We start from the raw sequence: 63792 nt of genomic DNA, 5'->3' as shown, positions 1-63792 counted from the left end.
TTTATTTTTGAATACAGTTTTTTTTGTATATAATTCTACATTTGTAAATTCAACTTTCATGATAGTTTGCTCTACAGTATTTATATTAGGCAAATTGAAAAATACTATTTCTTTTCTTTTACAGTGCAAATATTTGTAATAAAATAATATAAAGTGAGCACTGTATACTTTGCATTGTGTTGTAATTGAAATCAATATATTTGAAAATGTAGAAAACATCCAAAAATATTTAAATAAATGGTAATCTATTGTTTAAAAGGGCGATTAATTGTGCAATTTTTCAATTGCGTGATTCATTGCCATTAATTTTTTAAATTGCTTGACAGCCCTAGAACTTATAATGTGCACGGTTTTAACTTATATGTTTCCTGTTATAATGTAATAACAAACGTATACATTGCGTATACCCCTGCAATTAAATAACCCATCAAATGAAAAAGAAGCCTTGTGGAATGAAAATGAAAAACTTTAACAGAAAAGTGTTAATTTCAACGCAAGTGGCCACTGTGTGTGATGACCGGTGGTCAAATTCTCTAAGTGCATTCCTCACTCATCATCATCAAAGGAAAAGTCTATGTGGGTAGTGCGTGACCCTGTCAGCTTGTCTTCTGTGAGAATAAGCTGGAAGAATGGATTCAAGGAAAAATCTTTTATCTCTGGACTCTTACAGGGAAGTGTTCCAGATGCAAAGTGGAAATCCCCAGCAACAATCTGGGTACCCTGAAAAGAATTTTGGGAAACTGGTAGTTTATTACATCATTGCCACCATTTGGAATTACAAACGGTGACTTACCTGTGCATATATTTTACCTGCTTTAACCTCTCAATAACTCATTTCCTTTTCTTAGCTAATAAACTTTTAGTTAGTTTACTATAGAATTGGCTGCCAGCATTGTCTTTGGTGTAAAAGTTGAGTACAAGTTGATCTGAGGTTCATCTTGGGACTGGTGAGGTGTGATTTTTGGTTTAAGTGACCTTTTATCACAAGTTTATAGTTTGTCTGGGTGGCAAGATAAACTGGAGAGTCTCAGGGGACTGTCTGTGACTCTATAGTGAGACTGCTACAGTGATCCAGGAGTTTACATTTGTCACTGGCTAGGTGAAATCTAATTATAAAGCACATCACCAGTTTGGGGTATCTGCCTGTTTTCTGACAGTCTGCCCTGAGGTAGGCACTCACATTTGTGAGCCACTCCAGACAGCGTGAGAGGGGCAACTTTCCCAAGCCTGACTCCCTTTGCTCTTTAATGGATATATTCTAATCCAGTATGCATAGGAATTCAAGGAAAGAATCATAGAATCATAGAATCTCAGGGTTGGAAGGGACCTCAGGAGGTCATCTAGTCCAACCTCCTGCTCAAAGCAGGACCAATCCCCAACTAAATCATCCCAGCCAGGGCTTTGTCAAGCCTGACCTAAAAACCTCTAAGGAAGGAGATTCCACCACCTCCCTAGGGAACCCATTCCAGTGCTTCACTGCCCTCCTAGTGAAAAAGTATTTTCCTAATATCACAACCTAGACTCCAACTGCAATTGAGACCAATTGTCTCTTTCGTCATACATGGTACGCCTGGAAAAGTCTAGATCCAGCCTTTTGGAATCCCTTTCCGGTAGTTGATAAGAGCTATCAAATCCCAGCTATTCTTCTTTTATGCAAGACTAAACAATCCAGTTTCTGAGCATCTCCTCATATATCATGTGCTCCAGTCCCTAACAATTTTCGTTGCCCTGTTGCCCTCCGCTGGACTCTTTCCAATTTTTCCACATCCTTCTTGTAGTGTGGGGCCCAAAACTGGACACAGTACTCCAGATGAGGCCTCACTAATGCCAAATAGAGGGGAATGATTATGAAAGGCCAAAGTGAGGAGAGGAAGATGGACATTTCTGCCCCTCTGTGCAATCTAAATGGGGGGTGGGTGGGTGGTTAGCCTAATTAATAACCAAAGCTGCTTGATGTCAATACAGAAGAGTTTCTTGAAAATCTATTTTTTAAAATGAGCCAAAACAAATATTGCCACTCTACCCAGTCAAAGGCCTTCTTTGCATCCAGAGATAACACTAAATAAGGTTTGGACTCTAATTGGGTTGAAAGTACTAGATTTACTACACACTGGACATTATCTACTCCATGATGTCCAACTATAAGTTCCACTCAAACTCTGTGAATAAGTCTTCTCCATGTCAATATAGACTGCAGACAATCTACTGGAGTGCTGAAATTGTGTCTAATTAAATTCTTTAGTAGTGCTACAGCTGATTATGCAACTTGTAACAGTGACACTTTCTATTATACATGCCAGAGCCCTATTTTCAATGTCTAAGAACTATTTTTCCCCCAAAATTCTGCATTTTGAACTCTAGTGGCAAAAAATATGAAGGTTGAAGTTTTAAAGTATAGTCACATTTGAGTTAACTCCTTGCAAACAAACCCATGAAAGACCAAACTCAGGCCTCATCTAACAGACTGCAATATCAATGGAAAGATTTATGGCCTGCTTCAATGGTGATGAAACAATGATTACCTGCTTGGTTTACTAATAGCTGAATGGATTTTCATGTAACTTAAAAAAAATCTTTGTGCTGACACCAAGTATAGAAATTTCCAGGCTCAAAGAAAAATTTTGGCGTGAGTGAGAAGAGCTGTTCGTAACTGGACAAAAGTTGCAACTTCATCTGTAAGATTCATAACCACCAGATCTATTACACAGTGAAAAAACTAAAAGAGAGTGGTGGTTCTGTAATCCAAATTAGAATTTGCAGTCCTTTGTCTCCTTCTAGTGGCTGGTTCACATAAGACATTTATAAGTCTGCTAAAGTGTCCAGCTAATGAATTACAGATACCAATTTACAAAATGGCTAAGTGACTAGGCTCCTAAGTCCTATTTTCAAAAGTGACTCAGGCACTTAGGAGGGTAAGTTTTATTGAAAGTCCCTGTGGCTTAGACTCCTAACTAACTTAGTGATTTTTGAAAATTTTACACATCGTCCTTTAGCTCAAGCTGTGAAGTTTCTACCATTGAACGTCTTGGGTTTAAACCTTATTATCAATCCAAGCAGGGTTAGTTACAAAATGTTGCCTTATGCAGGGTTTCAACTCCAGTAGACCCCACATGCTCAGGATGAGTGTCCCCAGATGGCGGAAGCATGTAACTCACCCTAGGAAAGAAACTGCCTTTGTCTCCCTTCACGGGCTGGTCCAAAAAATACAGGTTTATGAATCTGATACTGTTTAACAGCTAGTGCATTTATTCCTTTAGCTCAAGCAGTAATTCTTGTGCTTTTAGCAGTGAAGGGCCCAAGTTCAAACCGGTTGTCAGCCTAAGTGGAGTCAGTACAATCTCTTATTAACATTCCTGGGTCACCCTTTATTACATGACGTCATTTAGAATTTAAGGGTGAGATCTTCACTCTTGCTCTGGCCCATTTACACTGGATAAAAGGAGCAGAGCAGAGTAAAAGGGCCCTAAAAGCTTGGATGCAGTTGGGGAACGAACTGCAGAAGACAATAAGTAAGATGGCAAGTGTCCAATATAGGCAACTTTGGCCACAATGTAAACACAGACCTCCCCAAAAATAAGCTGCATAGAAAAATAATACCACGAGCTATAATAAATGTTATTCTGCCTGAAAACAAAAAGTTGGCTTTTTCGTGTATAAAACAAACATAACATCACCCAGTATGGTGAATTATTTTGTATTTAAGGCACTCATCACTTTGGTAGCTGAGTGCGCTTTGCATGGCTTAAATTCAGTCACTACCATTGCCAAATATGAACAGTCAAACATTACATTCAAGGGAACAGAGAAAGACTGATCAGTTGGCTATGTGCTCAGGGTACCATAATTCTCCATACGTGGGAAGCCTGCACAGCGGGATGTGTGGCCAAGTTTACATTTAATTATTGTTGGCCTTTTGCCAAGCAGTGGCAGATTTCAGGGTCTTTTAAGTCAGGTTCCTCCTGGAGAAGAAATTGGTGATATGGATTTTGTTTATTTTCAAAATGTACCCAAGTCCTGTTCCCTTGAACAAGTGGTCACAAACTCTGTGAAGGTAACTGCCTCCTGCAGAAACTTCAGCTAAAGCACCACTGCTTTGTGACCAGGAAGCAGATGTCTCAGGTCTCCATTTCTTTTGGAATCTTTGTGCTCAACACATTGTTCCTCACTTCTGCTTCAGCTTCTGGGCTTTATCTGGGCACTCCCATGTCTAAACCTGCTCACCTAGCACTACATAGCTCAAAAGGTGAGTATGGGCATCAACCCTCCTTCTGTACAACTGCTTTGCAATACAAAGGACCTTCAGAAAGTGTTAAACTACCCACAAGAGAGTGTTTTAACCCACACAATCCCCTTACTAGCTGATTGGGTGCTTAATATGGTTAATTTAAACTCTTTCTATGGAGAGTTTCAAGCCTATACATCAATGATTTAATGTATATGAGATCAGTACCTACTGGCATAACAATATATTTCTGGTGGTAATGAATTTAGGAGATATTGAACTGCTACTAAAGTCCTATCTCTGGCTATCCCAAGTGTCACCTTTAAGATAGTTAGTTACAATGCTCTTTATAAGCATAGATCAAAGATGGAAAGGTGCTCTTTTAGGTAGTGAGATTTTAGGCCTAGGCCATATGGGCCTTGTGAGTAATGACTGACACCTTGATTATGACAAGGCAAGACCCACATCCAAGCCCCCATTTCCACCTGTAGTTGGCAAAGATATTCTGGACACTAATGCAGTTTGTATGGCTAGGAGCAGTGAGGAGTCTAGTTAAACCCCAAGACTGTAGGTATTGACCACATCTGAGCAGATGGAGCAGTAATGAATTGCACCAGTGCTTCCTCTCAAAAATACTTTCCCTTGCTAATCATATAATATCAGGATTGGAAGGAACCTCAGGAGATCATCTAGTCCAACCTGCTGCTCAAAGCAGGACCAATCTCCAACTAGCCCTCTCAAGAATTGAACTCATAGCCCTGGATTTAGCAGGCCAATACTCAAACCACTGAGCTATCCCTTGCTCCATAAGCAGCATCTCCATCTTCTCCCACATAAGTTTTAGAGAACTGGCTTTCGTCCAGGTCCCCTAGTAACTACTATGTCTGACGAAGAACTGTAGAGCTGAATATCATCCGCGTGCCATCTCTTCCCGCAGCAGCTTCATGTAGACTTTGTACAGCAGAGGTGACAGGACTGATCCCCTTCAGGCCTGTGAAGCTCTGTGATTTTATTAATTCCTGCCAGGTCCTGCAGATGTACTAGCAACGCCTTGTCATGAGCATTGTCAAAGGCCACTGAATGATCCAGCATTATCACTAGAAATGTCTGACCTCTCTCCATGGCCTGTTGATTGTCATGATTCGTGCCATTTCCGTACTAGGTTCATGGGCTCTTTGGGATGAAGGAACTTGGAGATGCCAGATTGCACTGGAGTTGCCCTTCCCACCAGTCCCTCAAGGAGTTGTCCCAGAGACACAGGAGGACACCATGCATGATGGTGGATTGTTCTGTGGACTCTACTTTGCATAAGTCAGAAACTTCAACAATAACAACAACAAAAATCTATTTAAAACAAAACCACCAACCCCCTCCCCAAATAAAACCTCCAACCAGACAATGGGCTACTCTACTTCTCTTTGAAATTTCACAAACATTTCAATTTAAACTGACTTTTTGCTTGCATTCAATTAACAAAAAAGTCTCGTATTTTTTTCAGGAACTTACTGATGGCATATGGTGCTGCTATCGAAAATTGGGTTGCAGCCCCAGTTTCACAAGGTATTGAGCACATGTCTAACTTTAAGTACATGGGTAGTCATATGGAAACCAATGGGACTGCATGCGACCTTAACATTTCCACACGGACATTAGTACACGTTGCTGAATTGAGCACTGTGAGCCCACAGGTAGGGTTGCCACACACAACCAAGTGCAGTTTTAGGGTTGGTCTACACAGAGCAGTAATATAAACGTGCAGGGGAGGGTAGGGCGTGATTTTTAAAGTGCACTGAATTGCACATTAGTTGGTCTGTGTATTACCTGCCAGTGCACACTAAATGTTCCCAAATGCACTTAAATATAGTACAAGCCATTCATCCAGTACAATCACTAACTGTTCACATGATTCCCCCAACAAGAATCTGGATCTTCTCTTTGCCATTCTGCTGATCTTGGTTAAGTCCTTAGAATCTATGTCTGTTCTCTGTTCCTGGCATGTTTTCCTTTCTTTGAATTTTCTTCAGAGCGTTCACGCTTTAGCCCCATTTCCATTGGATCATCCATGTCATCTAGGGAGGGGGAGAAAAAGGAAAAGCATAAAACTACTGCACAAAAGCAGATTTGTGGGTAGAGCGCTGGACAGGGACTCAAGAGACCTGGGTTTTATTTTCAGCTCTGCCACTGACTTGCAGGGGGACCTTGGGCAAGTCACTTCCCCACACCTCCGCAAATTTCAAGTGGCTAAAGCAGGACACACCACCACTCAGGTTTGGCCCATCTGCCCCTCCATAGATGGAGACAGAGAGACAGCTGGACCAAACCTGAGTGGCGCTGCAACCCTATGTGCCAGGTCACAATGCCACCTAATTTGAGGTCCTAAGGCAAACTGTAATTCCCCCCCCCATCAGCCTTGAATGCGGTAAATGTTCACTTCAGCTGGTACAGGGAGAATTTTGGGGGTCAAAGCAAGGAAGACCTGGGACTGTTGGGAGGTCTGCGTGCCCCTCTCAGTGCCTCAGTTTCCCCATCTGTAAAATGGGGATAATGATACTGATCTCCTTTCCAAAGTGCTTTGAAATTTACTTAAAGTGCCATATAAGATCTAGGTAGGATTATTATTTCTATGGCTCTATCAGATGTGATGTCCATGATGATTGCTGGCAGGTAAAATTATAGAGCACACGTACAAATGTCTTAAATTGGCAGGCAATATGAATGATCTGGGAGCCAGGAACTCTATAGTTTCACTGCTGACTGACACTGACAAGCCACTTATATCTGTAATAGGGGTAATAGTACTTGCCTACATCACAGGGTTGGTCGGGGGATTAATTGGTGAATGTATAGTTCTGACTGTGAGGAGCTAACCGCTAATATGCATTCATCTTGGCATGGTAATGTGCAGGAATGGGAATGATTTGTTCCGTCTGAACATACAAATTAATAAGGAGATGCTTAGAACTATCAATCACTGTTTAGTTGATTTATGGAATATCTACATTGATCACTAGAGAACACTTAGATCTAATGATACAGTTGTAGCTGTATTTATGGGTGGGATTCCCCTTGTGCAGAGGGGTCAGCACAAGACCTGGTCCTATCGCTTAAATTCTATTTCAAGGGCTTACAGTGGGCCTTGAGTGGTGCCTTGGGTGGCATAGTGGATAATAAAACTTTCTGTGAGTTCAGGCTAATCCAAACTAGTTGGGTTTTCATCTATATTCCTCAGAGAAGCAACAGAACCAACGAAGCTGTAATTTCAGGCGGTCATTCAAAGCCCTTTCTCTCCCTACTTTGTCAGCAATGGAATCAAAGAGACACCTCCTTTCATTGTATTCACTATGAAACCCACTCTGACACCCTTAGTTGGAATGAATACTATTCACTCCCACTGAGCTTAATGGGACATGTCTTCTAAGTACTACTTAACAAGACCAAAGAATGTAGAATTTGGCCTAGGGGAAATAATATGAAAGAAGCCACCTATTTCACACCACTGTATTTAGTCAATGACTTCTAGAAGGATTTTTTGTTTGTGTGTATGGGAGGAGGGATAGGGGACAGAGAAGGCTTTTTAAAAGATCTTGTTTCACAGCATATAAAACAGTTCTCTGTGAAATTTCTCAAATATATTAAGGTACCGACAGCACCTTTCAGATTTCTATTACTATGGGATACATACAATTACCCAAGAAAAAAGAATATGGAGAAATGGAATCATCTTCAGAAAAGATGACCCGGGAGAGATACCTTTGATCAAAAACTTTTATTTCCCTGTTCCAATTGTTCATTCACTAGCTATTTATACTTTATCAGCTGTCTTACAGCTTTACACATCTCTATACTATGTGCAGTCTCAGGTTTATTGTGTAAGTTCTCCAATAACATTTGATTCCCTTTGATACACATTTGTTTCTAGAGTCACAATTTTTTATCAGACTTCAAAAGAAAATTAGGAAATGTTATGCTTTAAAGGCCCTGATCCTGCACCTGGATCTGTGCAAACAGACCCCATGCCCATATACAGCTCAATTGAAAGGAGCACCCAGAGAAGTTTCCCAGATACTTTTTGTGGTTCAGATTTATCGAATATCACATTTGGAGCATAAGCACCACATTTACTTACATCAAGTGCATTTCTCAAAATATTTTAGGTCAGATTCTCAGCAAATGTCAATCAAGGGAACACCATTTCAAAGGAGCTATGCAGATTTACATCAACTGAACATCTTTCACTAAATCTAATTAGTTACGTGTGGTATATTCTGATCTCTGAACGTAAATCCCATAGTTATTACTATTAAGAAAAAAATTATTAGGAATAAAAAATTGAGGCTTGAGTTGCAGGAAGGAATTAGAATAATTTGATTAAAAATGTTCACCTTCTATTTCTTGAATCTGAATGGTATGGGGCATAAGGGGTTTCAGAAGATCTCTCAGACATGCCTACACAATGTTTGCTCTGACTCCTTGATTCGTTATATATGAAGTTAATCAATTTTAGCAAAGAAGAGAAAAGATGAATATATTTAGTGTTGTAAGACAGCAACTCCACTCGACTCTGTCAAAGGCTTTTCTGTAACCATCTCTTTTTCATAACTGTCTCAAAAGAATTTCCTTGAGGCTAAAATCTTCACGTGTGTTAGCTCAAAAGTGATTTACCACACTGGATCAGATCAATGCTATATATAGTCCTGTATCCCACCTGCTGTCATACTGGATCAATTCAATGGAACATCTAATCGAGTACAATGTCTGACAGGTTTTGGGGGGATGCCCAATATTTGTGGGGCACAAAGCTCAGCTCTGAGGGGGCACACCAGAAGGCAAATGGCAGATCTTCTGTCCTCCTCACTTGCTGAGGTTGTGTAAATGGTTGCCGAGCCCTCTCTAGCCTTCAGCTTGGAATAACCTACTCAGAGGCACTGATATCACAAGGAGCTGATCAGCTGAGTAACAGGAGGCCATTTTTGCAGTCAATTTTCAGACCAGAGCCACAATTTAAGATACCTATGATAAAATTGTCCCATTTGACTGAATGGTAAATTAGGGAGTCTGAATTTGTCTATTTACAGCCAAGAGGTAAAAGAATTTCTCTTAGCTCAGAGATATTCCAGAAAGACAATTCCTACTTTGGTAAAATCTCACTTTGTATTAAGGGGAGAGTAGGCCTATGGCACAAATTATATGCCAAACATAAATTTAAACAAGGAAGTTTATGGATTTCCACAGCAATAGGAAATGAATTCCCTGGTAAACATGGCATGGGAGGGAAAAGTTTTATCTAACGGCAGGAGTTAAGACCTAGAATAATTATGATATTTTTAATGATCAGAAACAAAAATGCTGAACAGAGAGTTTTATAACTGTACAGTCAATGAAAAAGCTTCATGTTCAGCATGTTTCACTAAAGGCTCCTAGTTTCACTGCGGCCCCTTGAAACACATGTCTTTAAAAGCAGATGTACCCAGCAATTCTATTAGGTTTAACACTAACAACTAACAATAAGACCTTGACATCAATATGACACACACTCAGGAACAAGAATGGGTTCTAGGAGCCCAGTAAGTTATGATTTTAAACAAACTCAGGCTGATATTTGAGAGAAGCATTTCATTCTGACATCATATAGCATTTTTCACAAGATTACAATGAATTTATGCAAGAAATGTAAAATTTGAGCCCTGTATCTTTTTCTTCTATATCCATCTATATCATCCAAAATCCATGACCTTTGGGAAGGAATCTGCTCAGTCATACTCCAGATGTTTCAGTCCACAATCCCTCATGAACTCGAGGTCTCTTTAGGGTGTAATAAGCCAAGGAGTCTAACTAAATCACATATTAAAAGCACATCACGCTCCTTTGTTCTTACCAAAACAAAATGGATACTTAATATACCACGTCTGGAAATCTGGATAGTTCTGATTAATCCTAGTGAATACTCAGTTTATGCCAACTAACCATTTCGTTTTTACATTCCTCAGCAAATGTAACCCTTTCAGTACCAGTGCACATACAGCACTTTCTTCTGTTTCCATTCACTCCCACAAAGTTGTAATCCTTTCAATGACAGCATAAATGATGCCATTCTCCCCCTCTTTTCCCATTTGGGCACAATTTTTTTGTGCATTTGTGTGAATGTGTATGTGTGCAACGTATAGAGAAGAAATGAGAACTCTGCATTCCTCATTGTTAACAAACATTTTATACAGAGGTGATCATTTGGTCCACTAGTGACCAGATTTGTAAATCAGTATTTTGATGGTATGTAATCTATATTGGCTGTACAGATGAAGTATACTGGCTGGTGATATTGTAGTTCGGCCTAAGGGGCATACTGGGTTCAAACTGGATTCTCTAGAGACCAGCAGACAAAGAAAGGACTTTTGGATAAAAAGCCTGAGTTTAAACTGACTCAGGGCCTGTTTTCTGATCCAGCAAATGGACAGGACTATCTTTTGCAAAGGAGGGCCCCGGTTCTTCTGAGGAAGGGTTGGAAGGACTTGACCTATTCATGAAGGTTCTTGTTCTGAGCCAAGATGGTTATTAACTTGTGGGTTTGAAGCACTGATCACCTGCCAGAGTCCTAGTTGGCATGATCTCTCATAAGCCTGTTAGCATGGGTATGGGTTCTTTTACTGTCTTTAACGTGTTTTCTCTATAATGCTTTAGCAGAAAGAGCTGTGCTGTAAGTTCACTGTGGATCATTACACTGTTTATAGTCTCTGAGGAGAGAAGTAAAGCAGGCCTGCTTAGGCAGTCTGACTTTGCTAGTGAATTCGCAGTGTAGGCTGGGAGCTGTGCAGCCTGGAAATACCCGGATCAGAAGAGAGAGTGGCACATGTCTCCACCCAAGAGAAGTATTGGCTGGGGATCCAGAAGCCTAAGAGTGGGTTACCTGGCTGGACCACAGAGCGGGAATACAGGTGCATTTGCCCTGAACTGTGACAATCTATAATTCGTTGTGTCCTGCTGAGCAGGTGGAGAAGCATTAAGTGCACCTTGCTGAATCGAGCACTGTAAGCACAAAGGCAGGTTTAGAGTACATGGCCAGGTGCAGATTTAGAAAACCATTTGCAAATCTCTCTTAAATGTCTTACATATCGAGAGATGAAGTAAAATCTGTAATATCACTGTATGCATATTACAATATTCACGTTATTAAAACAACAGGTACGCATTTGGCATGTCAAAGAAAGAGTATCTGATTATAATAATAATACTCTTTCTAAAGATGAGTTAACACCATCTGGAACTGAACAATATCACTGTGGCTAAGAGAGCGTTTTATGATCAGTAGAGCCCTGCAAATCTGCATATATCCGTTTTATATTTACATCTGCAGATGTGGTTGCATTGTTTACCATCTTTGCGGATCATGCATCGGATGCAGATCCAAATTTCTGTATCTGCTCAGGGCTCTAACAGTGAGATAGGGTGCTGGTGTGAATATGGATATATATAAAATGTGGAGTGCAGATCGTAGTCTGATACAAGTTAATTATCACAAGTGCAGATCCCCATTTTTGTATCTGCGCAGGGCTCTAATGATCAGTTATCGGCACAATTCCAGTCACCCTGAAAGAGCACACTAATCCACAACCATGGCTAGTGCTTGTATTGCAATTACACTGAATGTGCAGTCTCATAGCTTATCTTACCTCTTGTGAGCTGTGCTGTTCCATACTGTTCTTCTCTGACCTGTTTCATGAGTTGCAGATTATGGTCACTGGCTTCCTTGTGGTTTAGCATAGGGAGTGGATAATCTTGACCTGACAGAAAATATGGGCAGCCATTTCTACAAATGTGATTTATTTAAACACTATTTTTTCAAAAGGATTTGCACCAAAAATTAAAGTATTTATGCCTTTTTCTTTTTTACTCTTCAACTGAATACAAAATGGTAAGCCTGGAAAGCTGGGAATTAAATTCACCCCTGTACCAAAGGTGTATGCACCACTTCAGTCTGCATTTCTGCTAGTCTCTACATGAGGGCAAGATAATAAGATAACCAGAAATAAGAAGACCTTATTGTGACCCAAGAGCTTCTTGATGCCAAGTGGCAAGGGAGTTACAAAAATATCCTGATTCTTGGTATGTACATTCTGGTTCACCAATGAATGTTGTGTGAGGTCTTAAATGAAAGCCGGAGTAAGGATAAGGATACTATATAAGGAGTTAGATATATATCCCCTGAATATATGTTTTAAAGTCTGTATCAAGGCAGAGTTGAGAAACAGGTTTTCTGTCAGACAAGGGATGTTTATTCACCCGTTTCTCTGTTGAAATGTACATTAAGTATTGTCTCACTCACAATGGGTCTCCCATCACCTGTCTAAGCTGAAAGCAGATGAAGAATTGTAAGAATTTCAGAAAGGAACTAACAGGTAGAGAAACACAGCAGAGGATTATCTTGAGGTACATATCAAGGGTTCACTGGACTTTATCTGGGAAACAAAAAAGCTCATTATCCTACACCAAGGAAGTAAATGAGCAGTATGTTTACATTAATGAAAATGGGATCACAATTAACCTCCACTGAAATGCTGCCCTCGTGACTTTAACTTTTCGGAGGGGAGGTAAACATTTTTAGACAGGAGGTTTGCCTGGTAAGTATAGTCTCTAGAAAATATGTGATGATTTTGTTTTATACATCACTTTTTGTTTCCATTATCCTTACTCACTATCTCTTGAATCTTGAGTCTTTGATAATACACGTATCCTTGTTTGCACTATCAGTGTATCTCAGTGCTGTGATATTGAGCCAGGTGCTGATCCTGTGTTGAATCACACAAGCTGGCATGTGCACTGTTCCCTTGGAGACAGCAAACCTGGTGATTTGGTGAGTGTTCAGGGGATAAGGGGCAGGACACTATAGGGAAACATGTCAAAGGGTCCTGGAGACTGGAGGGCACCTGTTGTTAACCTGCAAGGCAAAGTCAGGGCTGGCATTGCCCAGAAGAAAGTGGTTAGCTGGCAAACAGGCTGATGATGTCAGGGAGCTGACACCCAGTTAAGCTCCAGCAAGCCTCCTTTATCCTGGAGGCAGAGGTGTAACAAGGTGACTCATAGTCCTGTGTACCACAAGAACCGTCACACTTGGATCTTAGTTCCTCCTGTGTCTCTGACACATCAGGAAGTCCAGTTCCTCCACTAACTATGGTTGCTTGTGAGTTGTGGTACTTCCTCCCAGGTGATGCCTGCACATTCAGTATCCTCCATCACTGTTCTTTCTTGGCTTTCCTTTCTTCTTCCTCCCATGGGTATCTAATTCAATGCTTGTTTAGTGTACCTCCCATCTTCCATATGGTATACATGTCCCAACCACCTGAACTTTCTTTCATGGTATTTTCTAATATGTCCTGTCCTGTCGGCACATTTGCTCTTACATTTATTATTTTGTCTTTCTATGAAATGTGTAATATCATGCTCAGCCATCTGTGATGGGCAGCCTCCAATCTCCTTTTGTTAGTCACTGTCATTGTCCAATTCTCTGCCCCATACAGCAGCATGCTTAGTACAACTGCATGGTATAATGTAATCTTTACTTTGGCATAGAAACCTCTGTTTCACCAGATGTTCGTTCTTCCAGAAGTGGTGTTTGCTTTTCCTAGGCTCATATAAATATCTGTATTACAGCCACCTTCAAATGTCATCACATTCCCCAAAGAGCAGAACTCTTCTACCTGTTCAATTTATTTTTCATCCGCCTACAGCCTTGAATCTGTTGTCCAGCTTCCTTTCTTCATAATCTTGGTTCTCTGCATCTACTTTCAATCCCTCTTTTGCTGCTTCCTGTTCCAACTCTGATGTGAGGGCAAGCATTCCGGTCCACGTCATGATTAGTAAAGCAATGTCATCGGCAAAGTCAAGGTTGTGTAACTCATCTCTGCTAACCATCTGACACGATCCATGATGCCTTTTGTTACCCATTTCATCACCCAGTCTACTGCTAATGGATTAGGGATAACACACTCTTGTTTAACTCCTGTCACAATACTGAACCACTCACCCAGGGCTGTATCCAATCTTACCAAACATCTACTTCAGGGGTCGGCAACCTTTCAGAAGTGGTGTGCCTCTGCCTCTGACATGCATCTGACAAGGTGGATATTCACCCACGAAAGCTCATGCTCCAAAACGTCTGTTAGTCTATAAGGTGCCACAGGATTCTTTGCTGCTTTTACAGATCCAGACTAACACGGCTACCCCTCTGATACATTCATTCACTCTAATTTAAGGTTTCGTGTGCCAGTAATACATTTTAACGTTCTTAGAAGGTCTCTTTCTATAAGTCTATAATATACAACTAAACTATTGTTGTATGTAAAGTAAATAAGGTTTTTAAAATGTTTAAGAAGCTTCATTTAAAGTTAAATAAAATGCAGAGCCCCTGGACCAGTGGCCAGAACCCAGGCAGTGTGAGTGCCACTGAAAATCAGCTCGCGTGCTGCCTTCGGCACCCGTGCCATAGGTTGCCTACTCCGACCTACTTCATATAAATTCCTTATTATGTTGATCAGCTTTGTCTGGTATCCCATAGCTTCTAGCAATATTCCACAGGGTCTGTCTGTGGTCACTGCTGAATGCTTTCTTAAAGTCAGTAGAGTTGATTAAGATGGGCGTTTGCCATGCAGTAGCTTTTTTTGATTACCTGTCAAAGACTGAGTATCACTTCACAGAATTATCTCCCTGGATGGAAACAAGCCAAGAAGTTATTGTGTTAATTAGAAAAGTTATTTTAAAATATATTTTGAATTTTTAGCCTGGCAAAACCTGCTTAATGAAAACAGCATTGGTATTTGGGCACCTTTTGGGCAGAGACCATCTTTTTCTTCTGTTTTTGTATAGCACCTTGCACACTGGCACAGTTGCGGCTGCTGCTTGAATATTGTGTCCAGTTCTGGTGCCCACCCTGCAAGAAGGATGTTGATAAATTGGAGAGGAGTCATCAAAGAGCCATGAGAGAGATTAAAGGATTAGAAAACCTGCATTTTAGTGATTGAGCTTCTGGAGTCTATGTATTTAGCTTAACAAAGAGAAGAGTATGGGGTGACTTGATTTTAGTCTATAGCTACTTACACAGGGAACAATGGCTTGCTTAGGAAAGTTCAGAGTGTTGTGTCTGGCATTATAGCTGCGTCTATCGATAGGAGAGGGGACCTTTAAAATCAGAGAAAGAGAGTGGACAAGTAACAGCTGTTCCTTGTTGAAATTTGACATAGCTGAACTCTTCAGTGATAGAAATCAATTATGCTTTTGTCTGTGGCTTCCTTACTCAAGCATTCAGAGAGGATACTGCTGGCATAACCACAGCAGGCCTGCTTGTCACGTATCTATCTTAGGTATTTATATGGCCCCTATTTCTATAGTATCTCAGTGCTTCTTCAGTATCTCACTACATATGAATCTGCACAACATCTGTGAAATAGGGAATTCTGTTTTCCCCATTGTTCAGATACAGAATACACAGAAAAGCTAAATGAGTTCCCTACGGTCACAGAGGAAACCTGTAGAAGAGCAGGGACTTAAACTCTCATCTCCCAGTCATAGGCACCTGCCCTAACCACTGGGCTACCCTTCCTCTCCCTGGTTCATTCCTCAAATACAGACACACAGCAAAATCCTGGCTCCATTGAAGTCAATAGGCGTTTTGCCATTGAATTTCCGGTTTTCAGCCACAATCTCAGCACGTTTTCACTGTGCAAGAACCATTATGAATCCCCATAACCCTCCAGCCCCATCCCTCTTTATCCCAGTGTGAAGACACCACCGCGTGATGTATAGTGGCATATTCAGAGGTAGGATGGCTGAGTGGTTAGGGTGTTAGCCTGGGACTTGGGAGCAGTAGATTCAGTGCCCAGCTCCATCACAGACCTCCTGTGTGAGCCTGGGCCCTTTGTCTCTCTGGGCCTCAACTCCCCATCTGTAATACAAGGATGACAGCACATCTCTACCTTGCAGCAGTGGAGGAGGATACATTGATCATTGCTTGGGATTCAGATACTATGGCAATGGGGCCCACGTGAGTACATCTGACAGACAACCGCCTGAGGGATTGCATTAGGTTTGGCACTCGGGACAATATTAAGGCACAGCAGACCCTGAAGTCATACTGCAGTGTGTAATAACAAGTCATCTTCATCTGAGAGCTGAAACAACCGAAAATGTTAGGCTGATCCATTTCAGAATGTAAGAGCCAAATCCTTGGTTCAAATGTTACGTTTTTGTCTCAAGAAAATACTTATTTCACATAACCGTATCAGTAGCAAAATCCTTAACATGGCCTCAGAATTACCTATAATACATCCTGCCTGCTTCTGTGCCTCTTCTGGTGCTGTCCAAGGTTCGTAGATGTACTTGGAAGGAAAATTCGTTAGCACTGGGAGGTATTTTCTACAAAAAAACAATATACATACATATACATATTTAAATTCTCTAGGCAAATACTTGAGTATTTCAATGCATGAGAGCGCTAAGCAACCATGTTGATATTTCAGCATGTCTCAACTGTATGAGTTTGGGACAGATCTAAATGAATCAGCAGGAGGCAGCAAGGGAAAAAGGAGAATGTATGCTTAGACACAAATACCTAGTTAGCACCGGATTCTGTTCTTATTGAAGTCTATTGTAAAATTGCCAATTACTTAAACATGAGCCTGATCAATATCTTTATCAGCAATGATGAGACACTAATGATCTACAGAGCTTTTCATTGGTAACTCAGAATGTTTCACAAAGATGGTCAGGAGCATGATCCCCATTTTATAGATGGGGAAACTGAGGCACGGAGCGGGGAAAGTGACTTGCCCAAAATCACCCACTGGGCCAGTGGCACAGGCAGGAATAGAACCCAGCTTTCCTGAGTCCCAGTGCAGGCTTCTGCTAAAATGCACAAGGACAGGACCAGAAAGAGTGGTAGGGACTGATAAACTATTGCATTAGAGGAGAAGGATGACCCAGTGGTGAGCGTGCTGGCCTTGGACTTGGAAGACAGATGCTCAATGTTCTGTTCTGCCACAGGCTTCCCATGTGACCTTGGCCAAGTCCCTTAGTCACTCTGTGCCTCATATGTAAAACAGGGATGACAGCTCTGCCCTACCCCACTGGACTACAGGATACTGACAGTGAAGACTGCCAGGTATTCAGATACTACAGTAGCAGGTGCTAAAAAGTACCTAGAATAGTTGGGGGGAAAAAAAAAGGATATTCTTACCGGATATATTGCCCTTCTGGATCTGTGCGTTTGCCAAAGCGCACCGGGCAGAAAATGCGTGTGTACTGATGGAAGAAAGCGCTGGCTGACAGCCACATCCAGTTTCCTGCATTGATGCTGTAATCTGCATCTAACAGCATCTCTTCAAACACCTGTATTTCATGAGAAATTAAAGAGAGAGAAAACAACACATCTTGGGGGTGGGGAACACCTGTGTGGCAAAGAAGTAAAGACTGCAGGTCTGTGAAATAAAGGGCAAAGGCTGTTAAACAGACACTGAAATAGGGTGCTATCCCTTTAAGAGCAGGGGAGGCTGGGAACTATTGGGATATATTACTAGAAGGAAGTCAGTCTAGGCAGGCTATGGAGAAGGAAAGACCTGCAGGCAGCTCGGGGACCTAGGACCTGGTTAGGAGGCATCGGTAGGAACTACGCTAATATGTGCATATGTATTTGTTTTTCTCTCTTGTGGTTAGTAAGCGGGAATTCAGATTTTTATACCTGGAGTCAGGATGCAGGAGATCTGGGTTCTATTCCTGGATCTGCTACTGGCTTGCTGTGCGAGGCTCAGCCAGTCATTTCTCTTTGTGCTTCTAGTTCCCCTCCCAATCTTTGTCTGATTTATTTAGATTATTAGCTCTGCAGAGCAGGAACTGCCTCTTATGATGCATGTATCTGTACACTATCCAGCACAACAGAGCCCATAATCTTACCACAGGAGCACAGTATAATGAAACATTGCCATGAGTGCAGGGGACTGGACTAGAAGACCTTTCGAGGTCCCTTCCAGTCCTACAATTCTATGATTCTATGATTGCTCAACAATTCAAACCCTCCAGAAGGTTTGCTTTTCATAGGGGCTTCATCAAAGCACCTTTAGGAACAGGTCAATGAACAATGAAAGAAAATATTGTGAACCTTCATGCCCTCTTCCCAGCTGATCCAGAGGTCTCCTCGAGTTAGGAAGCAGGCAACAGCATGTCGAGCAAGGTGGTGAATCCAACCTTCCTGATGAAGCTGAGTCATGATAGCATCAATCCATGGAAACCCTGTCTGAGCCTAAAACACGTAAAATATTTCAGTCCTCCTGCTCAATATACACAGTACTCCATTTCCTCCTTCACCTCCTAGAATTGCTTCTTCCCTCTTGCCCTTTCTTTCAACACAGAGACCAGTCACTTTGTCACAGGATCAGGCATTAGGGGCCCAATGTGCAACTCTTGTTCACACTGAAGGGTGACTTAGCCACTGAGGTATGGGATATTCTGGCACAATGGACTAGGGAACAAGAATGAGAATGATTTTAGGGCAGTAGTTCTTGACTTATTTTGTATTACCTGGTCCGCAGGTTGATAACCACAGCGCACCCCTCAGACCCCTCTCCTATGCCCAGTGCCTCCCACTCAGAAACCCCTCCACTAGAGTGGGGCCAGAAATGAAGCCCTAGGTGGGGGGCCGGGCGGCAGGGACTCTGAACCTGGGTCTCTCACGTCCCAGAGGAATATTATAACCACTGCACCAGAAGTTATAGGGAGCAAGCCTCCTCTTCCCCAAAAAGTTTTTTGGGCCCAAACTATTCAGCAAATTTGTTTTGAGTCAACTAAAAACTGTATGTTTCAGCAAATAAACTATTTGTCCAAAATTTTTTCCCCAGCTCTGTGATTCTCCCCTGGCTAGCAACTTGCATCGTCATAGACACCTATGCTAAACAGGTGTCAAGCATTACCAGATAGGAATGATAGCACTTTGCAGAGACAACATAGGGTGCAAGGCTGTGAAGGATTAAACCTGTAGCAGTAGGTCATCAGGGCGATAAGAATATCCAAAGATATTAGGATATTATAAGGAAGATGTTAGGATTCAAATAGCCTATTTTTCAGGAACTACTTGGCTAAATTAGCATATGTAGGCTAATGAGAGGTTAGTTCCTATCCAGTATCAGAGGGGTAGCCATGTTAGTCTGGATCTCTAAAAGCAGCAAAGAGTCCTGTGGCACCTTATAGACTAACAGATGTATTGGAGCATGAGCTTTTGTAGGTGATGCATCCGACGAAATGGGTATTCACCCGTGAAAGTTCATGCTCCAATATGTCTGTTAGTCTATAACGGGGATCAGCAACCTTTCAGAAGTCGTGTGCCGAGTCTTCATTTATTCTCTCTGATTTAAGGTTTTGTGTGCCAGTAATACATTTTAACGTTTGTAGAAGATCTCTTTCTATAAATCTATAATATATAACTAAACTATTGTTATGTAAAGTAAATAAGGTTTTTAAAATGTTTTAAGAAGCTTCAATTAAAATGAAATTAAAATGCCGAGCCCCTTGAACCGGTGGCCAAGACCCGGACAGTGTGAGTGCCACAGAAAATCAGCATGCATGCCGCCCTCAGCACAAGTGCCATAGGTTGCCTACCCCTGGTCTATAAGATGCCACAGGATTCTTTGCTGCTTCAACCTTAAGAAATACTTTTGTGTAGGGGGGTGCTGTATCTTGGGAACTCCATTCTCAAATGAGCCCAATTTTGGAACAGTGATTCTACCCTGCGGTCCCATGATGCACGCCAAATTACAAGGCAATGCGAGTAAGCATGCAGATTTTAGAGCATTTAGAATAGTTGTTCTTTAAACAGTAAGGGCTCCTGAACCTGAACAATGGCAGAGCTGGCGCTTGGCCCTATGTAAAGGTGCTGGAGACCCTCCCCTGGAACTTCAAAGGTGCTCAGACTGCAATGGTAGGGTAGGCATGGACCAGGCAGATAGATGAGCGATACAGGAAAGCGGGAAAGTACTGCTAACTGATATTAATGAATTTAAAATTACTGTAAAAAGCAACAAAGAGTCCTGTGGCACCTTATAGACTAACAGAGCATAAGCTTTCCTGGGGGAATACCCACTTCATCAGACGCATGGGACGATGTGTGTATTCACCCACAAAAGCTCATGCTCCAAAACGTCTGTTAGTCTATAAGGTGCCACAGGACTCTTTGCTGCTTTTATAGTTCCTATCCTGGCACCAACGAAGATCAGTTTCTCTGTGGCCCTGGGAAAGTAATTTCATTGCTCTGTGTCCATCTTCCTATCTGTAAAGCAGTGATAATGACACTTGCCAATGGCTTGGGAGTGCAGTGAGGAGTCAATGCTCATCAAGTGGTTTGAAGAAGAAAAACAGCAAACGATAAGAATATTGATGATGGTTATATGGACACACTGCACTGAGGGGCCTGGATCGGGCTCTTTGTTTGTGTGAGAGCTAGGTATTAATTATTATCATTGTGTACCTCTTATACAGATTAGGTTCCCTGGGTTTTTTTGGTTGGTTGGTTGGAAAACTCTCCAAAGAGTCAGCAGGAAATAAAAAATACCCAGGGGCCATGACGGGTGAAACATTACTGCAAGATCCTGGGGTTGGAACACCAACAGAGTCCTTCATCCCCATCTCCTTCAGGGGCATATACTGAAGACATTGTTAGACCTCCTCCTCCTCCAACCCTTCTGAATTTTCTCATTGGGGTATTAGAGACAGTCAGGAGAACAAGCGGGAATAGGACTCAGAGTTTCCTGGCTTCCAGCCCTGTGCTCAGGTGTCTAAAAGGTGGATGGGCTATGTTCAATTCTCTGGTCAATATAAACCTTGAGGAAGTCAGTCACTTCCTAAGCATTTAATTCTCTATAGTACTTTGGGATACAGTTTGCATGAAGGATACTCTATGAAATGTATGTTGTACCCAGAGGCTTGCTTTTTTTTTTAAATGCTATTCACAGTCCTGTTGAAGGGTCAAAATCCCAATAATATGTAGGTAAGATCTTGACCACAGTCTCTGTTAAGAATCTTTCACACAGGCCCAAACTCCACAGCCTGGTCTGAGGCACAAGGCCTAGTTAACAATGGACAATACATGGCTAAAGAAAAGCTGGGATAAGCAGGAAACAACCTTGTTTGTTCAGCTATACATAAAATAAGCTGAAACAGCATAACTCCAGGTGGGGAGCAGTAATTAGGAGGCTTATCATGAGTTATAGTCACATAACTCACTGAGAGGGGCCTTAAAGTCTGCTCCCTGGTTCAGGGAAAGATAACTGTACATACTCCCCGAGTGCCGACCAGGGTTCAGGGAGAAGCCTGACGTGACAGCCTGAGTTATGGCATCTGTCCCTCACAGATGCCAATCCTAGTTCGCAGGAACGCATTGGTAAACCATACACGATTGTCATTGCTGTTGACTGTTCTTTTTGCTTTAAGACCCTCCAGGAATGTACCTGGGGGCCAATCTGTCTGGAAAGAGCCACTGTCATTCCTTTGGACCTGAAATCAGGATTTAACTTATACATTGCAAGAGGAGAATTTTGAGTGATAACAGCTGTGTATTAGCAAATACGTTAACCTGAGCTATGGACGGAGCCATTATGTAATCTTTCAGGCTATTGGCTTATTGTGCTCATTTTGTCTTGCTGCTAGAACCTATCCAGGGACTCCGGAACTCCCACTCCGTCGCTTCTCTCCACCCATTGGCACTCTATATAATCTATTCTAATCAATTGTTTAGCAGTGGCTGACTGAGCCTAATAAGCGAAGTGACTCTCCAACAGCGCTGTGTGTAATAAACCCTCATGCTTGACTGTACACAGTGTCAAACTTCTGTTCCTTCACCTGTGGCATACATTGTGCTGCATTAGAAATAGCCAACAAGAGAAATAAATGCATCAGTTCTACTCAAATGGGAATGCAGCACATTACCATTCTCCACTTGTGGAGTCTCTCTGCATCTTGGTACCAGTTGATCTGAAGGCAAATGGGGTTCCCCGCCATTTTGGTAAAGTTTGGTGTTGCTGATGCCACTGTATAGAAGAATTCTCTCCACAGAAGCTGTCCTTGAAGTGACACAGGTGGCAGAGAGTGGTTTTTTGACTGCAACAGAGACATAGGGCCATTAACTTCAGTTGTGCCACAACAATTTATGCCAGCTGATGATCTGGCCCAGATAATATAGCTGAAAATATCTGCTAGCTTTATAGCACTTTACTGTTGAATCCAAGGAGCCAGGGTTTGAAACAAAGTTTCCAGCACCAAAACAGAGTGAGCTGAAAACCTCTAAAACTCAATATTCCCTGACCTTCTAGAATAATTTTCTGCAACACCCTGACCTTCCAGGATAGATTCATACTGGGATTTCTTGCTGCAGCAAAAATAAAAACCCAAGATTCCTTAAACCAGACACGCACTGATTGATACATAGTTGCTTGGATTCATGCCCTGAAGAAGAGTAGCCTTTTAAAAAAAGTTAATTAGAACCCCCTTCCCACAAATGGATCCCCCAGATGGATCTGCCAAATGGACCTCTGCGCCCATACAGACTGTGAAACAGTCTCCATGTAGGGTGGCATTTTCCAGGCTTGTTCTCAATGGTAATTTCTCAAAGGTTGTGCAAATTCTGGACATCTGTTTTTGAGTTATGCACTGATATTTTTGCAAATACAAGATTTAAGATTTGCAAAGGAGGACAAACTTGATGTTGTTTAGCTTGACCGGCAGCCAAAACATCCTTAGGTTTTGTTGACTGAGAACCCCACTTAACTCTGGGATGACACCTTTAGCTAAATTTTAGCTGGTTGAGTTACACCCTAGGCTTCTTCTCCTCCCTCCAATTTGATTACTTTAGCCTGTGCTAAAGGACAGTTGCTTTGGGCATGGTTACACTTGCAGATGTAGAGCACTTGGAGTTAAACCAGCCTTCGTAGAGCACAGTAGGGAAGGCGCTGTAGTCTGTCCACACTGACAGCGCACTGGCATGGCCACATTAGCAGGTCTTGCAACAGCCATAGAGAGCAGTGCATTGTGGTAGCTATCCCAGCATGCAAGTGGCTGCAATGTGCTTTTCAAAGGAGTGGAGTGGAGTGTGACAGGGAGTGTGTTGTATGTATGTAGGGGGAGAGAGAGTGGGTTTTGGGGGAGCTGAGAGCATGTCGGCATGCTGTCTTGTAAGTTCAGACAGCAGCAGACCTCTCCCTCCCCCCTCGCCTCTCTCTCTCTCACACAGCATTCCACAGTAATGGTTACTTTGTCTCGGAGCAGATAAGCAGCTGGCTGTCAAACAGAGCTTTCAAAGGGCATATCCAAAACAATGACAAGAGGGGCCACTTGACTTAAGGGCATTATGGGACATTTTCGGAGGCTAATCAGAGCACAGTAATGCAACATCTCGTTCACACTGACACTGGGGCGCTCCAGCGGGGGTGCATCAAACATTATTCTACTCACCGAGGTAGAGTACCAGAAGCGCTCTAGCCGCGGAGTCAGAGTGCTCTACGTGCCTTGCCAGTGTGGATGGGTAGTGAGCTAGTGCGCCTGGGGCTCCTTTAATGCACTGTAACTCGCAAGGGTAGCCAAGGCCTTTGTCTTGGCTGCAATTTTAGCCAGTGTTAATTAGATGGAGCTAGGTAACACGAGCTAACATCACACCTTGAAATCCTCGTCAGGGCAAAGCTTTAATCTGTTTAAGGATAATATTCCAAACAATATCTAAAGCCACTTTGCACTATTAATACGACTGTTGCTGAGGAGGAGACTAGTCGGCTTTAGGAAACTGTTAGATAACCATTGTGTTGGCTTGATTTGCACACGGCATTTTCTTACCTGAGCATAAATGTTTGATAGTCTATAAAAAAAACTCCGAACTGACAAACAACCCAAGCTGAAATAGGGACTCAGTCCTGTAGTACTCGGAAGCAGAGAATTTGGAATTGTTTTTGGTTTAGTAAAATTTGCTATCCAGCCCTAAAAAAAAAGAAAAAGAAAAAAAAAAGAACCAATTTTAGGCAGAACACCACAACGTATGTCCTGTTAATGAAACAGAAAAGAGCTGTGGGCAGATGGCTTCCCCACTATACTCCAAACACAGGCCACACAAGTTGTGCCCCTTCCTGGAGGTGGCATTATGTGTGAAAAGAACTCAAATCAAAATGAAATACAAAATGTAACCCGCTCAGCCCACACTCTAAATCTCCCAGGGAAAGCCACTCCCACTTTTCTTATAGCTAGTAGGGAAATTTCCCCCCTGCAATTGTGAATCAGCAAAAGCCATTTTCCAGCAGGATCATCACCTGCCAAGAGGATGAGACTTTACAGCCTGTTACAAGAATCCATTTGATACCTATGAGACAAGCCTATGTAACCAAACACAATGGTTTGTTTGCACTAGTAGGTGGCATGGGAGGTCTCTACTGAGAGCCAGTAGCCCACTGGTCATTAGAATCATTTCAAAATGAATATATTGCTAATTGTTTGCAGTTTTGTTGTAGCCATGCTGGTCCCACAGTATTAGAGAGACTGAGGGAATATTGAGGGAATATCTTTTATTGGACTAACTTCTGTTGGTGAGAGAGACAAAGCTTTCAGGCTCCACAGAGCTCTTCTTCAGATCTAGAAAGGCAATCTGAGGCTACGTCTTCACTACCCGCCGTATTGGTGGGTAGCATACGATCCTTGAATGCGCTTATATCGATTTTGGAACTCCACCAAGCCAAGCAGAGTTGCGGAAACGACAGGGGGAGCCGCGGACATCGATCCCGCGCCATGAGGACGGTGAGTAATTCGATCTTAGATACTTCGACTTCAGCTGCGTTATTCATGTAGCTGAAGTTGCGTATCTAAGATCGATTTTCCCCCATAGTGTAGACCACCCCTGAGTGTCACAGCTAAATACAAGGTGGGACATATTGTTAAGCATAAGGACTTTACAGATGTTACAAGAGCCTATTCAAGATGAAATGGGAAATTAACACTGCTGCAGGCATAGGATAAAGGAGGGCTAGTGGGTTACAGATTGCTGTTATGAGACATAAAACCAGTATCTCTACTGAGTCCGTGATTTTTAGTGTCTAATACAGTTAGGAATTTAAGCTCCCAGGCTGATCTTCATGAGTTAAGGCAAGTCACGAGACGGTGACAAACATGTTTCTGTTAGGCAGAAGGAAAGAGTCCCTTCTCTCTCTCGGAGTGGTCATGTGTGCATTGTATATGTTCTGCTACACAACGGAGGCCCATCTACAGTCTGAGCTGAATGCTGATCAAGAGACTGCAAAGTCAACAAGAAAAGAGCACATAGGAAGAAACAACTGGGAGTGGGAAGGGGAAGGAATCCTGTTTATAAATAAAGATGATGGGTTGTTGGGGGTTTAGAGACACGCTCCTCCTTCCTCCAAGGAGATGAACTATCAGTGTGTTCTGTCCTATGAAAGGAGGGTCACGGCCAGCCTGGCTGGAAAACGACACAGGGACTTTGGGTGAGCTAAACTTCGTTGGACAGGAAAGCATCTTGTTAATTTAAGTCTAAGCTCCTGTCTATGATACGTGTTATGATCGTATTTTATGTGTAACCATTTGTTTCCAATACTTTTACTTGCTACTTCTCAAATCTCTATTTTGGGTTAAATAAACTTTTTCATGTTTTCACTATAAACCTGTCTAAGGGCTGTGTGTTAAGGGGAGCTGTGATCTGAGGCATTTTTGGTAAGCAGGAGGGTACAGTTCCTTTGGGAGCAGTGAATCTGTGAATGCAGTGCGTGTTCAGTGGAAAGGGGGCTGAACCCTCCAGGGAGATGCTCACAGGGCTTGGAGGTTGGAGTGTGCCTGTGGTTAACCTATAGGGTATAGAGAGACAGTAGGCCTAGAGGGCAGTGCTTGTACTGCCTGTGGCTAGTGGAGTTGGGGAGCTGACCCCCGGCAGGCACAGACAAGATGTCCTCATGCTAAGGGCAGGTGGTAGCAAGGTGCCTCACAACCCAGGGTACCCCCAGGAAGTGTCACACTTGTGGCTATGGAACTGACTGCAGACTGTGCTCTAGACTCTAAACCTCCATTTATATATAATCTGGCCATTACAGTTGCAAAGCAAACCTGAACTGAAAACAAACTAAGGCAGAGATGACTTCCAGGAACAATGGGATAAGTGGAAAAATTCCACAGTCTAGGATAATTGCTCTAAGAGAGCGGTGAACTGTCCCATTTGTCAACTGGGTGTTAACTCAGAAACCTAATTTTGATCATTAATAACATTGTCAACTATTTTGCTGATGATTTATTCAAGCAAAAATGGCCAGCTAATGAGCTTTTCCTAAAATCCTAAGGAGCCCGCCTGGCTCCTCAAGGACCAAAACCCCCTACTGCCTCCTACCCAGCTACCAACAGTCTCCAGTTTTCCCCATGACAACTGCTGCAATGCAATCATGTGTTCTCAACACACAATCCTGGGGCACCTTAAACTGACAGTCTGGAGGAGGTATGAAATAAGCTGAATTTAATATAACAATAAATAACTCAAGGGAGACCTGGTTGCTTGCACTGTATACTTTCGCATTTCTTTCAGGAACAACCCTCTAGTTTTGAATTTCCCTGAAGCTGCAGCAGAATTTCCTGTTTGTCACGCTGCAGTATTACACAGCTCCTGAGTCATTCTCACAGAACATGGGGCTAGCTTGCAGCAGGCCACATGAAACCTTGCTTAGGGTTCATGGCACATGAAGAGCCATACCACCCTAGTTTATAAATGCATCTCCTAACTGACCTGCATCAAAAGGGACTGGTATAAAGACACTGCATTCCAGCTGCTGCCCCAGCTCATTCCTCCCAAGCTTCTCTGTGCACCACAATCCAAAGGCAACAACGACATCTGAGGTAGAGTGGCCATTGTTAAATCAAGCACCAAAGGCAAAGGAAGCCTCATCTGGAATACTTAGTTCTCCAAATACATCAACCTTCTGTGTGAGGCCGGAGACCAGGTTGCTTCTACTCTATGGGCCCCCAAAAGCTCAAATTCCCCAAAAAAGCTGACAGGTCTTGTCAGAGGAGTATTCTGAATGTATAAGAGGGTCCACTTGGGTGTAACTGTACCAAACTACAGATCTTTTCTACTTAGCCTGGTAGGTGGCTTCTCAAATGCCAGGGGACATGAGTTGTTTGCTTGGAGACATCTATGCCAGCCCAGGCATGTCAGCCCTGCCAGGAGCCAAGAGCTGGGATGAAGCAAGGTGCTTTGATGCTGAGTGATCCTTTATGGCCAGCCTCTCTGCCTGCTGGGATCAGACCCAGCCATCTGAAGCAGGGCTAAGGGCCATAATAACCTGGATCAGTATGGCGCTATTAGCAAGCATCCAGAGCAAGAGGAAAAGGAACAGGTTCATCAAAAGTGAGACTCACCTGATTTTTCAAGTGTTGCTCTAGTCGCTGCAGCCCTTCAGTTTCTCCCCCTCTCCACGGGGACTCGCTGTCTCGGGGGATTTCCAAATCCTCGGGGAGGGGCACCCTGTAACATTCAGCCAGGTGCAGCTCAGGGGCAGGCTTACATCTCCTAATTTAAAAGAGAGGCTTCTTTCAAAGAGAGAACAGGATGAAGAGGAGGGAGGAAGAGCACTTCCCATGCAGCGTGCCAAGGAGATGGCTCCTGTCTCCTCTTTAATCATGGTACAGGGTAATGCCACCAGAGCAATAAGCCAGAGCAAGAGAGGCAATGTAGTCAGAGGTCCCCGTCTGCAGCCTCCTTGAAAAACGTTAGCAGGGAGTTGTGATCAGGAGGCGGAATGAGCCTCTCCTGCAGCCACTAAAGGAGACAGCAGCAGCATAGTGAAAAGTCGGGGGACATGCCTCCCTCACCTCCCATGGCTGCACCTCTGAGCAGACTCTTCCATGATGAATGAGTCCAAGCAAGGACACAGGGAGACCCACTGTGGTATGACACTAGACAGTAACAGGGTGACACTGGATCCGGGAAGGCCAGGGTGAGCAATAGGATGTGTCTGAGCAGGGGATGTGCTCACCCCAACCTGTGGTGGTGGCAAGGGTGGGGACATGCACAGATCATTGCCACTGGGACGGGAGTGCAGAGAGGCAGTTCTCAGCCCTACAGGATGCAGACAGAGGAAGACAGGAGAGCAGTGCTCAGGTCTGGGTCCAGCAACTGGCCTGCTGAGCTCCCTGCAGCACAGCCCTTGCACGGCACATTGTCTCACTCCCAGTCTGCTGTGTTTGTGGCAGGGAGGACCAATGTGCTTTCCTTCCGGCACCTCCTCCCCAGCAGTCTCCTCCTAATCTTGGGAGCGGGGAGGGAGAGCCTTCTCCCCTCCATCCTCAGGCTTCTGGCATCTTCGGACAGGTTCTAAACCCCCTATTCCTGCCCCACCCCCTTACTGTCTCTCCCACCTCTGGAGATGGGCCTCCCTGGGCTGTGATAGGTTTTATCAGGGGCAGGAGGCAAAGTGACTCCTTTCAACTGTCCTCTCATCTGTCCCTTGCTAATCCAGCAGTAGGTTCCCCTCTGCTCCTGCCCTTCAGGGTGCTCCTGGTCTCCCAGAGCTGTGGCCCTTTGAGCAATCCCACATTTCTGCTGCTGGGGCTGGCCCCACTCCCTGAGATGATGGATGTGCACCAGGGTGGAGGTGTCTCCCTTCAAATAGGAAGGAAACGAAGAGGGTCAGTCAGAGGCCCTGAGTCAAGCACCCACATCAGAAAGAGAGTTATATTACAAAAGGCCTTTTTACTCCCCCTGAAACATGGATGCAGCCACATTTCAGTGACAGCTGGAAATGAACTGGAAGGCAGTGCAGATCTCAGAGCACTGGTGTAACATGAGCCCTTCATGGAGCACAGCACTATGCAAGCATGAGCCTCTTTATCTTTCATCATGTATTTAAAAAGGTAACCAGGAATTATTAAAAAAATAAGGAAAAGTCTAACCCAGTCTATCTGTCTACTCACATGGCTCTCACCACTGTAATCACAGAATCATAGGACTAAAAGGGACCTTGAAAAATCATCTAATCCAGTCCCCTACACTCATGGCAGGACTAAGTATATCTGGGGAGTCTCACCATAATCAATTAATTCTATCCTCACAACACCCCTGTGAGGGCCATGTTACAGATGGGAGCTCAAGCACAGGGTAGATTAAGTGACTGGCTTGTGGTTACACAGGAAGTCTGTGGCTGAGATGGGAATGGCACCCAGGTGTCTGAAATTCCAATCCATTGCTCTATCTATTACACCGTCTTTCCTGCCCTGATGCAACTTCCCTCTGGATCACTAACTTCACTGCTTTCAGAACAAAATAAAAAACGTATCTCCTTGACTCAGCTTCCTTCAGTAATACCTGTGTGCATGAGAGAAAACACACACACACACAATGTAATTTAGTCTACTGAACTAGCAAGGTCTGATGAAATAAATGCCTGTGTAACCTTAACTCTGGCCCCTTGTCCATTACATGAATAGATTTTAAATACCAAAGGGACCACTATGACTATATAGCAGAAACTCTGGCAAAACCCAGGCCCCAGAATTTCACCAAGTGATTCCTGCATTAAACCTATGATTTCTGGGTTAGCTACAGTGTATCTTTTAGAAAGAGGAATCCAAAGATTTCAAGTGATGGAGATTCCACCACCTCCCTTAGTTAGTCATTCCCTTCCTCCTGAAAACACACAACAGACCAACACTGAAGAAACCTACTCTAGTTACATCAGCTCAAGCCAACTACTACCCAGTGTCAAACTTCCATTCCTAAGCAAGCTCACAGAAAAGTTAGCTAAATGTCAACTACAAGCTCATCTAACTGAATCCAATAATCTAGACCTGGCAGAATCTGGATTCAGGCCCAGAGAGGGGACCGAAAAAAATGCTTTAGTGGCACAGATGGATTATCTCCTTATGTCAATTGATGAAGGACAAATGTTCATTTTCGTCCTCCTGGACCTCTCTGCAGCATTCAACACTGTCAACCACTGGGCATCGCTGTCTCACCTGAGAGAGGTGGCAGGGTAGGGTGACTAGACAGCAAATCTGAAAAACTGGGACGAGGCATGGGGGGGTAATAGGAGCCTACATAAGGAAAAGACCCAAAAATCAGGACAGTCCCTATAAAATCGGGACATCTGGTCACCCTATGGCAGGGAAACAAGGTAGTACACTAAAATGGTTTCAGTCCTTCCTGGAGGGATGCACCCAACAAGAAGTGATGGGAAACTAAACCTCCACTATTAGACCTCTCAGCTGTAGAATGCCACAAGTATCAATTCTCTCTCCAGGCCTTTACCACACTGACTTGCAGCCACTAGGTGAACTGGTCAGAAAACACGGACTCAGTTGCCAGCAATATGAAAATGACACACAGCTCTATCTGTCCTTCACCACGTATGACCACACCACTACCATCAAGATGGCCCAGTGCTTGGATGAGATCAGCTCATAGATGAAGTACAGATGGCAGAAGCCGAACCCGAGCAAGACAGAGGCGACACTGGTGGGCAGGGCGTTTTGAAGAATTTGGTTGAAGGTTCACACCCAGAGTTGGTCAATTCAGTTCACAATTAGGAGTACTCTTGGACTCCTTGGTGATGCTAGGCTCTCAGGCAGCAGCATTCACAAGTAATGCTTTCTAACCTGTCTGATTGGTTAGGAGACTCCATCCCATCCTGGTGGCCGATAACCTAGCTTGTTATTCAAGACTTTGTCACTTCTCAGTTGAACTACAGCAATGCAACACACCTGGGCATGAGTTTCAGCACTTAAAAAACAGAACTAGTCCAGAATACTTCTATGTATCTCCTCACCATCACAGGCTACCTGGAATATATGACACCCATCCTCTGTTCCCTACATCAGCTTGCCATAGAATGTTGAATCAAGTTCAAGGTCTCAGTCCTTATCTTTGAGGCACTCCATGGCATGGGCCACAGTATCGAAAAGAACCTAAAACTCCAGGATGTGTAGACTGTGGTCAACAAATCCACTTCTCTGGTCCAGTGGAACTATCTACTATAAAGGTAAAGCTGGTTTGTGAAGCAGACAGAACTTTCTTGGAGGTCAGACTGAAACAGTGGAATGAACTTCCCCAGGAACTAAGGACCATCACAAACCATACCACCTTCCACTCCAAGAGACCCTGCCTTCTCTAACAAGCACAAAGCAACATGTATTTTTTTTAAATATCTATTAAACAAGATATTCCACTGCATATGCTTTTCCCCTGGGGAGAGAATCAGAAACCAAGCAACACATGATGGATGTTTGTCACTGTTTCATGCACTGTGGGATGGTGCTCAGATACTATGCTGAGAAGCATGATATAAGACTTATACAGAATAGAGTTTTTCCAGAGGTTAATTACCTTCACTTGTAAAAATCTACCTGATTATGTTTAGCTTCAACTTCCAGCCATTGACTCATGTCATGCTTCTGTCTGTTAAATTAAAAAGTGATCTGCTATTAGAAACCATCTCCTGATGTAGGTGTTTATAGACCATGATCAAGTCACCATCTTCTCTTGGATGAACTAAATAGATTGTGCTTCATTAATGGCTCACTATAATGCAGGTTTTCCAGACCTCAAATTACGCTTGTAGCTCTTCCCTGAACCCCTTCAATTATTTCAACGTTCTTTTTAAAGTATAGACACCAGAAGTGGACACAGTATCCCAATAATGGTCTCACCAATGTCACATACTGAGGTAATGCCACTGATATTCCCTTGCTTATACATCCAAGTGTTACTGTCTTCTTGTTCTGTGTTTTCCCAGTGCCTAGCACAATGGGGAACCGGTCCATAACTTGGTCTCCTAGGTGCCATGCAATAAATAATAATAATTTAATATTAAGTATTATTATTATTTTAGCCCTCTTAGTCACAGTTGCACATTCTTTATACATACAACCCATTATTTAATTACGTGTTCAAATAATGCAATATATCATCTAATAGTGTCATTTAAACTGGCCAAATCCTTCTCTTGTGATAATAAGAGAGAAAGAGCTCTTTACTGGATTGTCTACTTTTGCTGCATGAAAATTACTTACTGGAAATCCTCAGTTGTAAGGTTTCGTACAGGCATGTCAGGGTCCCCGAGCACAGAGAGGATATGAAGAAATCTTTTGTACGTCAAGGGGGGAGTCCCACCATTCATGTCCAAAATCCTGAACAAGAGAAGACCACTTGTAGTATGAATATAAATCATGTAGAAAATGGAAGCGGCAGGTGTCAGTCATGCAGGCAGAGCAGATGAATAAACTAGCTACAGCATAGAGATGGAACATCCCTGTTATGAGGTTCCCAGTACAGATATCACAGTCCAGTGCATTCAAGCAAAGCCCCACTGACTTCAATGGAATTCTGTGCAAGTGTCCAGGTCCACTTCGACCAATCCACTTGCAGGGTTGCAAGTTTTACAATTTTTTAAACAGACGATGAATAGCATTGGAAAGACTCCTGTTTTTATTAATTTCAATGGATTAGAGACATGTTGGTTTCCAAAATGTTTTTTATTTTTAAATCCATTTAAAATCTTTGGACGAGCAAAAAATGTAAAACAAAAAGGAATTCTACTGGTCACAGATGACACCTGCAAGAACCAAAGGCCACGCAACTCTTTTTGTGGGATGTGGTGTATGAAAGAGTAGAGGAGAAATCAGCCTTATTATGGAAGATAGTGACAAGTCAAGGCCTCAATCATGCAATTTGCTTTGTAGGGGCAGAGCCCAGCACCCAGATGGAGTGGCAGTGACTAAAACTGGCCTCTCTGTTGCCACAGGGAATTCTCTCCATGGGGAACAAGATGTATTTTCAGAACTTGACAGATTTCCATCTTTCCATAGCAACCACGAGCAATCATAAATGTAATCCTCCACTATCAATCAACAAAATATGCAAACAAGAGAAGTTAAAATGTTGATGGTGCCCTCCTTTGCTGTCACTTCTGTCCAGCAATCAATTACTGAGGCCCCAATCCTGTAAATGCTCATCCACACGTGAAAGTAGAATGAATTATATTGTAAGAATAGAAAGGATTAAAGAAATGTTGTCTGTACCTTTAAGCAAAATTGTTGGAATGTTGCAATCCAGAAAAGAAGAGAGATAGAATTCTAAGGGGCGGGGAGACTGCGGGAACTTATGGGATAGCTACGGAAGAGCTACACAAATGCAACGCTTCAGAAATCGATGTTAGCCTCGGACCATGGACGCACAACGGCGAATTACATGTGCCTAGTGTGGCCGCATGAAAATCGAATTTATTAATATCAGTTTTATAAAACCGATTTTAGCTAATCGATATTATCCCGTAGTGTAGACGTGGCTCTGTCTTAACAACACAGGGATCTGAAAAGAAACACAGCCTATTGCGGCTCTTTTTGGAGCCTTCTAATAGGATTTACTTCAGCAGCATGTTTTCATTGCATTTTTTTAACCCCTTTCTACATATACACTGCACAAGTCCTACGGAAAATGCACATTATTCTTTCTATACTATACTTTTCAAAAACATTAGCCATATTAATTTTTACATAAGATGTAACTGTTTGTTTTGTTCTTACAGAGTTTTCATGTACCCTTATAAAAGTGACAGTCTGATTACACAGAGCTATTTTAAGGCTCAGTGTTTTAACATTGCTTCTTTTTGTTTTGTGCACCTCACTCTGCGTTGCTTCAAGGGTCATGTTAATTTCTTATTCTTTCATTACAGCTCTTATCTGCTATTGTTACAAAAAAACCCCAACCACTAAAAGACTCCAGAATCTCTACCTATTCTCCTGATTTTGATCTGCCTATTGCAGCCATGACTTGGTCTTTATTTATAAAACATTTAATTTTTGTAAAGATCAAGTTACCCTTAAGGGTTAAAATACTAATCCCAAAGCCAACAGCACTAATTACCTGTGTCTTGCAAAAAGGTTGTCAGTTTTGCAACTTTGAATTAAGAGTCAAATGAATTTTTAGTGGCATTAAAAAAAAAACAAACCAATCTATCTCAACACCTAGAAAACAAGAGTTTTTTACAACCAGATTGTGGTTGGTTTAGATTCTTAGAACTTTACATATTTTCACAGACAATATGATACATATACATTTTCTTTTCCTTATCTTTTCTTTACACTGCTTTGTTTTGCATAACTGTATATATAATTTGGATTATTTACAGGCACTCTTCCGGAAAAGGCCATTTTCCTTTTAGAATGGCTGCAAAGAAACAAGAATTCTCTCTCTTTAACATGGTCCTTTTTAACAGTTTCCACAAAGTTTAACTGCTTAATTCTCTTCGCCTCTGTAGAGTTAACTTTCACTCTCTTTCTTAAATCACTTGTTTATGTCCCAAAATGGACACTTTATCACTCAGATTTCACCATTTTAAGTATTGTTCCAGGGGTTCATGCTTGCACTTACTGCTTTTCTTACTCCTGACACTATTCCCTTAGGGCTTCAACCTGTTTCTCAGTTTATCTGTTAGCTTGCCTGCTTGTCTGGGCCCGATCCTGCTTTTCTTTCAATGAACATTTGTGAGTGCTATTGTGGTTCACTTCACAATTTTGAAAGAAATGTTCAAGGAAAGGGACAGAAGCGGTGGGGCTAGTTGAAGAGCCCACCCTCCTTGCTGATTGGTAGTGGAACACTAAAGAATCAGTTTTTGAGGCAGACAACAAAGGGAACAGAGCAAGGGGCTTGTGTGTCTTTTACAATGAGATGGGAGTAATGAAATGGTTGGATCGATCCGGGGTTTGGAGAACGGAGTAAGGGGAGCGCTCAGTCTGATGGTGGAGAGGAGTTTTAATAGAGCTTTTAACTTATTATTTGAATAATTGAGAGAGCAAGTTTTGATTTTGTCCACCTACGATTTGCTCTTTCCCACCACTGCATGAAACAGTTAACCTCTCCTTTAGCCAATTTGTTTTAGGTTGGCCGAGTTTGTCCTTTAAGTGTCACTCGGTCTTTTGTTCCAAGATTTTAACAGTGGCACTGAGTTTTGGGTCCCCTGAGTTAGTCTAGACATTTTTCCAGAAATTTACGGGGAGTCTCGACCCTTTTTACAGGAGTCCGGACCCATCCTAATACATAAATAAGCCGCGTTCGTTTAGGGAACTGTCCTGACTTAGATGTCTGTTACCCATACAGAAGGACTTCACACACCAGTCACACAAGAAGGAAATTTGGTTCGTCAGAACGATGCCCAGTGCAACACACAAAGGAGCCCACAGGCTACTGCCTCAATCACCTTGCTTTCGCACCAGGGGTTTTACCAAAAGTGCAGTGTGGCTGCAATTGTTGCAGATTCCACTCACTCAGACCACGGGGACAGGAACCCCTTGGTCGGCCTATCCCTGGACGGAGACGGCACCCAGACTCAAACACTCCACAAGAGGACAGATAGACACAGAGACAGGACAGTCCTTCAGTCGGACAACACACAGAAAATAATTACCTGACCAGATCCTGATGTCAGATCCCGGGATCACTACCAGAACAGAGTGGGAACCAACAGGTTCGGTGGCGTAGACTTCACTGTGGTTGTGCGCCTTTCCGTTCTAGTGGGAGGACCCTCGGGCCAATGCCCAGGTGCCGGGCTGCCAGTCATCCTACAAAACGGTCAGGGAATCACACAGCCCCAGTTAAGCGGTTTGCCATCTCGGTGGAACCTCCAAATTGTCAAGTTAGACTCAGGACTCACAGTTTGTCAGAACCTCTTTTCTTAGCACAGCGCTTGCTAATCACCCAGATAATGTGAGCAGCCATGCAAGGCCTAAACAGTCTTATTTATACAGATAAAAGAGTGGGAATTAGACAAAGGGACAAAGAAAGCAAAAACAGTAAAATCACTCGGGCACAGCATGCATATCCCACTTCCTTACTAACTGTTATCGATCTAAGGCTAATACTTCACCAATTGCCCTTAACAGTGCAATTGTTCTATGTTAATGTCTGTAATTCCTGCACTACACCTGGATGAACATTCCACAATTTTGCTTAAAGGTACAGACAACATTCTTTAATCCTTTCTATTCTTACAATATAATTCATTCTACTTTCACAATAGCCCATGACACACAGTCCGGACCATCGACACTGCGCAGCCCATTGGACATAGTCCTATGACCTGGCCCAGCCCAATGACAGCTGGCCTGGCCCATTCACACTGGGCCTGGCCGTCCTTTGATATTCAGCTCGACTGACACCTGGCCCAGTCCTTTGACACCATTGAAACACGGTGCATTGACATCGGGTCAGCCAGCCCGGACCATTGACATCCAGCCATTGACAACCAGCCCAGCCCCATTGACACCCGGCCGAGCCCGATTGACACCTGGTCCAGCCCATTGAGACCAGGCCAGCCCTTAACACCTGGCACATTGACACCCAGCCCAGCCCATTGACACCTGCCCGGCCAATCTTTGACACCCGGCCCACTGACACCCAGCCCAACACAGTCCTTTGACATTCCGCCCAGTGACACCAGGCCAGCCCATTGGCACATAGTCCTTGACACCCGGCTCACTGACACCCAGCCCAGCCAGTCCAGTCCTTTGACATTCAGCCCATTGACACTCAAGCCCACCCAGTCCTTGACATTACAGCCCATTGACACCCGCCACACGTCCCAGTTCTTTTACATCTGACCACTGACATCACCTTGGCCCATCCTTTGACACCCGGCCCATTGACACCCAGCCTGGCCCAGTCCTTGAGCAAGTCCATGAGCAAGTCACATGTTCATGCTGACTCATTTTTACAAGGTAGAGGCAGCACATTGCTCACATGTTCTTGGCTGGCACTCAATCTGAAAAGTCCCTTCTCAATAAGCCTGGCCAAATGCTTCACTGATCTACTTAGAATCAAACACACTGAGATAGAAGTACATGCCAATATTCATAAACTTCAAATCAAAAATGAATACACACATCATAGCATAATCATAACAGCAAATTACAATCTTTTCTAGACAACCTTCTTGACCTCTTTGTACAAATTTGGTGCACTATAGACCTTGGTTGCCACAATGATCTGTACGGGTCAATAACGTCACACCTATCCACAAAGTGTGATCTAACCTCTCCCCCCAACTAGTGTTCTTCACTGTGTCCCTTCCAACACTTTCATGTAGCTTCCTGCCCTCTCCGTGCTACCCTTCAGCTCGGAATTTCTTCCAAAACCGTTCAGCCAGCCCCCCTTGCCTCAGTCCACCCAGATAGGCACCATCCACTAAAAAATGCCAGTGTGTGTTGCTCCAGTGGGTGGGATGTTTATGAGGTTGATCCACACAGGATGAGAGCCTGGTATAGAGGCCTGCTAGGCATGCCTTGATGCTTCAGCTCAAAGCTTGCAGTATTCATTGGTTAACTCTGAGGTCTCTGTTAGTCCCTGGGGTCTCAGCCAAGAATGGAGGCATCCACGCTTACACTTGTGCAAATAAAGCCATTTGAATTGGTATGGCAGTGCCGGGTGCTTCCTGCATGTGTGAATGGCTCTTGAGGTTGGGATGTGAATTCTTTGCATGGCTCTAGCTTGTGATTTCTTTTATTCAGAATGATGTGTTCCAGGGTGGGTGGTTCCAGGGGTGGGGGTATGGGCCACGTAGGTGCATGAGGCCATGGAGGGAGTGTTTAACAGCCCTACAACTGAATGGCTTCAATGTAGGATGGATTACAACGTTGTAGCCCTTGCATGCTGTAGTTACACGATATTTCGGCTATGAGGTATGAATCTTTCCGATTGTGGACATGACAAGAGATCACTATACATGGTATGCACCTCTCTGTGAGGTGGTTTTAGCATAGGATGGATCTGGGACACTTGCATTCAGTTTATGATGGGGTTCCAGACTAGTCATGTATGTTCCTGTTCTAAAGATACAGAGTACACTATGTGAGGGGTACATGACAGAAGGATTGAACTGCATCCAGCTGTGTCCATATTGTGTTCAGGTGTGTTTCAGGGTGAGGGCCATGTGGGTGGCAACTGGGCCAGGCGAGGGGCGGGTGTTTTGGGTATGGCGCATGGAGGCCATGTGTGGGGGTGTTTCAGGGATTGGATGTATGGGGCTACTAAGGTGTGTGAGCCCACATGGGTGTATATGTGGGGTGTGGTGTGCGGGTGGGGTGTAGGAGCCTGTGGATGCATGGATCCAGTGGAGGAGTATATGGGTGTATGGGGCATGTAGGGTGCATGGGCCATGTGGGATGTAATATGTGGGCTGTGGATGGTCAGGAGTGGAGTGTATGGGGAATGTAGGGTGCATGGGCATGTGGGGAGTATATTGGGTTTGTGGGTATGTCCAGGGGTGGGGGTGTATGGGTCCGTGGGATGCACTGGGCCATGTGGGGGATGTATAAGTGGGGTGTTATGGGGGCCATGTGGGCTTGTGGGTATATCAGGGAGTGGGGGTGATGGGGTCACGTGGGATTGAGTGTGCCGATCGTGGGGGATGTATAGTGGGGTGTATGGGGCCATGTGGGGAGTATATGTGGGGTGTGGGTATGTCAGGGGTGGGGGTGTATGGGGTCACGTGGGATGCACTGTGCCATGTGGGGGATGTATAAGTGGGTGTATGGGGCCATGTGGGAGTATATGTGGGGTGTGGGTATGTCAGGGGTAGGGTGTATGGGGCCACATGGTAATGCATGGAGCCATGTGGGGGATGTATATGTGGGGTGTATGGGGCCATGTGGGGAGTAAATATGGGATGTGGGTATGTCAGGGTGGGGTGTATGGGGGCCATGTGGGGTGCATATCGGGGTGTCCCTGCTGAGGTTCTTACTCTGGGTTGCCCTCATGTTCAACACTGGGTCCCTGCCCAGCCAGTGTAGCATTGGCAGCTGAATTCTTCCACGAGCTTGGCTTGCTCCTGCTTTGCCAGCTGTCCCTTATAGGTGGAGGTGGGGCCGGCTGTGGTGCCTCTGACGGTGAAGCTGGAGGGGTCTGTACTCCTCCCCGACAAGAGGCAGTAGCGAGGTAAAATTCGATATAACAATCGTGATTACGGTTAGTGTGGACGGAAATCGATGTTATTGGCCTCCCGGACGGTATCCCACAGTGCACCAACTGACCGCTCTGGACAGCAATCTGAACTCGGATTGCAGCAGGCAGGTAAACAGGAAAAGCCCCGCGAAACTTTTGAATTACATTTCCTGCTTGCCCAGCGTGGAGCTCTGATCAGCACGGGTGGCGATGCAGTCTCAAATCCAAAAAGAGCTCCAGCATGGACCGTACGGGAGATACTAGATCTGATCGCTGGTACGTATTGGGAGACAAATCTGTTTGTATCAGAGCTCCGTTACAGAACACGAATGCCAAAGCATTTGAAAAAAATCTCCAGGATTACACAGCGCGTGCGTGACAAGATCGTAACGGGAAGCCAGAGACTCAAATGGACGCTCCATGGATGGTGGGGGTACTGAGGACTCCAGCTATTCCCACAGTCCACAGCAGTCTCTGAAAAAAGTATTTGCATTCTTGGCTGAGCTCCCAATTCTGTAGGTTTCAAACGAACACAGTGTCTGGCGTGGTTCAGGGAAATAGCTCCTCAGTTTCCCCCCTCCAACCCCCACCACCCACACGTGAAAGATAAAGGGAAAGAAATCATTTCTTGACTTCTTTCAGTGTCAGCCCTATGTGTACTGAATGCTGCTGTAGACTGCGATGCTGCAGCAAGTGAAGGAGCAGTATCCGCTCCTCTCCCCCTCCCCGGTGTGGTAGACGGTACAATATGACTGATTATGCCGTCGGTTGCCATCAGCCCGTGAGTGCTCCTGGCTGTTCCTCAGGTGAGGCTGGCCGGGGGTTGCCTGGGGTAAAAAATGGGGAATGACTCCCAGTTACTCCCAGTAGATGGTCCCAGATGGCTGGTAACCATCTTCATCATAGCAACTGGGGCTGACTTCATCAGCCCCCTCCCTTTCCTGTGTAAAGAAAATGATTCGGTACTGCCTGGACTGTCATAGCCCTGGGAGGCTGCCTCCTCCTCAATTTTATCTCACTAACAAGTCTCTGTATTTATCTGCAATTCTTTATAACTTCAATGAACACAAATGGGGGACGGACACTGCCAAGGTAGCCCCCAAAACTGGGGCATTTCGGGTACAAAAGTTCCCATTGTAGGGTGGTGTATGCTCTTACGCGGTTTTAATAGCCCAATAGGCAGGTTTTGGTGAGCATAATTTCCCAGTGTAGTACAAGTGCCATAAGTTCATTAGTGGTGTTACGCTAATGCCGTCCAACCTCTACTAATGAATACAGAAGTGTAGTGTTTGTTGGCATTAACCAAATTAAGTGCGATTGTATAAAAGTTTTGAATGCCATGGCCACTGTGGTTTGTTGGGGACTGCGGCAGGGATAGGATTAAATGCAGCTCTTGAACTTTAAAATGGAAAGGGAAGAAAGGAAACTTCTGGAAAAGTTGGATAGCTTGAAAGCTGTAACAATTAAGGATTCAAAGAGGTATTCGCTCTGTATGACACGCTCTTCTACTGGCAAGAAATATTTTTAATTTCGGCTTTGAGGAGGGGAACGAATGGAACATGCGATAAATGCTGATGTGAATCAGAGAAACTGGGAAGGGAACGCGTGAGAGGTCATCTAGTCCAGGTCCCCGGTAGCGTCATGCGGACTAAGTATTGACCGCAGACCATTCCTGACAGTGTTTGTCTGAAACCTCCGTAGGCAATTATTGCCGAGTGCTTAGACCGACCCTGACAATGTAGGAAGTGTTTCCTAAATGTCTAGACTTGAAGAACGCCTTGTTGCTTGCAAAGGTGAGACACCGCCCTTCAGTGTAATACTCTAGCTCTGCTAACCCATACGCCTAGCTCGTATAGCTCTGTGAAATAACCACTTTGTGTTTCTCTCTCCTCTCTCACTCATTGTCAAATACACATCAGCCTCCTCTATCCTAATGGCAGACTTGACTTCGAGTAATAATCTGATTATGCAACAATAGGCCGCCAGCGCGAGTTGATTCCTGTTCTCCGTCTATATGTGACCAGTCCACATTCACCAATTCTAATCGCGATCTTTTGTGTTTTCACAGCATCTCTTCCATCTCACTAGGGGTCCTAGATGTTTTCTTAGACTCTCAAGTACACTCACTAGGTGTTCACTTACATTGGAGCTCCTTCTCTAGGGACTTTCTCCAATTTATGCCAGCACACTGTATCTTTACTGAAAATGTACACCACCACCGAGAGAAGGCCACAGAGAAGTGCAGCATGTATAGGGCTACTCAGCAACAAGGTAAACCGAGTCAGCTAACGAATTAGAGCCTAGCTTCTTCCCTGCAAGATACAGTAGAACTAGTTACAGAATGACCCGGTAACCAATGGCTCTAGACATATCATTATAGAGCAAAAAAGCGAAGTGAATGCTGCTGAGTTGAGCGCTGCGGATCGTCATCGCTCTTCTCTCTCCAAAGCGCGGACTATTCCACAAAGATTACAGGCATAAACGGTGCACTGAGAAGATAGAAATATCAAGCTGAATCTGACACAGCAACCGATCAGTCACATCATGCTCGACCCCACCGAGCTGAAATATTGCCATCTCTATGACTCAGTCGCGACAACCAACAGGAGAACAAAACGCCGCGAGGCAGGAGGAAGGAGAAATGAGTCACGGGAGCATGATCTGTGTAACTCCAGAGTGGAAGGGAGTGACGAGACCGAGAACTATATCTTATGCGCCACAGAAATGGTGCATACTCGCGTGATAACACTTATCATCTCCAGAATTCTACAGGTGTGCGTGGAAGGCACTGATGGTGCAAGAGGATGGATAAGGCCTAATGGAAGGAAGACTATCACACAATTGCACAAGCCTTTCAGAAATAGAGATTATGATACGGATTGGGGAGGGCACAACGGCGCGATATTATTAAACCATGTGTTATACCTAGTGTGTGACACCGGATGGATGGAGTTTTTTTTTTTAACCGTATTTTAGCTAATTCGATCTCAACTACCGTAGTGTATAGACCGTGGCCTCTGTCTTAACACACAGGGATTCTTTGAGAAAAAGATAAACACACCCTATTCGAGGCTGAATCTTCTATGGGGGGAGCTCCAATTTAGGGAGTGATTTACTGTCTCAGCCATGTTTCAGGATTACATTGGTGACGTTTGATTTAATAAATCCCCTTTCTACAGGTAATACACTGAGCACAAGGTCTTCCTAAAGATGGACACATTCTTTCTAGTACTTAACTTCTTACAAAATACATATAGACATATTAATATTATACATTTGAGATAAAGGGTATGTAACTTGATTTTGGTTATTAAGTACTCTTAAGATGTATATCATGTACCTCATTTAGTAAAAGAGTGACAAAGTATGTAGAAAAGAGACAATAAATTATTTTAGAGGAGCTCAGGTGTTTAACTTTGGGCATATCTTTTTGTTATGTCTTGGATGAGTGCACCTCAACCATACTAGGATATATATGCAAGAGGGTTACGTGAGTGATTTATCGTATTGGCTTTCAGTTAACAGCTTCTATTTAAGCCTATTGTACTACAAAAAAAAAACCCCAATTCCAAATCTCTTAACCACGATACATGGACAAGTGAAGGAACTCTACGTAATTGAGTCCCTGATTTGAGACTGCCCTAGTTAGAAGAAGCACAATGACCTTGTCTTATATTTAGAGAAACATTTTAATTTTTGTAATAGAATTTCAACTGTACAACCCTTCTTAAGGGTTAAATACAAATCCCAGGAAAGCCAAACACAGGTCACTAATTACACCTGTGTGTAATGCCAAAATGAGACATGGAGCTACTGTCATGTTCAGCTATGCCAAAAACGGATTATGTGTATATTAAAGGTAAGTCGCAAATGAATCTTTATATGTGGAGATGTAAAAAAACAAAACACAACCAATCTCTTCATCACTCACACCTAGAAAACAATGAGTTTTTAGCAAACGTAGATGTGTTGGAGTGTAGAGTTCTTAGAACTTTTGAGCATATTTTCTCAGAACAATAGGATAACCCATATACAATTTCCTTTTCCTTATCTTTGGACCTTTACCAACTGCTTAGGTTTTTGCAATAACTGTATAAATATGACTTATGGATTATTTACGGCACTCTTCCGGAAAGGGCCCATTTAACCTTTTAGGAAATAGGGTTTGCAAGAAGACCAAGAATAATCATCATACTCCTATTCAACATGGTCCTCTTAACAGTGTTTCTATTGCACAAAGTTTAAAACTGCTTTAGAGATGGTCCGTCTCGCGCGTCTGTAGTACGTCATGGATGTTTCAAACTCTCTATTCTTCTTAAATCACTTATGTGTTAATTGTCCTAAAAATGACAGCCTTTATCCACTGCTAGCAGATTTCAACACAATCTTATTAAGTATTGTTCCAGGGGTTCGATGGCGCGTGACCTCTTACGACTGACGATTTGTTACCTTCTTACTACCTGACTACCTTCCAGTTCCCTCCATATCTTGGATTCCACAACTTGATGGTCATTTCAACAGCTCTAGTTTGCCATCGTCTTAATCAAATGTGAAAAAAATAGCTTCGTCCTGCTTGCCCTATGTGGCCCGAATGCATGGCTATTTCTTTCATGAACCAGAAGATGTGGGGAGTTCGCATTTGTGGTCCTATCACAATTATGAGAAAAGAAATTTGCACACGGGAAAAGGGACCAGGAAGGGTGTGGCGCGCGCTAGCTTGAAAGAGCCCACCTCCTTGCTGAATTGGTAGTGGAACACAAAGAATCAGTTTTTGAGTGAAGTCACGCGACCACAAAAGGTGGAAACAGAGCAAGCGGGCTGAGCGCGTTGTCCTTTTATATACAACTTAGTACCGAATGGCAGTGATTGAAACTGGTTTGATCGTATTCCGCGAGTTTGTAGAGTGATCCGCTTAGTTACTCACACGGGGGCCAGTTTCTGCCCTACTCTAGACGATCGTAAGGGGAGAAGGGGAGGCTTCATTTAATAAGAAGCTTTTTTCACAACTTTAATTATTTGAATACACTCTGATGGGAAGAGGGTCCCAAAGATTTTTGATTTTGTCCACCTACGACATTGAGCCTCTCACCACCACCCTAAGGTGCCATTTGCATGAAAGACAGTAACTCTCTCCTTTTAGCACATTTAGTAATTAGGTCTGGTTCGATAATGATTTGCACCACTTCTCTAAGATTCCACTCGGCTATTATTTTGTGTTGCCATAAGATATTTAAGCACAGAATGCACCACTTGAAGTTTAACTAGCGGATCACCGCACCCTGAGTTAGTCTAGACCAATTTTTCCAAAATTTACGGGAGTCTCGGACCTTTTTACTCAGGAATTGTTCACCGGGAGACGCAGGGATTCCTTGGAAAATACAGGTGCATTATAGTAACATACACACGCGAGGAACGTCTCCTTTAGGTCATTGTCGGTAAATGCCCTACTGAGGTAAGAATATTTGGTATTGTATCAGCCCCACAACAGAGAACCCGTACGCCTCATCAGCGACCAGATCCACAAAGAAACGGAACATTTGGTTCGTCAAGACAGGAATGCCACAGTGCGACCAACACACAAATAGAAGGACATCCCGGCGACAGCGCCTACTTGCCTCAACATCACAGCCACTTAAGCTTAATCTGGCACGAGGGTTTTTACTTCTCGAGGAGTGCAGATCGATGAAACCTGCTATCCACCCTGTCACATGTCGACTGCAACTCCACGACCTAGGGGCTGTACCAGGAAACTCTTGGTCGGCCTATCTGCATTCTGGACCACGACGGCACCCAGTACTCCAAACACTCACAAGCAGGACAATATAGACATAATCGTACGAGACAAGAAGGACAGTCACTACAAGTCCGGGGCAAAGACCAATAGTAGCACACCACAGAGACAAATAGATATACCATGTACGTCTTATGGGAGTTTTCTGATCATGCAGATACCCCCTGGGATCGCTTCCTAGCGCACCAGATAAGAGTGGGAACCAACAGGTTCGGTGGCGTAGACTTCACTGTGGTGTGCGCCTTTCCTCACTCTAGTGGAAGGACAACCCACTCGCGGCGCGCACATGCCAGGTGCCGGCTTGCCCACGGTCATGCCTAACATGAAAACGGTACAAGGAATCACACACAGCGTCACCCAGTTGAAGACGCTGCTTGCCAATTTCTCGTGGTTGTATCCTTCATATTGGTCAAAAGCTTTTTAGACTCTTCGAGTGACGCACCAGTTCTCGGTCAGCCAACTCTGTTTCATAGCACATCAGCGCTCATGCGCTAATACAGCCCACGCACTAAATGTGAGCAGATGCCATGGGGCAAGGCCTAAACCAGTCCTTATTTATACAGATACAAAGAGTGGGCAATTAGACAAGGGAACATCAAGAAAAGCAAAAACAGTAAAAATCACCTCGGGCACAGCATGCATATCCCACTTCCCTTACTAAATGTTTATCGATCTATAGGCTAATACTTTCACACAATTGCCACTTAAACAGTGCAAATTGTTCTATGTTAATGTCTGTATTCCTGGCACTGTACCCTATTATCAGAAGGACTTTGCAACACAGGGTGCCAACAGAGTATTTTGTAGTTAACAGTACAGATCAACATTTCTTTCACATCCTTTCTAATTCTTTACAATATAATTCATTCTAATTTCACCTCTGGTCGTGGAGTTCCGAGCATTTACAGGAATATGGGGCCCCGTTTTGGCGAGGAAAATAATGAATCAATATCTAGCGTGAGGGACCAAGTGAGTCGTACAGCAAAGGAGGGCACCATCACCTATGTTTTCTGTAACTTCCTCTTGTTTGCAGGCCATACTCTGCTGTTTGTTTGTAGAGAGATTGAGGATCAACGGATGCGCTAGGGCTGCACATTCATGAGCATATTGCGCCACTTTCTCCACCTACAGAGAGCGAAGCCGAACACGACTGCGCGAGTAGGAGGAAGGAGCGATAGCACTTAACACGGCAGACTGAGGGGAGGCTGTGTGGGAGAAGCGGAAGAGAAATTCACAGATGTCGATGGTACAAATCCACTCTCTTCCCACTTCTACACAACTACTCAAGCAAAACTGCAGGCGAGATACATACCCACAATGCACATTGCCATCACACATATGCTCAGTCAAACGATAAAAGAGAGCATCGCTCTCAATATAGGGACTAGCATTGATGAATCTGTCGGACTAGAGGCCGCAGCAAGTGTGACATACCAGTCTCTTGTCGGGTGCTGCATTATTTGTTTTGTCTAACCATTTGGGTTTCTGTTAGCATATTGCTCGCACATTAGGTAAACCAACGAATATTTGTCTACAATCTGCCTCTTATCCTCAGTCCTTTTAGTGCAAGTTATAAATACAGACTGAGAACAAAAGGAGGTCCAATTGCACTGCGCTTACATCTTGCGTATCACCCTGGCGGCTGTAATATAGGCAGATTAGACCCACGTTGCTTATCATAACACACACTCATGTGTGCGGTCTAAGACACACAACTGGTGAGTCCGAGTCCCAACTACAAGACGGAACACCACTGTATAAATATAACAACCTATCGCAAGATGCAATACATCATCCTGTTCAAACGTTAATTGAATTCCACGAAGGCAGAGTGCATTGCGTGCACTGTGACTCCCGCATTATACTATAAAACTCAGCATTTCGTGCTCCCATAGCCCACCCTGTTCCTACAGGGATCCATCAGTTCTATTATGTACCTGTTAATGCATAAACATCTATTGATCTGCTTCAGCTTACCTCATGTCTGAGATCGCACAGATCCTGCTTTCCAATTACAAAAATGACAGCCCATTCGGTATTGAAAAGTAGACTAACTCTACAAACAGTATCTTGTCACTGATCACGAAGGTTTGAAATCGGGTAGTTTAGACCGTTCAAGAGAATAGGGTAACTCGCCTTTACGGAGGGCCTAAAATAAAGCAGATGAAGCCTCAGCATCGAGACAACACCAGCTCGAGCTAGGCGTTAGTTGAAGATTAAGCACACCTAAAAAGAGATATCAATATTTAGCAGAGAGAGCACAGTGAGGTCACGAACAAAGAGAACAACAGTAGCCAATTGCAAGGCTCTTCGCTCGCTGATCTTTACAAATGAGATGGAGTATAAACTGTTGGATCATTCAGCAGGTTTTTGAGATATCAAAGAGAGTAATATGGAGTGAGCAGTCAATCAGTATATCTGAGTGGTGGGCAGAGGACGCTTTAAAAATTGAGAAGCTATATCTAAACTGGCCAAATAGGTAACTATATTTAATAAAATACATTTATAACTAGCATCCAAATAAACCGCACCCCGATAGAACTAAGGTTCAAGTCAAATTCTCGAAATTCTAATTTGTTCCCCATTCCCCCTCGGTCCTAACCTGACGGGCCATACATATTGTTACGAGTGCTCATCCTCATCCAACAGCCATCTAACACTCTAAAAGCTCAAATATTAAAATCTAAAAGAAGCAGAATCGAGCTCAGGTGACACAACGCGTTTTTCCCCCTTAATATTATAGTTAAACTTAAACATCATGCTCCCTACAAAGATCTACCATCACGAAGAAAATTGCCTTGTGGCAGTTACGTATCCCGGCTGAAGGATGTACGAGAAAAGAGACGCACTAGATTTAGTTGAAAGCTCGCCCTGATTCATAGACAGTAAAGCTGACAGTCGAAATTACCACATCTCTCCTCCCCAGAACACTATGAATTAATCAATGGTTACGCGTCTCGCAATCCTCTCATGTAAAACTGAGTATTATACACTGGCCTCCTCTCAAGATCTCAAAAGTTAAGAAGGTCACCCACCAACACGCTGGGTTAAATGTTATAGCTCACTTATTATATTAAGAACAAATCCGTCCCTCAGCGCGAAGAACCAACTCAATAGACTCCTGCGTGGAACTCTTTACCAGTACATCCACTCCAGCAAGTCTCTCACTTTCACTTTTTAGGTCCTTCCTGCAAGAGATTCCTGTCACAGAAGACACCACTCTCTCTACACAAAACCCCAGTCTCCATTGAAACAGGACAACAAAGCCCTTGGTTCTGTGTCCCCTTTGTTTGCCTCAAAAACTGATTCTTTAGTGTTCCACTACCAAATGCCAGCAGGAGGTGGGCCCTTTCAACTAGCCCCCACCCTTCCTGGTCCCTTCTTGAACATTTCTTTTCAAAATTGGAAGTGACCACAATACACGCCCACAAATGTTCATTGAAAAAAAGCAGGATCGGGCCCAGACAAGCAGGCAAGCAACAGATAACTGAGAAACAGGTTGAAAAGCCTAAGGGATATAGTCAGGAGTAGAAAAGCAGTAAGTGCAGCATGAACCCTGAACAATACTAAAAGGGTGAAAATCTGACGGTATAAGAGGTCATTATGGACCATAAAACAAGTGATTAAGAAAAGAAGCTGAAAGTTACATCTACAGGGCGGAAGAGATAAGCAGTAAACTACTTGGAAACGTTAAAAGGACATGTTAAAGAAGAGAATTTGGTTCTTTGAGCCATTCTAGAAAGGAAATGGGCCTTTCCGAAGAGTGCTGTAAAATCCAATTATATACAGTATGCAAAAAAGCAGTAGTTAAAGAACAGATAAGGAAAGAAAATTATATGGTATCTATTGTCTGGAAAATATGAAAGTTCGAAGAATCTAAACCAAACACAATCTTGTTTGTAAAAAACTCTTGTTTTCTAGGTGTGAGAAGTTGGTATTGTTGATTGTTGTGCCTTATTTGACTCTTTAATGCCTACAAAGCTTGATCACATTCAAAAACTGAGAGACCTTTTTGCAAGAGACACAGGTAAGTAGTGCTGTGGACTTTGGATTTTAGTCATTAACCGCTTAAGGGGTAACTAGATCTTTACAAAAATTAATATGATTTTAAAATAAAGACCAAGCTCAATGGCTGCAATAGGCAGTCAAAATCAGGAGAAATAGTAAGAGATTCTGGAGTCCTTTAGTTTGGTTGGGGTTTTTTTGTCACCATAGCAGATAAGAACGTATGAAAGAAAAGAAACTAACAGTGACCGCTGAAGCAACAGCAGAGGTGATGTGCACAAAAAACAAAAAGAACAATGTTAAAAACCTGGAGCCTTAAAAATAGCTCTGTGTAATCAGACTGCACTTGTAAGTAGGGTATCACTGAAAACTCTGTAGAACATAACAAACAGTTACTCTTATGTAAATATAATGGCTAATGTTTTTGAAAATTATACGTAGCAAAAGAATGTGCTGTTTCCGTAGGACTGTGCAGTGTATGATGTAGAAACGGTTTAAAAATGCAAATCGAAAATGCTGCTGAATTAAAATCCTATTAGGCTCCAAAAAGAGCCACATAGGCTGTGTGTCTTTCAGACTCCCTGTGTGTAAGACAAGGGCCACGTCACACTAGGGATAATATCGAATTAGCTAAAGTCGGTTTATAAAAACTGAATTATTAATTCGCGATTCAATCTGCGCGCCACAAACTAGGCACAGACATTCGCCGTTGTGCGTCACATGGCCGAGGCTAAATCGATTCGAAGCGTTGCATTTGTGGTAGCTTCCGTACATCCCATAGTTCCCGCATTCCCGCACCCATTAGATTCTGGGTTGAATCTATTTCGCGCGGTGGTCTGGAAATGTCGCTCAGTCTACTCCTCCTGGGAAAACATCACTACAATGCCTTATCGGGCCGTTTCCCTGATTGCCGGCAGATGGCCCATAGCCAACGGCAACCATGAGCCCGTTCAGCTGTTTTTTTTCCAGCAGCCGTATTCACTGGGCCCGCGGAGATGAGAAGCGAACTCCAGCGTACACAGCAGCTCACACGATTGCTTTCTGCAATATATCAAGAGATGGTTACCGGTCATTCTTAACCGTCTACTGCTGGAACGAAAAAATGGCAATGAGATGACGTGACTCTCCCCCTCTGTACTCCGCTGCTAATCAGATATTGCCCCTGCTGAAATCGGCCGGGGGCGAACCAAAAGCAAACCATGGATGACTTCACTGTGCGGATGAGTCAATCCCTCCCTTATGGTTCTAAAAATAGAGTCAGTCCTGCCTAATAAAGGCAAGTATTAGCTAGACAGTGCTATACAAGACAGCTGCTCTGTTCAGTATCACAGGGGGTGCCCTGCACCTACCCACTGCTTTCCTACCTCCTCACCAACCTTCTGGCTAACCCCTTGGCAGGTCTCCCCCATTTGTGTCATGAAGTTATAAGGAAAAATGCAGGAATAAATACAGAGACTTGTATAGTAGAATAAAGAGGAGAGGCAGCCTCCATTGGCTATGACATTCCAGGCAGTACAGTCTTTTATACAAGGAAGGGGAGGGGCTGATGAAGTCAGCCCCAGTTGCTATGAATACAGATGTTAATAGCCATTCTGGTACCATTATCGGGTATACTGGAGATCACTCTCCATTTCTACCCCAGCACCCCCGGCCGACCTCACCTGAGCAGCCAGAGCACTCACGGCTTGTAATGGCGACGACGGATAATCAGTCCTATATGTACCGTCTACACCGGAGGAGGGGGAGAGGAGCTGATACCGATCTTCACTGCCGGCCAGCATGCAGTCTACCCAGCACGCATTCCAGTACACATTAGGGTGACACTGAAAGAAGTCAAGAAAATGATTTCTTTCCTTCTTCACGTAGGTGGGGTGGAGGGGGCAACTGAGGAACTATCCCTCGAACACACACGACACTGCTCGTGTAGAAGCCTACCAGCCATTGGGAGCCTCAGCCAAAATGCAAAATATTTCAAAGACTGTGGGACGTTGGATAGCCGTAGTCATCAGTACCCCCTCCATCCATGAGCGTCATTTGAGGCTCATGGCTTCCCGTTACGCTTGTCACGCACGTCTGGTGTATCCGGAGATATTTTTCAAATCTTGGCTATTCGTGTCGTGTAACGGAGCTCTGATACAACAGATTTGTCTCCCATACAGGATCAAGAGATCAGTATCTCCCGGTACGTCATCGCTGAGCCTTTTTGGATTTGAGACTGCACGCGCCACACGACGATCAGCTACACACACTGGCAACACAGGACGAAATTTATCAAAAGTTCGCGGGCTTTTCCTGTTTTTACTGCCTGCTGCATTCCGAGTCAGCTTGCTGTCCAGAGCCGGTAGTGGTGCAACGTGGGATCCCGCCCGAGAGGCCAATAACGGATTTCCGTCCACACTAACCATTAATCTGAATATGTTATATCGGATTAGTGCTACCCTCTTTCGGGGAGACAGAAACGATCTTAGAGAAGCCCTTATACTGATATAAGGAGCTTGTAGTGTGGACGGTACAGTTAAATCGATTTACGCTTTTAAATCGATTTAAACGTAGTGTAGACCAGGGAACGCGAGCAGTCTCTGGACTCGCTGATGTCTTGCAATCCAAAAAGCCAAGCCTGTGTGATGCAAATTACCTACTGATAAAAGAAGGGAGGAACGCAGCAGAAAAAAATGCGCTAAATAAAACATGGCTATAACAAAATCTTTAAAGAATTATGATATCTATTTGTATGATTAGAACTGAAATAAATTTAGATGTAGTTAGGTTCCCGTAACAACTATAGTGTGTATGATTTTGAAAATCTTTAAAGTAATATGTATGATGCTTCTCAGATCGTACCAGTTGAAAACCTTAAGCTTAACACACAGGAAAACATCTACAAACTGGTCTGCTATATAAGAAGAAAACTCTGAGGTACACTACCTCATGAATTTCAATAACTAAAGTGAATATGTGTCCCAAACCCTTAAAAAGTAGAACTTCATTAAATACCTGGCTGCCTATAGAACAAAAAACAAAAAACCACAGGAAAAATGGGGTAATTCCTCTTTTGCCTGCAATCAGCAGGGTATTTTAAAAGAAGAACGAATCTTTAAGCGATATCCATAGCCACCTGAAAGGGTAGAAAATGTATTTTGTCTTTCCAGATATCCAAAGACTGTTAAATGGCTATGTGTATGTTAATTCTTGGAAAGTATTTAAAAAGTTGTGCAACCCACCAGAAGACAATTGTAAATGTAAGTAAGTACTGTGTTTACCAATAATCCATTTACTATTTGCACACACAACAACAAAACAGTCTCAGCTTATTGTAAGCACGATTTAGCTGAGTTCTCTATCAAGCTTGGCACTGATGGCAACAGTTACCAAATAATTACTACCCAATGTGTTTTGTTTTAAATTGTATGTGTTTAATTGAAATGTTTACAAGTGCTGTTGGAATAAACAAATGTTGTCAAAGCTAAAGCCACGAGCCCAAATCACCTCCCAGTTTTTTCTATACGTGGACTAAAAAGAAGTGACACTGCGGATTAATACTTAGTGTAAAAAGGGAATTGTAGAGATTAGTTATAATGTCCATAAGAATTAAGTATGATTGATTTCATCTTGCTAGCCACCCTTTGAATAGCAGAAAGAAAGACCCTCTGGACTATAGTTCCGTTTCCCATATGCATTACAAATTGGGCCCCTTCTTAACTCTTTGTTTTAAGATTTAGTTAGTAAGAACAGGATTCTCTATGTGTCTGTAAGTAATTAGAGACAGATTGAAGCCTGGGTCCTCAAGTACATTGTCTAAAAGTTATAATTGTAAAACTTAGCAAGTTAATTTGCAATGCTTTTTTGTTCCGTAATACTACTGTTTGTATTCTCAACTATTTGTGTGAAGAGAAATGCAGGCATCAGGAAAAGATAAGGTGTGAAGGCCATTGTTATAGCCAGAGTCAAGGGAGAAGTAGTAAAGAAACTTAAAGCACTGCTTACTCCCCGACTGCTGTAAACTGTCTGGCATCTCAGAGTGATGCATGCTTCACCGGTGTAAAATGTACCACCCCCAGTGAACCAATCATTACCTTCAGGACCATGCTGAGTCAATTTTGACTCCAGAAGAAAACATAGAGAAACAGTCTGCAATACCTTACAATCTACGCTCTCATAAGGGTTGCCAGAAGCAGACGACTACATAAGCAAGGCCCAAGAAGAAGCGGTAGTGAGCCTAGCGCCTGCTGCCTGGTGGACATAACTGTGACTGCAGTTCCTCAGTTAGGTTGTCAGAACCAGAAGGGTCCTGCCTCCAACTGCGCCTCTGTGGTGCCTGTTCCTTGGCTGCGTGTCTTAAGGTCTGGGAGTCCACAATGACAATTCTTTATCCAGCACAAGTGTGGATAGCTCAGACCCTTTATTATTCTAAATGTTGGGTCTGCAGCCACATCCCAGCCCACTTCCAAACTGGTGTCCTGTCTGGTATCCCACTCAATCCCCCATCCCTAGGAGACCTTGTCTGTTAACACAATATGGAACAGTAATGACACCTGGGAAGAGCTATTGGCAGTTCTTATCCCACTGGGGAGTAATACACCAGGCAAAAAGGCTCCTGAGGTACAAGCAGTAGTAAAATAATGGCAAATAAAACCGAGAAAGTTAAGAGCCCTGGCCAAAGAAACAGGGGCAATCGCGACAGGTGGCCCTCCAGAACCGTCAGGCATGGAGATAGTGCTGGCGGCCAAAGGAGGACCTGTGCTCTCATTGGAAAACAATGTTGTCTGTTTATACCTGACGATACCAATGAGGTAATAGATCGCGCTAGCCACTTAGAACAAATCGCATATCTTCCCAAGTAGAGCCGAGTTCTTATGGAAGTGTTTAAGTAACCTGTTCAATTTCTCTGGCATAGGAAACTGGTTGTTTCAGGGCCAACTATCCTGTTTGAATCTTAGTGATTTTGTATGCTTTCAGTTAATCTCCTGTTATATCCAGAATTGTGTCACCCAGGTGACTGCCCACAACGAGTCAATATGATGATTTTGAATATCGCTCGTGAACAGAGATATAAGGAATGGTTAATTTGTGGAACCCAGTAATACTGGTCATGGCGTGCGCCTGACCAAACGGAGGGATTGGTAAAGTAGAATGAATTATATTGTAAGAATAGAAAGGATTAAAGAATGTTGTCTGTACCTTTAAGCAAAAGTTGAATGTTACAATCCAGGTGCAGGAATACAGACATTAACATAGAACAATTGCACCGTTTAAGGGCAATTGGTGAAGTATAGCCTTAGATCGATAACAGTTAGTAAGGAAGTGGGATATGCATGCTGTCCCCAGGTGATTTTACTGTTTTTGCTTTCTTTGTCCTTTGTCTAATCCGCTCTTTATCTGTATAAATAAGACTGTTTAGGCCTTGCATGGCTGCTCACATTATCGGGTGTATTAGCAGAGCACGGTGCAATACGGTGCTAATAAAACAGAGTGGTCTGACAAACTGTGAGTCCTGAGTCTAACTTTGACACACATGAATAAATTTATGCATGCAAATACCCCTTTGAATTCAACAAGGCGCTCCATATATACAGATTTGCTCACATGCGCAAGTGTCTACAGGATCAGCAGTTTATTATTTAGTAATGCAAAACACTATTTGATCTCCATATTCATAATGAATCTCCAATATCTGCAGCCATTCGGTTTTGAATAAACCACAAACAGTATCTGATTGGTGGTGTTTGCATTTTAATTTCTTTCATGGGCAAAACGTTAAGCTGATTAGAAAACCCCTAGTGCTTGAAAATAAACACTGATATAACCAGATGAAATGGGTAAAAAAAACATAATTGCATCCTTTCCTGCTGATTTAGATTTTGTTTTTTAAAGAGTAGATTATATAAAGAATTGAACTAAATCCATTGGCCAAAGGGTACATATTAATAAAACATTATAACTAGCATACCAAATCACAGCCCCGATTCTAATTTCAATTCCAATTCATGTGCATTCCCTCCTCTGGTCCTTACTGACTGGCATACAATGTTACATTCATCCCAGGAAGCTCAACACTCTAAAAGCTCAAATATTAAAATCTAAAAGAATCAGAATCACTAGGCATTTCCCACTGATATTTGTTAAAACTAAACATAAACAAAAGATCATTGAGAAATTGCCTTGTGGCAGTTACGTATCGTCTGATGTCATAAAGCGTGTGGCCCCTGAAAGAAAGCACATCAAATCCCATCTCTCTCCCCAGAACTTGTATGGTCCTCTCCATCTCTTTGTAAAATGGTTCAATCTCAGCATCTAGAGTCACCTGGGTAATGTTCCACTTTTTAATATGGTCTCGAAGAACCAACTCATACTCTCCTTGAATTACCAGTAAGCAAGAGCCCAGTTTAGTTAGGTTCCTCTGCAGATCCTCGAGGGACTGCAGCAGGAAGTGCCAGCGTAGAGTTCCCATATTCATTGCAGACATCAGGAACTTTCTATCCAGAATGTAGACTGGATACACAACCTCTGAGGACTCCAGTGCAGCCAGCAGAGTTGGGTTGTCATGGAGCCGAAGTCCCTTCCGGAAGAGATGAATGGTCCGGTGAGGCATGTTGGGCATTACTTGAGATCTGTAAAAGAGGGAATTCCTGAAGTGGAGGGATTTCCAAATCCCAATTAAAGAGGGAAGCCCATTAACAGCTAAAATGGAACTTTGAGCAGTTGACAGCACTGTAAAAGAACCAATTGATACACGCAGCTTATTAGCACTGCCAGAAGCTTTCCTCAATTAGACTGGGCAGGCTCTAGAAGATATGACACCTCACAACACGGGCATAGCTGAGACAGCAAGGTTTTTGGGGAAGTGTTACAACAAAAATAATATCAAACATCTGGAACAGAGCATCAGATAGGCACATTTGTTCTTACAGATGTAATGAACCCCCTACCCCAACACACGTTCCTCCCCTCCTATTTCTGACTACGCACTTTCCCACTCATAAAATGCACCAGTCTCCCCCAAAGCAGCATATTTCCCTTCATTACAAATCAGCAGAGAATCAAAATCAGACTAAACTCTTTCCTGTCTTCCCCCTCCACTCTGGCATACAGCCCAACCTTCAACAATACTAATAACTAGATCTGGTCCAAACTTTTTGATAGGGCAAATTCCCTTCGAAAAATGCAGTTTTGTTGAAACTGAAACATTCTGTGGACACATGTCAACTTGGATGAAATTATTGTATGGGGAAAAGTCAAAATGTTTCCTTTAGATTCATTTCTTTTAGACTTTTAATATAATATAAAACATTAAACATAATTATATATAATTAATATTATGCATATATATTATATTTAGTGTTTTAATATAAAAGCCTAAAAAAAAACAAATCAAAATGAAATGGCTTGATCCTGTTGGAACTGATATTTTGACACTTATCAAAACACATTTTGCCAGAATGGTTTCATGGAAAATTTCAGCTTTTCACTTCAAAACTAATAGCTAGCTCTTATCTAGCACTTTTTATCTGTAGATCTCAAATCACTTTATATCATTATCCCCATTTTACAAAAGGAAAAATGAGGCACAGAGGGGGAAAGTGATTTGCCAAGGGTCACTCAGCGGGCCAGTGGCAGGGCTAGGAATGCATACTCAGGGCACATTTAGAAGGATGCCACTCTTGGAGCGGGATTTTCACTTCTAAGGGAGGAGGGGCTGTCCCACCCTCACTGTGGGGAGCAGAAGCAGAGGATTTCAGTATTGAGATAGGTGTTGGTAGGATCCTCATATCACAGCTGGGGGAGGGGAAGCTTTGAGGACCCCTCTATAACTACCACTTAAGGGAGGCTCCTGCTCCACTATCCAGGGAGGGGAAAGAGCCAGGGGTTCCTGGTGTCTCACAGACCTTGTGAGGCAGGCCAGTCCCCGTTTACAGACAACCTTCCAACCTGAAGCAAATACCCACCAGCAACTACACACCACACCACAGAAACACCAACCCAGGAACCAATCCCCATAGCAAACCTCGTTGCCTACTCTTTCCCCATATCTACTCTAGTGACACCATCATAGGACCCAACCACATGAGCCACACCATCCGGGACTCATTCACCTGCACAGCTACTAATGTTACATATGCCATCATGTGCCAGCAATGCCCCTTTGCCATGTACATTGGCCAAACCTGACAGTCCCTACATAAAAGAATAAATTGACACAAATCGGACATCAGGAATGGTAGCATATAAAAGCCAGTAGGAGAACAATTTAATCTCCCTGGACATTCTATAAAAGATTTAAAAGTAACTATTCTTGAACAAAAAAACTTCAGAAACAGACTTCAGAGAGAAACAGCAGAACTCAAATTCATTTGCAAATTTAATACCATTAATTTCGGCTTGAATAGGGACTGGAAGTGGCTGGCTCATTACAAAAGCAGCTTTGCCTCTCCTGGAATTGACACCTCCTCATCTATTAGTGGGAATGTATCACATCCACCCTGATCCAATTAGCCCTGTCAACACTGGTTCTCCACTTGTGAGGTAACTCCCTTCTCTTCATGTCTCATTATATAATGCCTGCATCTGTCATTTTCACTCCATGCATTTGAAGAAGTGAGGTTTTTTTACCCATGAAAGCTTATGCCCAAATAAATGTTAGTCTTTAAGCTGCCACCAGACTCCTTGTTGTTTTGGTGGATACAAACTAACATGGCTATGCCCTGATACTTGGTGTTTGTGTGTGTGTTTGTGCATGTGTGTTCACGTGTAACATAAGAAGGGGAGGAGGGATCACGTGTCTTTTCTGTATTGGCAGTGCCCAGTACCATTGGTCCTGTGCTCAGAACCATCTCACTGCTTGCGGACGGGACGGAGCAGGGCAAGAGGCCCCATTGCCACCCCTGGGGGGAATCTCACTGCTTGGGGGGCAGGAAGGGCAGGAGGCTCCATTGTCACTCCGGGGGGAATCTCACTGCTTGGGGGGGGATGGCCGGAGGCTCCATTGTCACCCCTGAGGGGATCTCACTACTTGGGGGAGCAGGGCAGGAAGCCCCATTGACACCCCGGGGGGGAATCACACTGCTTCGGAGGGAGCAGGGGACCCCACTGCCACCGAACAGAGCTTCCCAGCTGTTTTGCGGAGGGGCCTGGTAGAGCGGAGGCGCCCACGTGTCTCCCTGCAAGGGCGGCGGGGGTTCGGAATGTCCCACTCTCACGGGGAGGGGAGGGAGAGCCCATTGTTCTCCAGGGGGAGGGGGGATTGTTACCTGGCTCGCTCCGCTGCCCCGGCGTCTCTACCAGAGCCGGCGTCGCTTCCTGCTTCCGGCGGCGGGGACCGCCCCTGGGAGGCCGCTGCGCTCTGTGCTGCCCGACGGGGCTGGGCGTGACAGGGGCGATGGGACGCCTGGGGGGTGGGGGAGCTATGAGGGAATCTGGGTGTGTCTGTGTTGGGGAGCTAGGGGAGAATCCCGGGAACCTGTGAGGGAATCCTGGGGGGGCGGGATGCAGGGAGGCTGATGGAGTTTGTTAGGAAAATTCCATGGTGGCTGATGATCCTGGGGCTGGGGGAGGTAAGAAGTAGGGTGGGGCCATGGAGTCTGATGGTTGAGGGGGAATCGCGGGGGGCTGGAAGCAGGGAGTGACACTGAGATCAGCACACGCTTTTTCCACTTTTAAAGACAGATAGAAAATAAGAGGAGAAAAGTCCACATGGGCCACGGAGACCTTACACAGCACTTACAATTTTATATTGTCAGTGGGTTTCATTTTGATGAGTCCTAACCTTTCTTTATCAAGATTTAGATTTCAGAAGTTAAGCTGCCTGCCCCACAGCCCAGTTCCAAAAGAGGAAGGTTACTAGAATTCCTTCTTTGAAAGAGGAATAAGAACATTCCTAGGTTCAGATTCACAGTGGAGATGCTGAAAGTTATAATAAGTTCTGTATTTAATATTATTTTGCTGGTGAATGAATGAATGTTGGAGCCCTTGGCTTTGTTGTCCCCCCTTGTGGGGTGTCAGGGACCAGGCTCCAGCCCAAGCCCCAACATCTACACTGCAATTTTCAGCCCCATAGTCTGAGCCTCATGAGCTCGAGTCAGCTGACCCAAGCCAACCACGAGTGTTTTACTGCAGTGTGGACATACGCTTAGGGTTTTTCCCATTAGTTATTTTTATAAGGGTTTTATACTGAATTTTCCATGAATTGGTGACACGTTTCTCTAAGACATTTTACCCAGTTAAGATCAAGCCAGTTTCCTCAAAAGTATCTGGATTATATAAATAATTTTTTGGCAGGTGAGGGGAGTCACGGACCAATAGCCTCTATGATATTGGCAAATAGTGAATATTTTAAAATTTGCTAGCTTAAGCAGGACTTAAACTGGATGACGCTTGCTCATGAAGATGTAATTCAAACTCAATTGAACTCAACTCTGTGGCTCGAAGATAAGCCTTGCACCTGACTTATGCAAAGACCTTGGAGGGAATTGCTGCAAGGTGGAGCAAGCAAATTGGCAAATAAGGGTAAGGCTGAGAAGCCTCTCCTTTCAGGTCAACAAGTCATCTGAGGGTAGAGTGATGTTCCAGAATCTTCAAGACTGATCATCTTATGGACAGGAAGTCACTAAATCAGCAAACAGGACATTCCAGACTTTGATCCAATCTCTCTGAATCTGAAGGTCTGCTAGAGACAAGTTCTGAGCCATCACTGTCTGGCTCCTTGTCTGTAGTTCCAACTCCTATTCTACAAGGCTTCTGGAGGCTGCAAGAGATGAACAGCATGCAAATCCGCCGTCAGTTTAAATTAGCTGCTCCCACTAAAGATAGATTTTGGAGTCATTGTGGATAGTTCTCTGAAAACATCTGCTCAATGTGCAGCAGTAGTAAAAAAAAAAGCTAACAAGCTAACAAAAAAACTAACCATTAGCAAAAGGATAGATAAGTCAGTAAATGCCCCTCTATAAATCCAGGGTATGCCCACACCTTGAATACTATGTGCCATTCTGATCATCCCATCTCAAAAAAGACGTGTTAGAATTGGAAGAAGTACAGAAAAGGGCAACATAAATTATTAGGGTTATGGAATAGCTGTTGTATGAGGACAGATTAATAAGAATAGGACTGTTCATCTTGGAAAAGAGATGACTAAGCTGGGATATGATAGATGTCTATAAAATCATGAATGGTTTGGAGAAAGTGAATAGGAAAGTGTGTTATGTGAAGGGGTAAACAACAAGAACCTAGGGGGTCACCCAATTAAATTAATAGGCAGCAGATTTGAAGCAAATAAAAGGAAGTACTTCACACAATGCACATTCAACCTGTGGAACTCATTGCCAGGGGATGTCATGAAGGCCAAAAGTATAAGTGAGTTCAAAAAATAATTAGACATGTTCGTGGAGGATAGGCCCATCAGTGGCTATTAGCCAAGATGGGCAGAGATGCAACCCCATGCTCTGGGTATCCCTGAACCTCTGACTGCCAGAAACTAGGACTGGACGACAGGGCAGATCACTAAAAAATTAACCTGTTCATTCTGTCTGAAGCATCTGGCCCAAGCCATTGTCAGAAGATAGAATACTGGGCTAGATGGACCATTTGTCTGACCCAGTCTGGCCATTCTTATGTTTAAGTTTCTGTTAGCTGTGAGACATCCCAGCCTTTTAATTTCTTTATCGTCAGGCTCTGAAAGCGTGGCTGTAGGCATGCATGGGTTTGGAGGCACTCATAAATCCCACACAAGGGAGGTACTAGTAAGAAAAGTTCCCTAGGTTTAAACGACCCTAAATATTGTCTCATAAAGGCACTAATTAAAGAGTGTTCTGTGTTCAGAAGTCTTGAGCATAATACTACTTAGCTCTTATATAGCACATTTCACCAGGTTTTTACCTGTAACTTCTGATAAATGAGAGTTGATAGGTTTTTGCTTATCATGAGTATCCAGTATAATAGTTCTCAGAGGAGGAGGGAATGGAAAGATGTAAAGCCTAGTGGTCTGGAATGCCTAATGATTAGCATCCATTCAGTCATGGGGCAGTGGTAGGGGAGCCCAGGCCCACCCACTTCACCAGGCTCTGACCCAGGGCCTTAGGAGAATCAGCAGCATTAGACTTCCAAGGGAGACTGTGACGTTCCCGGGTGTTATCTGGACCGGTGAGCTGCTGGGTCACTCCCATCCTTGACTCTGGGATCCAGCCTTACCCTGCTGTGCTGTGAGAACCCCCACTCCTGGACTGTTCACACACAGCCTCTGGCATGTAAACTGCTTAGATTGTGCAACCGAATGACACTAGCCAGTATCTCCAGTCCCAGACACAACCCTAGGAACCTTTGTCTTGCAGTGTCACGTTATACCTGCTGGACACTTCTAGCTGATATGAGTTTGTCATTTTAACAAAGAAATTGACATGTACCAGGCTTGTTATCCTAAGGGGAGCCTCTGACACATTTCACACCAGTGTAATGCTTCAGGTAGAATAAACAAACATTTATTAACTACAAAAGATAGATTTTTAAATGATTATAAGTCAAAGCACAACAAGTTGGATTTGGTCAAATAAAAGCAAAACACATTCTAAGCTGATCTTAACACTTTCAGTGTCCTTACAAACTTAGATGCTTCTCCCCACAGGCTGGCTGGTTGCCCTTCAGACAGCCTCTCCCCTTTAATCAGCACTTCAGTCACTTGGTGGTGATGTCTGGAGATGGAGGTGGAAGAGAGAGGAAGAGCATGGCCAACATCTCTCCCTTTTAATATTGTTGTTTCTTCCCTCTTGGCTTTGCCCTCCTCCTTCAGAGTCAGGTGAGCATTACCTCATCGTAGTCCCTGACTGACCAAGGGAAGGTGGGGTGACTCACTTTCTTGCTGCTAAGGCCAATGTCCTTTGTTCCTGGTAGGCTGGGCTGGGTTTGTCCCATACATGCTCTGATAAGGTGTGAACTGCCCCTCTGTTCCTGGAGAGTTTTGCCTGGCTTGTTTTAAGCCATGAGGACACATTTTCAGCCTCATAACTATATACATGAAATTACAACCTATAGCATTACTGTAACAACACTGCTCAGTGCATCATGAACCTTCCGAAGACACCTGACATAACAAACTTTGCACTGGATACCACACAATCACATAAGGATGAACATGGGGGTGCAAGTTGTTCCCCGGAGATACAGAATGTCACAGGGACCCTCTGAGTTACTCTCCCCGGGTCACTTCCTACCACTGCTTCTGGTCCCAGATAGGGGAAAGGGAAACCAAACCATCACCCCAGAGCAGGCTCACAGTTCAGTCCTGGTACTCCAGGGAGGCGTCTCTAGCCCCTTTTCACAGAAGCCTTTAGGGTAGCTCTGTGCTCTTTTCCAGCCTTCTGAGCTGCGGTTGCTCCCTTTTCAACCTTTTCTCCAGTTGGCACATTCTCTGGAAGTTTAACAGGCTAGCTGGGCCCAGTACTGTCCTTTAACTGCTTCCGTCCCAGTGTGGGTTTTGTATACCCCATCACAAAAGGGTTACGGTTTGCCTACATGGGTGAGTTATACCGGTATATGGTAAGGTGTGAATGCAATGTGCTGTAGTTATACCGATAGAACTCCCCATGTGGACACTTATTCTGGTTTAAGAATGACTATTTTGGTTTAGCTTTAACCTCTGCCAAAATAACAAGCTAAACAGAAAAAAGCACTCTTATATTGGAGTGAATGTCCACATTCAGAGCTCTATTGGCGTAACTACAGCACTTTTAATTCACATCTTGTTTTACACCGGTGTAATTTTCCTATGTAGACAAATCATAAGAAGGATGTTTTATAATTGGCTCTGAGGATCATCTGATGATCTGGTTTCAGTATTAGGCTGCTTAATTCAAGTTATAGATTTGATTGACTTTGTTAAAATTCTTTAGTACAATCAATAACCAAACCCAGCCACCTACTTAGGAACTTACTTCAGTGGGGGAGAGGGAAAGCTCAGTGGTTTGAGTATTGGCCTACTAAACCTAGGGTTGTAAGTTCAATCCTTGAGGGGACCACTTAGGGATCTGGGACAAAAATCAGTACTTTGTCCTGCTAGTGAAGACAGAGGGGGCTAGACTCAATGACCTTTCAAGGTCCCTTCCAGTTCTAGGAGATTGGTATATCCCCAATTGTTATTTTTATTAATCTGTTGATACAAGTCCAATCCAATATTGAGACACAACTTGTTGATTCGATGGAGTTATTTGTTTAGTACTAATAACGATGGCTTAGCTGCAGTGATAGTTTTTTCTTGTTTTTTAAATCTTAATTTAAGAGTTTTAATACAATTTATAAAAAAGAAACTGGTACTAATTGCTTTCAATAAAGCAACATGGGTCCAGAACCTTTAAGGGCCTAAACTGAATACCAGCCTATTAGATTAAAAGTCAGACCAGAATCCCCTAATAAGTTTATGGTTCTCACAAAATGCATTGGCGGGCAGGTATGCGGGGGTAGCAGGCCTGGGGACATGGCCAGGGGCCTGTAGTGCTGTCCCACAGGACTTGGTGGTGGGTGGAGCAGAGATTGGCTCACATGGGGTTCATTCCAGAGGGGGATTGGTCAAGGACAGGGAGGGGTCTCTTATGAAGGGGTCTGCCCTTTCCTGTGCAATAAGGGTCACAGAACATCATTATTGCTATATTGGATTTAGAAGCAGACTGGATGGGAGCAGGGTTCCCCCTAAAACCACTGCAAATACTCGATGGCCACGAGTGTGGCCCAGCGAGAGAGACTGTCATTTCCTGGTTTGCTTGCAGCTTTGTTAAGCATGTTTCATGTTATTTACCTCCTTCTTGGTGATCCTTGAGCCCT

General features: G+C 43.6%; 1 protein-coding gene across 1 annotated transcript; it reads right to left on the bottom strand.

Moving 5' to 3' along the window:
• Positions 1 to 3678: 3678 nt before the first annotated feature.
• On the bottom strand, positions 3679 to 58295 carry LOC116831694 (cryptochrome-1-like). The gene is made up of 11 exons (XM_075064965.1): positions 58242 to 58295; positions 55175 to 55604; positions 32279 to 32397; positions 27632 to 27782; positions 24071 to 24211; positions 22175 to 22345; positions 18360 to 18500; positions 17442 to 17593; positions 16524 to 16621; positions 11887 to 11997; positions 3679 to 6291 (listed from the first exon to the last, which is right to left on the bottom strand). The coding sequence occupies exons 2-11, from the start codon at positions 55592 to 55594 to the stop codon at positions 6194 to 6196; spliced, it is 1602 nt and encodes a 533-aa protein (XP_074921066.1). The 5' UTR covers positions 55595 to 55604; positions 58242 to 58295; the 3' UTR covers positions 3679 to 6193.
• Between the last annotated feature and the right edge of the window lie 5497 nt (positions 58296 to 63792).

Source organism: Chelonoidis abingdonii, chromosome 4 (assembly GCF_003597395.2).
Source record: "Chelonoidis abingdonii isolate Lonesome George chromosome 4, CheloAbing_2.0, whole genome shotgun sequence".
Classification (NCBI taxonomy): Eukaryota; Metazoa; Chordata; order Testudines; family Testudinidae; genus Chelonoidis; species Chelonoidis abingdonii.
This window is presented reverse-complemented; position numbering and strand designations above follow the sequence as displayed.

What these genes read in the sequence shown, in the direction of transcription:
- LOC116831694 (XM_075064965.1), bottom strand. Translation starts at nt 55,594, where the DNA reads ATGCCCAACATGCCTCACCGGACCATTCATCTCTTCCGGAAGGGACTT. An exon ending in ACACGCTTTATGACATCAGA is followed by an intron (nt 32,398 to 55,174) that starts CGATACGTAACT and finishes CTTCTCTTGTTC; the next exon opens with AGGATTTTGGACATGAATGG. An exon ending in AACAGCACAGCTCACAAGAG is followed by an intron (nt 6,292 to 11,886) that starts GTAAGATAAGCT and finishes CCCCCTCCCTAG; the next exon opens with ATGACATGGATGATCCAATG.